Source organism: Glandiceps talaboti, chromosome 7, assembly GCF_964340395.1.
Source record: "Glandiceps talaboti chromosome 7, keGlaTala1.1, whole genome shotgun sequence".
Lineage (NCBI taxonomy): Eukaryota > Metazoa > Hemichordata > Enteropneusta > Spengelidae > Glandiceps > Glandiceps talaboti.
The window spans coordinates 22,052,809-22,124,897 of NC_135555.1; the positions used below are offsets into that span (position 1 = coordinate 22,052,809).

The 72,089-nt window shown below is 35.6% G+C and overlaps 4 protein-coding genes across 5 annotated transcripts; all 4 read right to left on the bottom strand.

Moving 5' to 3' along the window:
- Positions 1 to 7,314: 7,314 nt before the first annotated feature.
- LOC144438095 (uncharacterized) lies at positions 7,315 to 10,380 on the bottom strand. Its single transcript, XM_078127124.1, has 4 exons — positions 10,177 to 10,380; positions 9,217 to 9,365; positions 8,265 to 8,469; positions 7,315 to 7,566 (listed from the first exon to the last, which is right to left on the bottom strand). Exons 1-4 carry the CDS (start codon positions 10,378 to 10,380, stop codon positions 7,315 to 7,317), a joined length of 810 nt encoding a protein of 269 aa, XP_077983250.1.
- Positions 10,316 to 17,093, bottom strand: LOC144437335 (uncharacterized). The gene is made up of 8 exons (XM_078126259.1): positions 16,995 to 17,093; positions 16,352 to 16,555; positions 15,278 to 15,545; positions 14,487 to 14,680; positions 13,404 to 13,572; positions 12,461 to 12,609; positions 11,644 to 11,854; positions 10,316 to 10,656 (listed from the first exon to the last, which is right to left on the bottom strand). The coding sequence occupies exons 2-8, from the start codon at positions 16,508 to 16,510 to the stop codon at positions 10,454 to 10,456; spliced, it is 1,353 nt and encodes a 450-aa protein (XP_077982385.1). The 5' UTR covers positions 16,511 to 16,555; positions 16,995 to 17,093; the 3' UTR covers positions 10,316 to 10,453.
- Positions 17,074 to 22,995, bottom strand: LOC144438096 (uncharacterized). Its single transcript, XM_078127125.1, has 5 exons — positions 20,610 to 22,995; positions 20,247 to 20,390; positions 18,552 to 18,692; positions 17,776 to 17,836; positions 17,074 to 17,161 (listed from the first exon to the last, which is right to left on the bottom strand). The coding sequence occupies exons 1-5, from the start codon at positions 22,993 to 22,995 to the stop codon at positions 17,074 to 17,076; spliced, it is 2,820 nt and encodes a 939-aa protein (XP_077983251.1).
- Positions 22,996 to 41,786: 18,791 nt separating this feature from the next.
- LOC144437745 (RING finger and SPRY domain-containing protein 1-like) lies at positions 41,787 to 58,921 on the bottom strand. 2 transcript variants are annotated; one of them, XM_078126758.1, is made up of 9 exons: positions 58,812 to 58,921; positions 48,988 to 49,103; positions 48,511 to 48,654; positions 48,161 to 48,272; positions 47,740 to 47,842; positions 47,028 to 47,180; positions 46,076 to 46,180; positions 44,888 to 45,018; positions 41,787 to 41,820 (listed from the first exon to the last, which is right to left on the bottom strand). In XM_078126758.1, exons 2-8 carry the CDS (start codon positions 49,096 to 49,098, stop codon positions 44,946 to 44,948), a joined length of 801 nt encoding a protein of 266 aa, XP_077982884.1. In that variant the 5' UTR covers positions 49,099 to 49,103; positions 58,812 to 58,921; the 3' UTR covers positions 41,787 to 41,820; positions 44,888 to 44,945. The 2 variants fall into 2 exon arrangements, with proteins under 2 accessions (XP_077982884.1, XP_077982882.1); XM_078126756.1 differs by lacking the exon at positions 58,812 to 58,921 and adding an exon at positions 55,001 to 55,192.
- Positions 58,922 to 72,089: the final 13,168 nt, after the last annotated feature.

A 72,089-nucleotide genomic window follows, 5' to 3' on the forward strand; every position in this document is an offset into this window, starting at 1 on the left:
ATAAAAGCCCACATGGGTGTAGAGGATGCATCTATTACACTATTTAATTTAATAGAACGTAAGAATGCGTACATATGGATTCTTTTCATAGACTTCTTTTGGTACATTCAATACTATAAAGCCATACATTCTATTAAAGTATTTGATTGAGTTAAATGTTAGTAATAACTTAGTTCTTTGGATCGGTGACTCTCGTAAGGATAGACCTCAGCGAGTTTGCGTTAATGGTTAAATGTCTGATGAAATTGTACTGAACGTTGGAGTCAGACAGCTTGTTAGAAATGAATGTTACAAATACAAAAGAATTAGTTGTAGCTGGATGATGTCCAATATGTTGGTACTCCATGACAATTCTCCTCGCGCCTAAAATCAGTTGTATCAGAGCTAACTAGCCTTAAGATTGGTGAGATTGATATGATTCCATCTTCTTCAGTTCGGAATCTAGTTGTGATTCTAAATAGCGATGGCGCCATGTCTAATCAAATTGGTCAGATATGTAGAAATGGTTATCATGTTGCACATAATTGGAAAGATTTGTTGACTTTTGGACAAAGCAACCACAGAAAAATTAATCTACGCATTTGTAACATCCTGCCTCGATTACTGTAATAGTCTCTTGTACGGAATAACTAAAGTTCAAATTAACCGTCTACAGACTCTTCAAAATGTAGCTGCACGTCTTGTCAACTGCCCATGCAAGTTTGATTACATCACTCCAGTACTTGTCAACTTGCACTGACTTCCAGTTGAAGTAAGGATCAAATTCAAAATTCTGGTAACCACTTTTAAAATAATAGATCATGCTCAATTTCTGTATCTGATCGAACTAATTCGATTGTATGTTCCTACTACAGATCTTAGATTAACCTTAGATTGATTTTCAGATTAATAATGATGACAGCACATAATGTACATTCTAACCACTCAGTTACTTTTCACGTTGTCGCTGTCTTTCTTGTTCAGGAAAAAAACAGTTTCAAAGTCAAAGTAAATGGCCGAAGTGTGTGGACATTGCGCTTGGGGTATCCCGAAAAGCGTCGAGTATCTTCAAACAGAACTCTTGGAAAACGTTGTGGTCCGCTGTCAGAAGCAAATTTCGACCCCCCCCCCTCAAGACGAAGCAGACGGAAACAAAAATGATAGTAGGGCTATTGATTGCGATATTGTTGGTGGTATGATACCTTCAGGTGATCGAGTAAAAGAATCTCATGACTGTAAAAACAAAGTTTGTTGTCAAAGAACTTCACACATATTTCTTTAACACTTTTATGTGAAATTATTCGTTTTCATCAAATGTTGGATAATACTAACCCGAGTTCCATGATGGTTACAATATTCCAATGAACTAAATGTTCAGAAAGTCATCTTTGTCTTAGAATGTCGACATCATAATTTTTTCCCCTTCAGTTTACAGATATACCCTTGTCCCTTACGACAGTTGGGAAATGGTTGATGTAATTTACAGTGGTAGTTTATATCTGTACATAAAGTTAAATATGACGTGAAAATTACGTCGATGAAACGCATCAAACTCATGAATTGAAACTTGGTGATATTCATAATGAATTGACCTGTGGATTCTTAAATCGGGTCGACAAAAAGGTCACAACCAAAAACAGGCTGACCCCCCCTATCACTTAATTCTAAAACATGATGATCCCCCCATATATAATATTTTATCATGACTCAGTGTGGTTTGCTTGACTGTCTTGCAAATACTTTATAAGATCCCAGGATAGCATTATCATAATTATAATTATTGACTACACAGGGTAAATATATTCCAAAAGGAGTTTAGTAGCACCTTTGCAGTGAAAGGTAGGGGGAAAGCTTGAGAGGGGAATGTGTACATCTCTTATGGGGGAGGGGTCCTAGGGGGTCTTCCCCTTGAAGCCCAGGAGGTTTTTAACTCTGAAAAGTCAATTTTTAGACTATCAAGACATTTTCAGAAAATAATTTCCAAGCTTTACAAGACAGCACCAACATGTAAAAAGCAAGTACATAGGGTTGAAATATTTTTGAAAAATACTTTGATAGCACCTTGACAGTAAGAGGTAGGGGTAAGAGCTTGAGATGGGATATGTCCACCTCATGTGGGGGGTGGGGTGTCCTAGGGGGTCTCCCTCAAGAAGCCGTGGAGGATTTTTACTCTTAAAGCCAATATTTAGGCTATTCAGACCCTTTCAAGCAATAACTTAATTCATGCTTTACAAGACAGCACCATCAAGTATCATTAACTATTCTTTATAACTTACATAGGGTTAAAATATGTTCTTGAACAGCTAAATGGCATCATTATAATAACGGTCAGCACATCTAATGGTAGTATCGTTGGTAGGGGAGATTTGAAGTTTAAGGCAATTTTAGACTATCTTGGCAAACATTCCACATCTTTACATGTAAAAGACAATGTCATCTCAAATTAGAATAGGGTGAAAGTATTTAAGGAAAGTTTAATACCATTATGACTGTAAAAAGGTTGTTGGTGCATCTGATTGTTGATTGAATGTATGAATGACCTCTGGGGTGGGGTTTCCCCCCTGGCATATCTGGAGTTTTTTGCTTCTATTTAGGCAATATTTAGATTATTCATAGCCTGTGAGGTAATATTTCCAAGCTTCGAAAAGCTAATGTAAATGTAAGTTTCACATAAAAATGGGCCCATGACATTGTTATAGGGCACCAATATTGCATGTATAGTAAAGTCATCGGTATGTTAGAGAACTTTAGGTGGTCATACCTAGTGTATAATAGAAACTGGAATCTGATGAGATGTGGTGATTTGTGGTGTCAATAAAATGTAGTTTCCAAAATAGAAAGTGTATTAATCTCTTCTGACAAGTTCAGAACAATTTAGATTATTAAACTTCTTTTATAAACTGTCTATGAAAATTACCAATTACGAAAATTACGAAACCTTCAAGTTCACTTTTGCCCCAAGTTACAATACAAGTGAAGCATTGATTGTGGAACAGCCAAGCATTTACATGACATGTTCTGTAACTAGTGTGGTAGCTAGGTAATACATGTATATGTATAGGTATATATTGTTTGAACTAATATTAAAGTAATATTAAAGAATTCATGTAAGAAACAGGGACAAGTTGAACAAATATTTACATGTACCACATTTCAGATAAGGCTATATGCCATTGTAGAAAAGGATTTTTTTCTTCCATCACATTCCAAAACACAATGACCCCCCCCCCCCCATCCACAATTTCCAAAACAGCATGACCCCCTACTGCTAATTTCAAAAACAGGGTGACCCCCTACAAATCCACCCCACCCCAGGCCAAAGAAACTGACTGGTCCCCTATAGCAACACAACCGCCGTTTATACTTCCTCAACTCCATTGCAGCGTATGCATGCAAACACATATGAATCAAACGATTCGAATTGCGACCTCTATCCTACAGGTCCCCATTTATACAACTGGGTTGACTCAGGCACAATCTAGAACTTACCCAAGGAGTTTAGCCATTCAGAAACAAACAGCAGCGATGAGGCTCAAACCTGTAACTTGTAGATTCAAAACCACTCGGCGACCCACATGACATTTTCCTGTCTTCAACTGGAAATGTGTCACGAATATCGTATCTACATGTGCGCCTAAATTTGATTAAATTTTGTACAATAACGGTTCATCATTATTCTCTCTTTAGGGATATCACTTGTGACGAAAGTGACAAGTTTACTCATTTGTACGGAGTAGCCACCAACATATTTACAGTATCCATATTTATGACATACATTTCTGGTGAGAAAACATTAGGTGATATAATCTATGACGAAAACTTACAATTGAGTTGGTGACCTGTGACCTTATGACATCATCAACATTTCATGAATATTGAATTTCATTTTCAAGATATGTGAAATGACAAATATGTATTTCGTTTCTTTTTTTGGAAAAACAGGTTGACTACACTGTCAGAGTTCGGTTGGCCATTCCAATTCGGTTGGCCATACCAATTTTGAAGTCCCTTCCCAGAGAAGCCAGGTCTTTTCAAACTGTAAGTTGAGTTATACAGAGCAGTCTGCACATTGTGTTCGCGTCTTCTTCACATAATTGTGTTCAACCTCTTTCAAATTCACATCTCATCAAAGAGGGTGTTGTCACCAACAGTATCTTGTCTCTTGGCCTGAGCACAAAACAAAATTAAATGTCCACCTGACTATCCTATTTTTTGAACTCATGTTTATCGGAAACGAACTTGTGTGTTGTTTTTGCCCAATTCAGCAAACAATTAATTCGGGTTTTGTTTGTAAATTATTGGTAAAATTGAGACATTTGGTTTATAAAATATCCGAAAGCGACCTTTCTATTTAAAAATGACGCCTAAATCATGATTAGCAATTGCGTATCTGTAAGTTGAGAACTACTGTATATATCAAATATTAACAGAAAAAAAGTGGGAAATACAGAAGAAAGACACGGTACCGTTTGAAGATTTGGTTGAACAACATTTGTGTATTCACGATTTACAGGTTGATGGTGTCAAATTGACGCTATGTGATTTTGGATTTTCTGGTTGCATTGGATAAACCGATAATATTGGTAATGGAACAATGCAATACGTGGCGCCTGAAGCAGTCCTGATAATGTGTGAAACTTTACAGCCATCGCTTGACATATGGTCGATAGCAGCAACTATTATAGAAATGTTTATAGTAGACCTGCCATGGCCACAAATTAAAGATGGCGATGATATTGAAGTCATATTTGACCATTTTACTCAAGAAATATTTTAATGTACACCTCACTGGATTCAACCAAATTGATGGTTATACCTTGGTCGAGATACTAGAGTCATGTTTATATACCCCTAACATGAGAGCAGGTCTGGGAGAATTAATTCAGAAGTTTGAAAAGTTAATTGTCGAGTATGAGGATGAACAAGATTAACAGAATTATTTGTGTTTAAATTTTGAGACTTTATTGTAGTTAAAGTAATAAAGATTAACTTTTAACGTTTTTATTGTAATTTTGATGGACTGTGTATCAATTCTTGTCATGTCAAGAAACTGGTTTAATACCATTGATGATGATTCATAAAATCACCATCTGTGTGTGTGTGTGTGTGTGTGTGTGTGTGTGTGTGTGTGTGTGTGTGTGTGTGTGTGTGTGGATGGATGGATGGATGACTGCAAGATGGATGCATGGATGCATGGATAAACGCATGCATGCATTGATTACGGACTAGCAGTTTTCCATAAGGACCAGCAGCATTATGCTACCTGTCGGTCTTTATGACCAGTAGTCGTTTTCCTTTAATTTCACACACTGACTGGAAATGGAGCTTGATATGTAGACTTAGATAGAAGGATAGCTGACTTAGGGATTCTCTTTTAACCTGAGATAGAATTTGACTACCTAGGCACATCATCTTGGGTTGATGCCACAACTTCTGCTTCATATATGATTCACGCATTAATCTTGGTGCCAGTGAGAATAAGTCAACGTTCTTGTTCTATTTTGACTCTCGAGTAAGATATAAAATGCTATGACAGGTACTTAGAATTGAGTAGTAGAGGGGAAGTCAAATTGTGATTATAAATAGTAGTAGTAATAATAATAATACTTTTTTATTCACCAATATAATAAAAATTACTTAAAATTAAACTAGATACATATACAGAATACATGGCAGAAGGTATCAAGAAATAGCAAAGCTAGTCAAACTTGTATCCCCTTAGTGAACTATAAGAACTATCACAAATAAGAAACATTTAAAAAAAGACAAAGCACAACAAACAACAATGGAACAGTAAAATTGATACACATACAATTTCCACTATCAATTTACGAAAAGTTGTACATGACATTACAGTTATACATATTCTGAGAATACATGTAACAGCTTTTTAACTGTCTTTTTTAAAAATTTATGCATGAACCAATAGACTGAATCTCAACAGGCAGATTATTCCAGGCTTTGACGCCAGAGTATGAAATGGAAGATTGACCAAATGTTGTATGATTATATTCTAGAAAAAGTTTACGACTATGTCTTTGTCTTGTATCATAGGGATGATCTATAAGAGTAAAGTAATCTGTAATAGAGTGTGCAGACTTGTGATACATCAGATTATGTATAAAAGAGCTAACTTTAAATCTGTAAAGTTTGAAAATATTAAGGATTAGTGGAATAGGTATTTTCAACATTTGCTATGGTGGCGCTCTACTTCCTGTCTGTGTGTATCTTGGGGGTATACATGGTATAGGTTACTTGTTGCTTTCCTCAATGTCTGAACAATATGAAAAATATCCCTGATTTACACTTCTATAGTCGATTTTCCGGTTCCAAGATGCATTGCACGAGAGGACGTCGCTTATGTTGTTAGATTTAGTCTTTATTACATTTGAAATAACATTTTCATCAGGAAATGATGGTAAGACATGTTGACCTCTTTAATTATGGGTGATTTTACAGAACAAAGACTGAATGCCATCGATGACAGAGTTGGATTTTACTGGAAAACCCAGGGTATGGTCAGGTGACAATCATCCCCCTCATTAGCGCGTGCAAACCCCACCTGTGCATACAGAATACATGGCATTGTATAGAGAGACGCGCAATGAATCTTGGAACTGGTAACAGGTCCATTGGATGATAACCCCAATTTGAGTGAGGGCGCTGTATTTTCAATTTCCTGTTTGCAGTCTGGAATGGCCTATTGAGATTGCATGTACCACTGATGTTAGTGAGTAGTGTGCAAAAAATCAAAGAAGTTAAAAGTACTTCTGAGAATGTCGAACCACAGCATACAAAAAATAAAACAAAAAAAGAAAACCGACATTTGTTATACAAATGAGTTTATTGAATATTTCAGTGACAAGAAACAGACAAATTTTGAAATATACACAGTATTATATCATTCAACCTTTTCATAAATTTATTACATTGTCTTTAATATATGTCTAAAAAACAGCTAAACCACCAAAAACACACAATATTTTCTTCCATAGTGTCAGTTTCATGGTATGATATATTTCGGATGAATGAGTCAGCTGATGGGATATATAGCATGTGTTGTCTATTAATAACACATAGAGTAGTAGCACATTAAAATACAAACATTTGTTCTGGTTTAAAGCCACTGAAATTATGAAACAAACAAAATAAAAAGTTTTTTCTTCTTATATATACATACAGTCTTCAAAAAATATCCTGCACAATGGTCTTTGCATATCAATTTATGGACGATTTGATAATTTGTAAATGTGTGATTATATGGATGGACTTTTCGACAACCTGGTAATACACATTTTTTGTGATAATTCAGAAAGTACTTTTTTCTTTTCTGGTTTATGGTTTTCTCCACTCAAACTTAGCTAACGGATAAATAGCATCACAGAAAGCGATGTAATTAACGTCGTCTTTGTCGCCGATTTTAACATGGAACTGTTCATATAGAAGTTGGAATTCTCTTTCGCTGACTAAACTGTTGAGCTCCAGTTCACTGAGGACACGTCTGAATTGGGATCGAGAGACTGTACCGTTATGTACGCGGTCATAATCTTCAAACAGTGGGAACAACTGCATACTCCTTGTACGAACCTACCAAATATACAAAACAAAGGATTGATTTTAGATGCATGTAGGCTGAGCAAGATAATTAATAAAATATGCTCTGCACTTTGATATATTTTCTATTATATCATACAGGAGCCAAGATATGGGATATATACTCTGGTCGTTCTACATCACGAGAATGCATGTCTATGTCACTAGTTCTGCTGTGTTCAAAATATGAGTCAAAAAGTTCAAAATTGCTTTCCTAATTGATTGTGTCAGATGTAGGTATCATGTGTCGACAGAACAAAAAAAGAATAAATGACAATAAAAGTAGGTGGTAAATAACAAAATTTTGCCCAGTTCCCTACATCAGATTTTAATGAGATTGATTTGCACCCAGACTGCAGCTGTACTAGGCAAATGAGATAACCACTCCCCAACTGATAATACGCCTTTCCAAAAATTTGCCATGGTGTGCTCTACTTCCTGTGTGTGTACCTTGGGGGTATACATGGTATAGGTTACTCGGTTAATCATAGAGCACTGCTGCTTTCCTTGATGTCTGAACAATATGAAAAAATCCCTGATTTACATTTCTACAGAATACCAAGGGATAAAGTTCTTAAGAACCAGTACTATGAGGTGATGATACGCTCAATATGAGCGAGGGTGCTGTATTATCTATTTCCTGTTTGCAATCTGGAATGGCCTATTAACCATTAATTAAATTGATTACATACCCTATTAGCTAATCTTTCCAGTGTCAGCTGCAAGCACATTTTTTCTTCCGGAGGGAGAACATTCTGTTCCACTTCTACGGGTACACGGTATTGTTGTGGTGTTAACAACAGTGCCTTCTCTAAATTCTTCACGGTAAAGATGTCTTCTATCTCATCATTGAATTTCAAGTATTCCACATAGTTGGGATCTACTGGAGACTGGAAACTGAAGGAGTAGAGATGAATAGCGATTAATTGTCAGTATTGTAACTTATTGCATTAAGAATTTACCATGCTTGGGGTTATGGGTGGCTGAGTGGTTAAACCACTTGCCTCTTATCACTGCGGCCGGGGTTCGATCCCATTCAGGGTTTGATTAAATTTACCACACTGTAAGAAGAGTGTCGTTCAGTTTGACTCTACCGAACAACGCAGGCTTTCCTCAGGTACTCTGGTTTACTCCTACATTAACACTGAACCCATGAGGGATGGCCCTCACTGGACTTCTTGGGAGACAAGTGTTTATATACTTAGATGTTTATGATATCGATGGTCTATCTATTCACTACTTGAAGGTCCTTAATGATTTCAATGATGAACGTTTCAATGATGTTCGTGTTACGTACGACTGTGCATTCGTCACTATTTTAGATGTCTTAGTTTGTTGTCTTGACCAATCAGATCTCTTGATTTGCACCATCAATATACTGGTATAATATAATGCCATTTACTAGTATTTCATTTTGCCAGCCATCGACAAAATCAGAGAATATTGAAGGTATAGTTGAAATGAAGTTGAAACGTGAATTTTTATAAAGGAGGGCACTCTGATGAGCAATATTCACATAAAGTTTGTTGTTCATAACCTCACTGGATCAACTGTAGCAATGTTAGTCTATGTATAAGGTACCCAGTGACAGAGCACCCTCACTCATCTATAGTGTAGTTGGAGTTAAACATTGAGCATACTTACGCTTGTTCAAGAATGGCGACCTCTGACCCCTTTAAACCAAGATTGGCAGGATCCAAAGCACGACGGAATGTCTCCTTCTTCATGCGTCCTGTACGAAGTTTGTCGTAATCACGTAGGAATTCCAAAATACGAATCCTCTCTTTCATCACCTGAGAAAATAAGAACAGATGTTAGAATTTTCAGAAATCATGTCAAATGATAGACTTGAATTATTTTAAATATCCAAGTTCAATCATAATGTACATAACAACTGCCGACATCAGACCGTGGACAAACGGAAACTGTTACAAACAGGGAAAGTAAACAAATGAATTGGATTAATAATACTTGGCACAGCATGTTGGAACAGCAGAGACTTGTATTACATTTCATGGTTTAATAAGAACAGTTTTATGGCCTCTTTATGTGTATGTGATTTGTTTGTGAACATAAACTATTGCCAGTTATGTGACATGGCCATAAAATTGTATTTATTGGTTAGAATTTTGAGATTGATTAACAAAGACATGATGTTAATGACTGTGTGGGTGGCTGTGAATGAATTTTAAATTTCATCTCATGCATCTCAGGACTTCTAGAGTAACAACTTTGACATACTGTGAGTGGAGGTGTAAATGGTAACGATACTGTATAGGAACTAGACTGTGAGTGGAGGTGTAAATGGTAACGATACTGTATAGGAACTAGACTGTGAGTGGAGGTGTAAATGGAAACAATACTGTATAGGAACTAGACTATATCATACTGGAAAAAAATGGTGTACATCATGTAAATTGAGCTTGTGGAAGTTTTCAAGAAAAAAAATGACAGGTTCATCTACTCTTAAATAGTAGTCCCTGTTGTATTAATACTAATACCAAAATATTAAGATATAAGTTATAACACAGACTGATATTTTTATAGTTCATGTATTAATTTGCAGGAACTTCATTTTGTCAGTTTGTTGCTGATTTCACTCACCTTGGACTTGATTTTGGTGAGAACACTGTCGACGTCTGTGCATGCATTCTTCTCTAGATTAACCACTCTACTGTTGACAGCGTGTAGTTCAACCAATCTTTCCTGATACTTCATGTCTTGTTTGACACCTGGTTGTAACTCTTCTAAGAACCTCAAATAATTAAACCCAAAATTATCTGCAAATTTCATTTCCAAAGCAATCATTTCATCTTCTGTTGCGGTGAGGCTGAGATACGTCAAACACTGACGAAATTGTGAGTTGGTCACGTGGCCGCGATTATGACGATCGAAGTCCTGGAAACAAGGCTTTGCGAGAACTCGTCGTTGCATGGCTCTCCATTACGTTGTCTACGATTGAAACCACCATTCCATCGACGTTGTTCCAGCTTGTTGTACCAGGTTTATCCATTAAGAAGGTGTCTTGTGTAGGAACTTCGTTTGTTGGGGTCTTCTCTAAGTTTGGCTCAACTTGAGTAAACACTGGTAATAGATAAAAAGATCCACAAACCATAAATCCTACTTAAGCAACACAGGAAACAGTATTTTTCTGTTTTAACCAAGTGTTGACATACATTTAGCTTTATCCAAGGAATTCAAAATAAGTTTGACAACTTCTCATTTTGATATAAACGCTGATTTCTAAATATCAAATTTGAATCAAAACACTAATGAAAAATGAAGTTACTAAGTATTAGTTCGGTATTCACAGAACATCAAATTTTTATTTTCATGTACATTAATTTGATAAAAGACAACTAATTTTGAATAAATTATGACATTTATAAGACACAAATATTTCTCTGTAATTAATGCGATCTAGCAAGTTGGTCAAATACAGTTTTAATAATAACAATAGAGTGAATTTATAATGTGCCTGTTTTTTGAAGAGCTCCAGTTGCAGACACAGAACTACTAACAGAATGAGAGGATACAGAGAGACAATTTGAAAATATGGTAAGGATGCAGAGAGAAGTGTGTAAGTGAGTGAGAGTTAAGATTGAAATGGGTAAGTTTTAAGGGCAGAGTGGAAGGAAGACTTAGAGTTAGAGTGACAAAGAGTGAAGACTTCAAAACTGAAGCAGTGTAAGAAAGGGAACGCTCACCGAGCTTCTTTAGTGACAAAAATTGCAATCTATTTTTCATCTTGATGTAAAAGCCCACATTAGATTAGGATTTTTAAGTTTTTCACTTTAGTACAGTCACTATAGAAATCTTATATCATATTATTATTACTTTTCAATATCTTAAAGGCCTATGTTTCAATCCTAGGCCATCACATCAGTGTTAATTATCTTAATGAGGATTAATTGAGATCATTCTTTTGTTCTAGACCAACTTTTTGGGGCAAAAAAAATAATTTTCAAACCTAAATTCAAATCCTACTTTGCAGTGGGCCTTTACACATCTAAACGAAAAATATATTGCAATTTTTTGTTAACATTACATGGACACTGTTGCTATAGTTACCTGTGTCGACATCTACTTTGAAGTTTGGCCAGAGTACTCTACCGGGGTGTTTAGGATCATTATAGTAAGCACACAGAGCAAGAAACTCTGCCTCGGACAAGTTACTCTGTCCCATAGTACTCAAACCCATGGCTGTTAGACCAATACGGAAACGGGTCTGTGAGATTGAACCATTGCGTAGCGGATCAAAGTCTTGGAAGTATTCATTCACCTGAAAGATAAAGAAGAATTAGTAAATAAAAAATACCACATAAATAACGTCATACTAAAGTACATATATCTATCACACATTTTGATTTTAGTATCCGGTAGGTTTTTTTCCAGTGTACAAGTGTGTATATATTTTTTATGTAAACATGTACACATTATTTTCTTGTGTACAAGTTTATACATTGTTTTCTAGTGTACAAGTATGTATATTTTTTCAAGTATACAAATGTATACATTTTCTAATGTAAAAGTTTCACTTTGTACAGAGGCTGGTACTTGTTTTCAACCACACAGTGTGCCCTCTAATGATAGCTAAAATTTGTTGTTGTGAGTCAAAATGAGAAAAACCGAGATTTCTTGTGAGTCACCACATAGTATAAAGAGATAGGGGAATGCCAAATTTTGGTGCGTCACTAGATATTGTGTGCATCAGTGGCGTGTCAAATTGGCTGAGAGGACACACTAATCACACATACGTGTATGTTTGTACCTTGAATTTTTTCCCCTTCTTTTGCAGTGAACCATCACTTAGCCCACCAGTGTACTGGTGTATACCTACCGTTCCTTTTTACATCTTAGATAAAAAAAATAAAGTACATGTTCCTACCCTGATCCTATTAACTAATGAATGATGTCGTATTCTGCCTAAAACTTCTTCAAAGTTGACTTTACTGATATCAACAGGTTTCTTGGTCACAACAGAAGCATCTCCTGCATCTTTCATTTCATCACTTCCAATAGTAAAGCCAACAAACTCTGCAATAAAATAGACAATGTATAACAATCATTAACAAAAAATATGAGTGTGGCAGACAAATCTCAAATTTAAAGTTTAAAGGACTATGTTTCAATCCCAGGTCATTGCATTAGTGTTATCTTAATAAAGTTTGCATGAGTTTTTGGGTAAGGAACACAATTTGAAAATGAATTATAGAAAGAAAACAAATTAACTTATCATAGTGAAGAAATCATTTTTTTTTACCCTTTCTTCAACAACAACAACAACAACAACAACAACAACAACAGCAACAACAACAACAACAACAACAACGACGACGACGACGACGACGACGACGACAACAACAAGAAGGTAATATTAGATATGTACCACAAATTACTTGCACTGGTGCACACACATACTAGTGGTATTTTCACTGCAGTGCAATATCAAAAACATTATTGCATACCTAGCTGTATGCAAATGATATACAAGTGAGGACGCAATCGTTCACTACACACAAAATCATGTGATTGCACTGTATGATTTTTATGGAAATTTGCCATATCAGATAAACATATATAATAACAGAACCCCATGCCACATGAGTTCCAGTGTGGGTACTCAGGGTATCTGCACTCATGCTTTCTGCTGCACTTTCACAAGTGGGGTGAGTGAAAGTGCAGGTGCAGAAAACACTGCAAGCACTCATACAAATACACTGAGTACGCCACACTACACTCGCTATGCTCGTGAGAGTACGGGCGCAGAAAGTTAACTGAAGTAAATTTCTGGATTGAATGATTGTAACTTGACAAATCAGATATATTACCTCTGTCCACAGCTTGGACAAATGCTGGATAGTTGACATCTCCACGGCGTTCTGGGTCTTCAAATTTACGACAAAGTAACTTGAAGTCTTCTGATTGCACATTGAGACTCAAGAAATGTAAGATACGACCAAACTGGGAAAATGTGATGTTTCTTGTATTTGCTTTGCTCTGTTGAAAAGACAGAAATTAACTTGTAATGAACCTCATGGTTCTTTGAACTGGGACTGAGTGTCACAGAGTTTTGAAACCTACAAGGCCTTAAAAAACAACTTGTTTGGTTCCGGTTCCCCGACCCCACCTAGTTTTTTACGCTGACCCTAAACTGTTTTTAATGTATTCGAGAAAAATAAAATAAAATCGCGAAAATTGTGAAGTCTCGCAAGAAATAGTGGATGTGGAAAATGACATCAACTTAAAAAGACAATATAAAACTGTTCTTCCAATCTGTAATGGCTGTACATCTGATGAGATGAAGCCAATAACACAGAGAGAGACCATATGGAAAACTACAGAAAACATAACTACCTGAACTAGTCACACATGAAAAAAAAAAATCCAAAAAAAACTCCCAAAACATCTACCTACCCCACCTATTCTAAAATTGAGTGTAATCGGAACCGCACAATTTTTATTTTTAGGCCTAACACCCAAGCAAAATGATTTCACTTGTATACCTGATATTCATGCTATAAATGATAGTGGTACACACTGAATTTGCTTTTCTGGGATGTAACAGATTGTATTGTCTATAGATAGACAAGTATTGAAAAGATTTTATAATAGGCCTTTCCAAAATTTGCCATGATGGCGCTCTACTTCCTGTCTGTGTACCTTGGGGGTATACATTGTATAGGTTACTCAGTTAATCATAGAACACTCCTGCTTTCCCCTATGTCGGAACAATACGAAAAAAATCCCTGATTTACACTCTACAGAATACCAAGAAACAAAGCTCTTAAGAAACGATACTATGAGGTGATGATACCTCCAATTTGAGTGAGGGCGGTGTATTCTCAATTTCCTGTTTAAAAACTAAGCCTCCTTCAAAAGAAAAAAAAAAAAGAGTTAAAAATTGTACATACTCTGTCATAGTCTTTGAAATAGGCATACATCATGATACGTCGTTCTTGTACGGTCACTGACAAATCCATCAATACCTCAGCTACTCTGGCTTCTTCTACATCACTCAATGGATTGAGATATCTGGACAAAGCACCTAGTGGTGGTCTTTTCACTTCCATTGTTGGTTTCTTCTCCAAGTCTGGGTCATTAAATGCTGCAGATACAAACAAGTGAAATGATGACGGTATCCCATGTTATTTATAAATTATATATATAGATAGCAAGTTGATTGGTAAGAATGCACCATAAAATTTAAATATATACACCAACATTTTATGCTATGCTCCTTTATTTTCTTTAATACAATTGTCCGATTAAAATTGAATTTCAAATCTATTTTCGTCAACAACTTGCAGAATTGTAATCCCCCCCCCCCCCCCCCCTGGATATGAGTGGGCAGGGGGCGGATGAACATTTTTTTTTTTTTTTTTTTTTTAAATATTTTTTTTATTTTCCAAAAGATTTTTTATTTAGTCATCTGACAAGAAAGCAATCAATATGATCCAGTTAACTGCCTCGTCTTCACTTGTCATTGAATGGGTTTACTGTGTTTATACACTCCTACTTATCCCTTCATGAAAAGAGTGAAGAGAATTTACATCAAAGCTTGTCCCCTTGTGCTTGGCAGATGTTACTGAGTTAGCTTATGTCTATATTCTTACATTGAAATTTTACCTCCCTCCCACATACAATCTTTTTTGTGACGTCACCTAACCATTTCACTTCATTGATCTCTTTCAACAAGACTTACCACTTTCCATCAGGTCACAGAATTCCTTGTATCGTACTCTGCCGTCTTTGATTTTGTAGTAATCCACCACTTTCTGTATATCACTGCGTGATAACTGTGCCTCCTTGCCCACAGCCAATGACAGACCACAGATGAACTGGTTCTCGGTGATAATGTAGCTACGTAGTCTGTCGTGATCACGGAAAAACTCAGTGGTACGGATACCATTTTTGTACACAGCTGTACGGATCTTGTCAAAGACATCATCAACGGACCGTGGTGCTACAGTCTGAATTAGAAAAAAAAACCACATTAAGACTTATATAATCTTGATTTGATCACTGAGCAATATCAAACCTTCTGATTTTTTGATTTTTTTTTTTTTTTTTGGGGGGGGGGGGGGTAATTATACCAACCCCTAATCTACACAATTCATTGAACCAATATAGAACCAAACAACAGAAATCATAGTTGATAGAAGTAGTTTGCAAATGTGATATTTTCCTATAACTAGATATTATGCCCCAATATTTTTCTTTGTTCAGCCAAGGAAAATACAAGTGACCTCAGGGCACTTGTTACTTCTCGGCAAGTGACTCATAGTGACAACCCTTAGGTCATGAGTATTTTCCAGCTGAATGAAGAAACAATATTGGGAATAATATAATTATACCATCGCCAGTGATATAAAAGTAAAATTGGGGAAAGTAATGGCACTTTTGAAAGTTTTTACTCATATTTCGAACACAGCAGAACCAGTGACATAGACAATGTGTTGTCGTGACATAGGCATGCGTTGTTGTGAGGTAGAACGACCAGAGTATATATTCCATATTTTTTTATTGAACCTGGCTTGCGCATGGTACAATACTACATTTTATCTGTCTCAACTACCCATTTCGAGTACCACAGGAAGGTCTTGTGTATTGGTAATAGCCAAACGATGTAATTTGAAAACAATCTATTGGATGACTAATTTTCTTCTTCATAACAGACATTTCCAATGCCTCATCAGCATCACTGATGAGACAATAATGATAAATTAATCCTCTGGGGAAAATACATCAAATCAGAAATTCCTACACGTTGACTTACCTTGGCTGGTATGTTATACTCAGCTTTAGCTGGGCTACCTGGATATTCTAAATCCTCAACCAAGGTGTCTTTGATAGCCTCTACATCATGGTGGAAATTCAAGTAGTTACAGAGACTAGCTTTACTTGGATCCAGGTATTTCTGAGCCAGTGTTTGCATCTCATTCTCTGTCACGTCTGGTGGACCAGGAAAACTACGATAGAACTGTAACACAAATGAAAATAAAGTTCAACGTCTGACCGAAAAAATAAAGATCTACAGATAGGACGATATTCCAACAGAAAATCCTCGCATCAATAACTATACTACGCTGTTTTGATTTGTGATATGTAACTATATCAGGTATCTATGTTACACTGTGATGTAGCGTTTAAAGTCTAATTTCAAACACAGTATGTATGTCACGTGACTGTCACATGATGTCCATGTGATTTCTTCCTTACATGACTTTCTGTGACCAACCCATTGTGGTGACTCTGTCAAAATCTTCATAACACATTTGTCATGTGACTGTCACATGATGTCCATGTGATTTCTTTCTGACATGGCTTTCTGTGACCAATCCATTCTGGTGTCTGTCAACATCTACATAACACATTTGTCATGTGACTGTCACATGGTGTCCATGTGATTTCTTTCTTACCTGGCTTTCTGTGACCAATCCATTGTGGTGTCTGTCAAAGTCTTCGTAACAAGTTCTGACATTGATTCCATGGTATTAATTAAAATGGTGCAATTCTCCTCAGAATATCAGTACATCTACTACGAAAGGATGGACTGAGAGGACGTTGAGAGCGATGTGTCCCCAGACTAAAGGATATAAAGAAAATAACGTTTTGGAAATGTGTCACATAACAACTATATACAATCTCGACTGAGAGCAATAAATATCAATAGCGACTTCACAATAAATGTCAGTATGTGTCAGATGATAAACACATCTAATTGAATTTTGGAAAACAACAGCCACTAGTATTGAGGGTGATAAATATTGATAACGACCTTATAATAAATGTGTCTAAAAGATAAACATAATTCTGAAATTGTCACTGAGGGTAATAAACATTAATAATGACTCCACAATATCCCATGGTGATTACATCAACAATATAAACTTCACCATATCCCTTCATAATTATAACAATAGCAATTTCACTATATTCCAGGGTAATAATACCAATAATGACTTTGTCATATCCCACTATGATTATATGAGTAATAACCTCATTATATCATTAATAACTTTGTGACATCACAGGTTTATAATGCTACTTATGAAATATTATCATACCAGGAGAATAATCGATATAATGACCCAAGAATTTCAAAAGGTTAACAATACAATAATGACTTTGTGATATCTGGGCAATATATTTCATTATCTCATCTGTAATAAGTATTCAATAGCAAAGTGATATACTTACTATTCTGTGACTTCTACTTTTCTTGCTTGTGGTTCAGTCTTCAAATCATTTGGTTCAAAAACTGTGAAAAATACAATTTTAGATAAAAAAGTTACCACTCACTTTTAAAATAATGTCACATAAATTGTTCTAAATTACTGTCAATCAATCAATCATTCAATCAATCAATCAATCAGTCAATCTATCAATTAATCAATCACGCAATCAATCAATCAATCAATCAGTCAGTCAGTCACTCAGTCAATCAATCACTCAGTCAGTCAGTCAATCAATCAATCAATCAATCAATCAATCAATCAATCACTCAATCAATCACTCACTCACTCACTCAATCAGTCAATCAGTCAATCAATCAATCAATCAATCGAGTGCCTGTATCCAATACAAAGTAAAGTTCAGAGGCACTGTACAGTTAAATATTGAAAACCTTCGCGTTTTAAGGTTTTTCCTGAAGGCATTGACTGTGGGTGTCTGTCAGAGCTCCGGTGTCAATTTGTTTTAAAGACGAGGTGTGGCATGTGAGAAAGCATGGCCACCAAAGGAATTAATTTTAATATTGTCACTGAAAACATTTCATTTTTAGTGACTCTCATAATGTCAGTAATGCAGGTTTAATGAAAAAAAAACATACATCGACAGGACAACATCTTTTGAACAGAAACATGTGACTACTCCAAAATTTGTGGTCAATATGTGTTATTGATTTTGATTTTACTAGTTCATAACCCTGTTACCCAATTAAACAGATATTCTGTGTACTATCCCAGAATACTCACCACAATCGATGACATCAGAGAATTTACGATAATTAATCATTCCATCGTTTTTATCTTCGTATTTATCTGTCAGTGCCTGCTCATCTTCGGGGAATAGTTGTATTCCAAAGCTTTGATCCAGAACACGCTTAAATTGTGATGCTGTGGGGAAAAAAATGCATACTTTTAATTACAAACATCTGTTCCCAATAACTATAAAATCTACAGAGTAATCTACCGTTATGGTTCAATCAATACCAGCTGCTAACAATAATGATACAATAAATATGATAATATCTCTTAAATAAATAGTTCAATATGTACATCATTTCTTATAAAAACATTTCAATTTTAATGGTTCATACAAATATTTGTGTATGTTATGATACATTTAGATGAATAACAATAAATGTGACTCGCATTATTTCTGTATTATTCATTGCTTAGGCTTAAAAATGAAAATTATGTGGTTCCAATTATGCTCAATTTTAGAATAGGTGGGATAGGTAGATTTTTTATGTTATTTTTTATATACCGGGGGTATATATTTTTTCATATGTGAGTGTCTAGTTAAGGTAGTTATGTTTTCCACTGTTTTCCATATGGTCTCTGTGTTATTAGTTTCTTCTCATCAGATGTACAGCCAGTACAGACTGGAAGAACAGATTTGTATTGTCTTTTTAAGATGGTGCCAGTTTTTGCATCATCCACTATTTCTTTGCGAGAGATATCACAATTGTCCTGATTTTTTCCCTTGAATATGTAAAATAATGTTTAGGGTGAAAACCTATAGGTGGGGTTCGGGTAACCAGAACCAAACAATTTTTTTGCCTTACAACAAGTCTATAGGTTTTTTGCTTTGAACTCCCTATCAGTAGAATGAATAACAGACTACGTTACTTTAAGGAGAGTTTAGCCTAGGAAATAGTCATCAGGGATTTTTGGCTCTTGTCTATGTAGGGAAGGCAAGAGCCAAAAATCCCCACATGACAGTCTAGAAAATTTATGATTATGTGTAGTTAGTGATCTGAATACATAACGTCATGCTGACCATGTTGGATTTATCTACATTTTTATTTGCCATCATGTGAGAAATATGTAATACGTAGAATAGCAATATAGATATGTTTTTTAATAATAATTTTCTGAATAAATGGGTCAATCTGTTGACAAAGACTGAAGTACGCAGTCAAAAATATCAGATAACAATTTTCAAGTTTGTGTTTGGATCAAAAGTTTAAAAATTACCAACACTGAATTACCAACACAGATGAACTTTCATTTAAAGATGTTTTTTATTGTTCAACTCAGGCAAATAATTATGATATCAACTCTTCATTTAGTTAATGACATTAACAGTAACAGCATGCACACTACTACAATTACACTAGACATGAGGTATAATTTCTTGAAGTTCAAACAAAATCCATGGTCAGCAATCAACTGAACTGTTTCTTTCATGCAGTTACTGTTCATATCATTAAGTTAACTAAATAAAGAGTCTACACTGTGTATGTGATATTTGTCTCTTATCTTTCTTGTGTCTATCTCAACATGAAACCTTGTGATCAGACTCACTGATCTTAATAGTTCATTTAACAGCTTGGGCAAGCTTTTCTGCAAAGAGCTGTAATATGTGGTATGTAGAGAGTGAAAGTCCCCACACTTCTGAAACTGTGTACTGCAATGTATGTTATGTAGATTATTTCAACTTACTTGAAATGTAACCAGATCTGAGTCTGTCATAGTCTTTGAAGAACTCGGTCACACGAGCTCGTCTGGAGAGAATCTTAGTTCGGATCTGATCCTCCAACACATTGATAGATCTTTCAGACATCTTGAATGATGTCCAGTTGTGCCCTTGTGGTCAGATTCACGTCAACGGTTTTCCCTTTTTATTCTAGTAAACATAAACAGAATAAATACATAGTATTCAAATTGAACTTTTGTTCCAAACACAACTAGAAAATTTACCTGAAATTTTCGACTGTACACTTCAGTCTTTGTCAACAGATTGACCCACTATTCAGCACACGTGACCTTACAGGACACGTGAGCCTAATAAGGGGTCAAAGGTGCCTGGAAGTTTGTATCGTCCCCCGTCTCTGTTTAGTGATGGTTTGAGTGCTCGGATGTAAATAGCTTCTTTCACTCCCCGTTCAAAATATCTGGTTTCAGTGTCCAGTATCTTCACTTCATTTATGTTAACCGAGTGACCGGGTGATTCAATGTGGATGTGTTGGGAGACCTCTGATGTGCTGGAACTAGGTCTTCTGTGTTCCAAAAATCTGGTCTTGAGTGATCTCTCAGTTTCCCCTATATATGAATCTTTGCATTGGCCTGTGTTGGTCTGGCCCTGGCAAGGAATTTGGTACACTACTCCACATACATGTTCCTTTTTAGTCTTGTCCTTTGGAGACACCAATAATTGCCGCAAGGTTTTAGTGGGCTTGATGCAGGTGTTTATACCGTAAGCAGTAAAGATTCTTTTTAGTGCCTCTGAAGTGTCCTTGATGTAAGGTAGGACCACTAAACCCTTACTTGGTTGTTCCTTCTTACGGATGGTCTTTGACTTTTGAGGCTGGATGACTGTGGCTTTATCTACTGCCCACTTTGGGTATCCACACCTATACAGTGCCTGGTTGATGTGAGTCTTTTCTTCTTCACGATCTGAGTTGTAGGTAATCACCGTATCTGCTCTGTGATGAAGCGTCCGGATCACACCTAGTTTGTGCTGTAAAGGGTGGTTAGAGTAAAAATTGAGGTACTGGTCTGTATGGGTGGGTTTGCGGTAGATTTTAGTTTTTAAAGAGCCATCATCCTGAATAACTGTGGTCGTATCTAGGAAAGCCAGAGACCTATCCTGTTCTTCCTCGGTGGTAAACTTGATGTCTGGGTCAAGACTGTTAAGATGGTCAGTGAATTCCTGAGAGTGACACTTTTTAAGTTTTGTGTGCGTGTCGTCCACGTATCTGTACCACCATAATGGAGGATGGGGGGCTGTTTCTATGGCGCGGAGTTCTAATTGCTCCATGTACAGATTGCATACTATGGGGGAAACAGGTGACCCCATAGCTGCACCATGAATTTGTTGGAAGAACACACAATCATAAACAAAATAAGTGCACTTCAGACAAACACTGAGTAGCTTAACCACTTGGCTGGGTGATAAACTGGTTCGCTGGTTAAGGGTGGTGTCCTCCTGTAGTCTATGTAATATCACATCCAATGCTTTGTCAATAGGTACTGAGGTGAACAAAGCAGTTACATCATAAGAACGTAACTCCTCATCAGGTTCAACCCTTTCCTTCTTGATAGCATCTGCAAATTGTTGGGAGTTGACGACGTGATGTTTAGACTTGCCAACCAGTGGAGATAGAATACCAGCCAGAAATTTAGCACAGTTGTACGTTATGGATCCTACACTGCTGACAATGGGACGAAGAGGAATATTCAGTTTATGAACTTTAGGTAGCCCATAAAACTTTGGAGGAGTCTCTGAAGTAGGGTACAGCTGTCTGTATTGGACTCTGTTTAACCCACCTTCTTCTTCCAGTTGTTGTAATACTGACACCAGCTCCTTCTTATACTTGGTGGTAGGGTCCCTCTTGCCCAATTTAAGATAAGTTCCGCTGTCACTCAGTAGGTCTTGACACTTCTGTTTATAGTCCGATGTATTCAGAACTACTACCATACGTCCCTTATCTGCAGGTAAAATCTGGATGTCATTGTCCTGCTTCAGATCTTTCAAAGCTAGTTGTTCTTCCTTCGATAAATTCGATTCTATTTTCTTGGGACGCATTAAGATGTTAACCACTTTGCTGCGTAACTCGTTCGAATCCCTCTCATTCAAATTACGACATGCTACTTCAGTCTGGGTCACGATGTCGACGACTGGTACTTCCGGGTTGGTGACTGCAAAATTTAGACCTTTCGCCAACACAGAGAACTCCGGATCACTAAGAATCCTGTCTGAACAGTTCTTAACCCATTTACTGATACACTCCGACGCTAGATTGGTTTTAACCTGGTCTTTACGGTCCTTATCTGCGAGGTGTGCAAACTTCGCTTGTTGACGTTTCTTGGAGGTATCGTGTTCACGTATCTGTGACCTTTGACATCTTGACCTAGTTTCAGTAGCTACGTCTTCTGGTAGTGACTCGGCTATACGGGACTCAGCGTCAACTTTATCTTTGTTCAGGAGGTTTAATTTGTGCACATTTTGTCCTATACGTACATTTAAGAGTTGTTTTTCCGATCTTTTGAGGATACTGTTGGCTTTATCCCCCTTTACCGTGCTCTTCAATTGTAAGCTCTTCGGAGTGACATTGTGGTGTTTACAATGCAAATTAAAACGAAGATGGTTGCGATACCGTGCGATCTTTATGCACGTCTTTTCCAGGCGTCTCACGTTGTCTAAGCAAGACTTGCCAAATTCATTCCTTATCTTCAAATGGAAATTCATCTGTGTTGGTAAACCATAGTATTCAAATTGAACTTTTGTTCCAAACACAACTAGAAAATTTACCTGAAATTTTCGACTGTACACTTCAGTCTTTGAAAGAAGCTATTTACATCCGAGCACTCAAACCATCACTAAACAGAGACGGGGGACGATACAAACTTCCAGGCACCTTTGACCCCTTATTAGGCTCACGTGTCCTGTAAGGTCACGTGTGCTGAATAGTGGGTCAATCTGTTGACAAAGACTGAAGTGTACAGTCGAAAATTTCAGGTAAATTTTCTAGTTGTGTTTGGAACAAAAGTTCAATTTGAATACTATGGTTTACCAACACAGATGAATTTCCATTTGAAGAATAAATACATTGATAGTTCTTTCAGGCATCATGAACGATGTTCCATTGTTTTCCCTTTTATTCAAGTAAACATAAACATAAACGAATAAGTATTTGGAAATAGCTCATTAGGTGATGAATTATAAATATGCACAAATTTTTACAATAAAATTGAATAATATTATGAAATAAACTGTTGATCTTTCTGTATTACATTCAGCTCAGAACAAACAAAATATTAAATGGCTATCATAAAGCTGAACATCGTTGAGATTTGAGACTGTTTTTAGTATGTTTTCCACTAGTAGTTTTTATCACTTTTGTAGCGTTTCAGTGCCTATGGACTTTTAGGATATATGGCGCTTTACAAGTGATATTATTATTATTGTTATTATTATTATTATAGATTAGTAATTATGCAACAATTTTAGTAAAAAAAATATCTGTGAAAAATGTGTGTTTCGATCAATCTCGCCTCGATGGTGTACGTCCTTGACCTTGTTGCGATCGGCTTTGTTTATCTTCAAGTTGTGGGTAAGGCCATGGAAGTATAACCCACGATAACACCTATATGTTTGTTTTGACATGCCTTCATTGCTTCATCATTGGCAATATATTACAATGGTCACCGTGCGTACGCGTGATTACATATGAGCAGTTCACTTACAAGGTAATGTTTACAGTGATTTTTTTACCTGTCTTGTTTCCAGAGTTTGATTACGTCTTGCCGACGCCTAACATGCTGTGGTAGTTGCAGTAAATTAGTTTTGAAAATGTTGCTTTCAGTCTAGTCATTGCTTAGTTATTTTGTAATCCAGCATATTTGTTTATGGTCAAGTTTTCCCGAATAATAGTTGTAACATTTGTTTATGAAAAGCCGGCGGAACGTAGTGCATGCTGGGACAGTGACTTTATTATATGCAAGTAAAAGTTCGTCGTGAATTTATTACAGGTTCCGGGGCCGTGCGTGAAGCAAGTAACTTTGCACTCTAGACTAGAGCCTGTTCAGAAAATGTATCGGCTGATATAAATTTACCGGTTTAACTTCACACACACACTTAGGCCATTCTCATTTTCGCGCCTTTTGCAAGTTTCCAGTCACGTAAAACACTTTGTAAATACTTGTTAGTATGTGTCAAAAGTATTAATTGTTGCATTTTTGGTGTGCAACAGTACATTCCATACATGAGGTTTATTTTCAGTGCTTCTTTTCTTTGTCATACAATAAACAGCTATAGACTAGTTAGTACTGTTTATTTCTTTTTATTTTATAAAATGCTATTTTCAGTCAATCTTGAAGTGTCAATTTTAAACAAATGTTTATGGCCCCCCCCAAAAAAAATAATTAAATAATTAAATAATTAAATAATTAAATAATAAGTATATAATAATACTAATTGTTATAATAAACAGGTTTATTCAAATACTAACCACCCTACCTGGGGTAGTTTTGAATGCTGAGTTCAAAATAGGGGGTCATTTTATGAACATCTGTTGCCATGGTAACCAAAACCACCATAATATGTTAACCATTTTTTCCAAAATTTGACATAAAACATTGAAAAAAAAGATAATACAGTGAAAAAATGCCCTTGTATTAGACATGTATGAGTTAGTGCTACCTGATGTAACATAAATTGTATAAAATTGGATAGCTGTTTCCATGGAAACGTATGGTAGACGTGAAAATTATGTTTTCATTATATACACATACATCTCACAAACAATATTCTAAATCTGATAAATATCTTCTTATTTGCACATTGACCCTACTACCAAGGGTACTTTGTCATGCTGAGTTCAAAAAAGCGGTCATTTAATAACATCGGTTGCCATGGTAACCAAAATAACCATATAACGTGAATTTTTGAAAAATTAGACATAAAACACTTTAAAACATTTCAAATTTAGGAAAAAAACATCATTGCTGTTGGAATGTATGGGTTGGTGATATCTGTTGTAGCAAGGTTTCATGATTTTTGAAATTATCTGTATCAAACCTATGCAATTCTAAAAGTAAAACTCTAAAAATCACCAGAATAAATTGTAAATTTACTAAATACCTAAATACCAGCAGTCCTTGAGAATTCGAACTACACAACTTGGTTCAGTCTTTCATCACAAAATCTCCAAATGTGTACACATACATTTGAGTACAAGTTGACATACGCGACTCCATACTGTATATCGTTTGTTTATGGATAGAAATTCAAAATCCGACAGTTTCAAAGATCGTCTGCTGCTCCAGCTGACACTGTAGTTTAGTATTGTGAAACTCGATGTGTGTACATGCGTATGTACGTATTTCTGGGTCCCAAATTCAGTCGATAACAGACACCGATATCATTCATGTCATCGGGGACAAGTGACATCACGGTAGCATTCATTGTTACAGGAATACTTATACATTATCCAGAAATTCTCGATCATAAAGGCTTGCGAAGTGTCGAGTGTGAGAAATGGCGTCCGTTACTTGTGTGCGCGCGAGGTGAATGACGTCACTAGAATTGAATACAATGTAGCAAAGTGCATTACATTGTCATATGTTTGCATATGCGGTACCGCGGTACACACATCACATACAATATTACAAGTGAGATAGACAACGATAGAAACAAACTCACCAGCTTACAAATGTATTGTTTACATGACTTTGCCGACGATGAGGAATAATCATCATTAATTTACATTAAACTTAGTTGCTAAAATTATGGATGAGTTAAAACAACAAGGGACATTGCATATATGTTTTCCGACATTTCATAGGCGAATGTTAATATGCAGTGTTTTTTCGGAGTGTCTGTTGAGGTGTGGGATATTTATGACATCAATTTGAGGAGTATTTCTATGAATAATAAGTACTGGTTACCTTTGATAAACGGTTGCCTAATAAAGTACACTGAATCCACTGAACTTTAATGATGTCTATATCGCGAGCAAACGTGAAACTGAGATGATGTGGGGGGAACGGTTATTTACGTATACTTTCTAGGGAATTGCATAACATACATGTATATCCATGGCCGATACATGTATTTGACCTAAAACCTGTTGTTCTGTATCTCTTTGTAACGTCGTTATTGTTGTTGTTGTTGTTGTTGTTGTTGTTGTTGTAAAGATTCAGTTTGCTTCATCGTACATTACAGTATAGCAAGTATAGTATAGTATATGACAAGTTGAGAACTACACGACACGTCTGTTTACATGTAATACAGGCTTCAACATGTGCCTTATGCAGGAGTCAATGTCACCCCCCCACCTCGGGGCATAGTGGGGGATTTGGAAATTAGTCTTATAAAATTTGTCAAATTCCCCACTCCCTGGGGCAAGACATTCTGGAAAATCACCACCTAAAAGAAGTAATACTCCCAACATTTCTCTCACCCTAATGGGTGGGGCATTCACAAATTCTGACTGACACACAACCACTCTTTTACGTCCGTGAAAATGACTAGGGGGTGAATATGAGGCAATTGCCCCACCCCCTCGGGCATTGTTTCATGGCAAACACGGTCTAATCCCCCACATTTGTCTCGAGGTGGGGTCCCTCGGGCATTACATTGACTCGTGCATTTATTACTAGGAGTACGTTGCGTTAGACTGGTTAGTACCTTGCCTTTACCACGTTTCCAACCCGAATTAGCAATTACGATTTTATGTGCATTTCACCTGTTTCTATTTCAATCGTGCACAATGAACCAAGAAACACAACACTCTACAAAATATACACACTATACTTGCCAATGGTCATCACAATAAACTTTACCGATTCAACGAACGTTTTGAAGGCCAGCAGTAAATGTAACTGGTTCCCTGACCAATTAAGTAGTTCCCCGCTTGTGGCGCATGATCAAAGTGAAATCGAAAATTGTGTTTGAACTGATATAAAGGCAAGTCAGCTTCATGATGATAGCAGACTACCGAGAGTTGATTGCTTTTATTTTGATACATAATTATAACATGTATCATTGTCGAAATCAACATAAAAAGACACAACGCTGTACTGATGTTGCAATTCAGTGTTGCCATATTGTTGTGTCTACCTGGATCATGGCAAACACAGGTTCATATAACATATATGGTCATAACACAGTACAGTCAATACGTCAAAACAAAATGATAAATAGATAAAACAAAAATAAGACATTCCTAGCCATAGTTCTCTTCAGCATGTTCAAATTTTATTTTACAAGACAAAAATAGTCATAGACGATACACCATGCCACATGTACAGTGAGTCTTCAGTACACGCACGGGACGGGAAGTTTTTTGAAAGACAACGAAAATGCTTCGTGTCACTCTGTGGATGGTAATGAACGCAATCAAGAGAAAATCAAATAACGTGAGTACATAGTTTTCAAGGTGGCTGGTTATCAGACAAAACTAAAAAGCCCAAAGTGTAAAATAAGATATCTAGAAAATATTTGACGATTGCGCGGCAATCACGAGCGAAAGTGTTCTAGGTGAATTTAACCCTTGACCTATTTTCATAAGGACGTCGAAGTTAACGAGGTCAGTGTGACATCTCAAGCATGATCAACAACGTTTGCATGAGTGAGTACAACTAAATGTTGTCTAAACTTTAGTGGAAGAGAAATTCTGTTGATCAGACACAGACTATTTTCAAATTCTTACAACATCTTGACGATAAGCAGCTGACGATAAGAAGCAAATGTGACACTGACAGACAGGCCAGTCCGTCCGTACACCATACAGGAGGCACAAACATACCACATGTGCATCTGGTTGACTGCGATTGATTGTGATCACGTAATATTTAGCACTAACTTTATGCTGTTGCTTCCAAATATTATTGAACTGCAATCTTTCTAAACAAGTCATGGAAATTGCCAGAAACCTGATTATTTTATGACTGAATATGTTACGATCATAAATTCCCTTACTTTCAGTTAAATTTTCTGATGGGAAGCATTTAGTGTGAAATCTGATGAGCGACATTAATGGGTACAGTGACGTAATTCGTAAACAAATCTAACGTTGGTAACTTTTATTTTTGTAAATGGTCCTTAAATATCAAGTACACCTGTCTTCATAGCAAACAGAAATCTGAGGCCAAATTTTGCCACGAATGGATACATCATTTGACTCCACAATATAATAAGCACGGCAATAGCTCAAAAACCTGGCTCAAATTTTATAACACTCGCACAGCTCAGAGCGCCTGTAGGGTGTCGGAAAAATCGATTATCTTTTCAGTAAACTTTGCAACACTGTATTATCAAAATTTTGTACCTGTCAATGTACTGCTGCATACAATGTAGTAGAAATACTACTACTAAACACTTCATGGAATATTTGTAACAGTATGTTGTGAAAGTCTACGATGATTTGAAAACAGCAGTGGTTTCGGAATAATATTACAAATATTGTGAGACGCATTGCAAATATTGTTTTCAGGGAATGTCATCAGCAACTTTATAAATCATTACAGAACAATGTATTTGTCTGTACCTTGCTCGGTCGTGATGCGAGCTGTTCAGACAAATATCGGGGGGGGGGGGGGGGGGGGGCGGCCTCCTCTCACACAGTTAGGGGTTGGCCGATGGTTGAGGGCGCCCCGTCACGGTGTACCTTACAGACTAAGCTAATATATGCTCAAACGGATGCATTTTATTGACAATAGGACCAAAAGGCACCATTCCTCTAAATTGTTTCTCACACAATGCTTTATTATTATATACTTTTTAAACCCCTTCACTTGTAATAATAATAATAATAATAATAATAATAAATAAAAACATCACATTTGGTGTAAAAATATCTAAGAATAAATCTAGGTTTTCTTGCACCTAGAAAGTTTGAAGTACTAGTGTGTGTCAATTAAGCAACATAATCCTAATTTAATCATAAATTGACAGTTTGATTTGCTGTATTTTATTTCATCGAAATAGATGAAAATAACCAACTGCCTTGCTGCATCATCCATTAAATCCCCATTTCAGTATTCTTGAGGAAACTAAATTTGTCCTGTACTCTTCTAATGGAAAGTGTGTTTGCTAAGGGTTTGGAACCCTGGTAACAATTCAAGAAGTAGTAAATCTGGTAAAACTGACAGTTACCCCATACACTATTTACAAGGATTGTGGTGGGATGGGGAATCCTGGTAAAATGAAAGGGGAACTCAGGTAGATTTTGCCTACTTACCGCCCTTAACAAAAAACACTGAAACAACACTCCCACAGCTCTGTCTCCTTCCTTTTACCTGTGCCAGAGCCTCTACATGTAGGTTATGAAGTATGTAAATGTTACCATTTTTCTCACACATTTACCATATATCTTGCTAAAATACAAGGGCAAGGTTCAATTGGTAAATCATAAATGACTGAGCATGTACAATTGCAGGTCATTCATTGAAATAAATTGACATTTGAAAAAGATTTTTTTGTTTGTTCTGTGCCTGAAAAAAAGGGGTGGGTGCTATTTCAATGTGTCCAAGGTCTGTCTATGTAAAGCCATATATCAAACATGCAATGGCCAATTTTATTCAAAACCTTGATGATTTCACACCCAACATTTGAGAATTTTTATTTACATACCAAAACCAGTCAAATGTCTCTTGTTGAGAAAAATGTGTTGATCACTTTTGCAATTATTTGTAATTTGTGATGTAATTTTATTTGAATTGTCGATGATATTCTTCAGTGGTAAAAATATCTAATTTAGTGTCATCACTGGCTGCATCAGAACACTACATTGTGAAATCTTTGTAAATTAACAGCTCTAGCAAAAAAAAGGTTATGTCAGTATTGATTGTGTGTGTTGATTGTATTTTTTCACTTTATTTAATCATAGCATTTTGAGTAGTGCCTGACCATTTCTTGTTTATTGTCAATTATGTTTTTTTTTTGTTTCTCTTGCAGCCTGCATGTAGCAGATCCATGGAGTATTGCACACTTGTTTTTTAGAACCTACATGTGTTTCTCTATTCATTTCCTATACCAAGCTGAACATTAGTAGGACAGGTTGAAGGGGTGAAAAAAAAGATTATGAAAACTTATCACTTGTCCAGTGAGTCCACATAGTTGATAATTTTTGTGGTCTATGCACCTTTGCAATCGATTTATATTTTCATTTGCTTATTGCCATTATCAACAAATATTACTCAGCAAGTTTCTGTAGGTACAAGACAGTTCTGTCCATAATATACCGGACTATATTAATTGTCATGGCCTAATTAAAATCAAAATTATTATATTCATATATAAAAATAATATAGCATAACATGATTTTTTTGGCTCATGATCAGTTATTATAAGTAGAATCACATTATATTGTGACATGTCAATATGAAGAATTTTTGTTCTAACCTTTATATAAATATCAATATTAATTTTTTTTATTTCAACATTTATATAAAATCTTGCTAAATATTTCCTCTTGTGCATGTCCCATGTCAATATATTTCTTTTACTTCCACTTGCACATCTACTATATTTCCTCCAGTCACTAGTGTTTGTTTCTTTTTTCACAGAACTATTTTAAAATAAAATCATGGAAAAATTTGCAGTTGATTCGATGACCTAACCTAAGAAATCATGCAATTTATTATTGACCAGTGATGAATGATGTATGTTTTCTTGATAGACTAAAGCAAGATGTATCAAGGACAGCTGGTCCAAATTGTTTCTCGAAAGACGTCTCTCTAACTGCTACATTGTTTATAGTTTTCAAGACTTGTTGGCACCATACCATACAATGTAACCAAAATACCATCAGACACGTGAATAAACACATACTTGGGTCCTTACATTATTAATCTTTCTACTAAGTTTCATGTAAATTCATTGATAATTCTTTGAGATATTACTGCAAAGTAAACAAGCCAAGGTGAAATGATAATCTGTCTAGTCAGCATATACTTTTACTGTATTGTTCCATAAACAAGGCTTTTTCCCCCATGTCTTTCATTGTGCCGTACTCAGATTAGATGGTGTTATTGTGAGTGTAAGATTGATTGTTTCAATAGATTTCAACCGAGTGGTGTTGCTGAAGAAGTTGTTTAGAGCTCAGCACCTCCTTGTAAGTTGTACACCCATCAAGATCGCTGTCCAAGCTATGTCTCGTCTAGTCTCGCTTCACTTCTCGGGTCATTTTTGCCTTGTAAATGTTTGGCATGAAGGAAGGGTTTCGTAGCCGCCTCGCAGCAAATAATCAGACAGAGTATTTGTATCTCAAGATTTAACGAATACATTTGTACTTCTGAATCAGTAAACAATTATGGATTTTAGTAATTCCTTTATTTTTTGGCACCAACATTTAATTAGTAATAAAGACATTCCCATCAACTTTTGAGGTACATTGGAAATATTGTTGTGACGTGTTTTATGTTTGTGTGCTGGTTATATGCCAATCTGATTAAAATCCGATGTAGATGTCGGCTAATCGTTCATTGCTATTTTACATTCGTTATATTGCCTGAATTGACCTTCATGGTACATGTTTACGTTTTTATTCTGGTCGCCTCCTCTACTAGAGAAGGCGATCAGAGGAGGCGATCAGGATAAAAACGTAAACATGCGTACCACGAAGGTACGTCAATTCAGGCTAAATAACGAAGTATTATAGCAAAATGAACGATTAGCCGACATCTACATCGGATTTTAATCAGATTGGTTATAGGCAATCCTGATCACAAAAGAAAATTCGGCCGTTGTGGGCGCTCTTTTGAACCCTTTATTATAAGGATGCCACCAGTGATGTAGTCTACAGTCTAGGGAGGGATGACGACGACGCCCCCGACGACGCATTTTATAGTCTGGTACAGTCTAATCTCGGTTACCCTGACTCTCAACCTAGGCTATGAAGTGAGCCATCAGCGGTGAGGTTAGGTAACCGAGACTAAGTTAGTCGAGGGAGGGATTATAACGACGCACCCGGCGACATCTTTATTTATTTATTTATTTTATTCACATACCATCCAATAGGCATAGTCCAATAACAGGATGAGAAAAAAACAATAAAAAATAGAATACAAAGAAAATAGTAAATAAAATACACAAATAAAACAATATACATACACTAATGACAAAATGTAATATTAAAACGTACACACAAAACATTCTTGGGAGGGATGATAAGCACGCCACCAGCAACGCATTTTACATTGTAGGGAGGGGTGCATTTTTACACCATAGGTAGGGGTGAAAAGGGCGCCCTCAGCGACGCATTTTACAGTCTAAGTATGTCATTGTTTAGGTTTTATTCCAAATCAACACTCTTATCACTCACCTTTACTATTACAATAAAACAGTACGTCACTGAATAAAATCTATCGGACTCGTCTGGAAAAATATTAACAAAGTCAAGGATATTTGCCGTTTGTATCACTATCTCCCTGATTTCAATGAAATCATAGTCGATAAATGTCACTGTATTCCAAGATTTACACGTACCACTACATGTGGCTAATAAGCTGTAGTTGGTACATGACAATACTATCCAAGGTTAGCCAATTATCTAGACTGTAAGATACGTAGTGACGTTTCGCCCTCACCGACCTCGTCTAGGTAGGGGTTGGCCGATGTGTGAGGGCGCCCCGACGGTCACGGCGTACCTTACAGACTACCAATTATCTAAAGCTCTACAAACTGTATCACACCATTATTAGGTTCATTATATTTACATGTCATGCCATACAAAAGTAGAGTTTTTAACAAACAAAGAAACAATTACCTAACTATACATAAACAAGGCTACAATTTTTTTCAGAAACCGGAGAAAAAGTGGGATTCTGAGCAAGTGTGTCTACGAATTAAAATATAATACATCTACTAAATGCAGCAGATTTCGATGAAATGATGTAAAATTTACACCTAATCTATTTGTTATTTTGATTTCTTCCACTTTTTTGATATTTTGCAATTAAAATACAACATTTCAAAACCTTGGATAACAATTATTGTTTTGCAGTAGTTTCACCTGTAAAGTGTAATATTGAAAATTATGATGTAAAATTTATCACATTGGCTGATTTCTTGGTAGGTAACAAAAATTCAAAATATATCAGAAGTGTTAATTCAAATATTTCTGGATTACACAGATATTACTAATGCCGATTGCACCTCTAATAAGTCAAAGTTTAACCACATTGTGTTATTATATGCCAATTTTAAAGTACGCATCGTCCCAGTACTATAGTTACACCAACCATTTAAACAATGCACATTATACATGACGAACGAGTGAGTGAGTGAGTGAGTGAGTGAGTGAGTGAGTGAGTGAGTGAGTGGGTGAGTGAGTGAGTGAGTGAGTGCGTGCGTGCGTGCGTGCGTGCGTCAGTGAGTGAGTGAGTGAGTGCGTGCGTGCGTGCGTGAGTGAGTGAGTGAGTGAGTGAGTGAGTGAGTGCGTGCGTGCGTGCGTGAGTGAGTGCCTGCCTGCGTGCGTGCGTGCGTGCGTGAGTGAGTGAGTGAGTGAGTGAGTGCGTGCGTGCGTGAGTGATTGAGTGAGTGAGTGAGTGAGTGAGTGAGTGGGTGAGTGAGTGATTGAGTGAGTGAGTGAGTGAGTGAGTGAGTGAGTGAGTGAGTGAGTGAGTGAGTGAGTGAGTGAGTGAGTGAGTGAGTGAGTGAGTAAGTAAGTAAGCAAATACTTTCATTGTACCCCTAAAACAAGAAAAACATAGTTCATCACTGTATTTATTCTTTGTTCCATACATATCCCTCTCTGTAAGGAAAATCTCAGCTATAAAATTCAAAATATATCAGAAGGTGCTAATTAAAATATTTCTGGATTACACAGATTGCACGATTGACATTTTTTTCAAAAATATTAATCATGGAAAGTTTTCCCCGACTATGTCAGCTTTCAAAAATGCCAATCGTGCTACTCGATTGACATTTTTGAAATGCAAGATTGACATTTTTGGTCTTGTCTTCAAAGAAAGCACCATCATTACACTTTTGATGTATTTTAGACTGTCAATACTGTCGATGTCAAATATGTCAAATAACGATCTCTTGTCCATAGTTCAGAGTGTAGCATGTACAGTTTCTTAATATTGGTTTCTGTATGCATGTTTGTATCAAATGAAAACAGTGAACACTAATGTGCAAAGCACTGTACCCATACACCTACGTATACAAATGAAGCAAGTTTATAACTAAACATTTATCGCGACTTTTCCCCTCCCTCTGATAACCTTTTGTGTACGTATACATCAAATGTATCAATTTTCCTTCCACAAGCTTATCAAGATTTCTCTCTATTTTGACGGTTTATTTCTTGACCATTTGAGTCTCGTAATACACGAGATCTGTGTGATAGCTACTGTTGATGCGCACACACAAGTCAGAGAACTTAGTTGCCAAGGGCAACAAAAATACCGTACGGTCACGTGTATCATCTACTATTCGTTTGATGACGATTCCATAATTCGGTTGTGAGCGAAGACGATGAAAGCGGCGGCACAGTCCTCTCTCCATATACCACAGAAAATCGTCAATTTGTAAGTACATGGATTCAAAATACTGAAAATTTACTTTCTCTTTATGTTACGGAGGTCATGAAAGGTGCATATGTCCAGGTTAGACTCGCAGTCAACATTATTTACGACTAAAAACAACTATAGATGAGCAGATTTACCATTCGTCCCGAAAACAAGCGTTACTACCATTCTCAACACAGAGGGCGCAATCCACTACGCATATACGTACGCCATACGAATACAACTGTTTTCGAGGACCGAGTTAGTATCATCTGAAAACTCTTATGACAACTACGATTGTTTCAATTTTCTATCATTTTCGTTTAACTTCATGGTGCAAAGGTTCGTGCAGCAATTGATTAATTTAGATTACTTTCAATATCCCCCATCGATTAATATCCCATACCACATTATAATGGTATCCGTCATTTTATTTGCCATCGAAAACAGATTCATGATTATCACTGATGAGGTTATGAACTTTACACTATTCACAATATTCACATAAAACCTAGCTATAGCTTCAACTATTGTAGGATAATGTCCGTGCATACCTTTCATGACATTACAGTTGTCTTCTGACATTGCAAGAACAATTGTTTGCAAAGTATATATTTTTAGAGTATATCATTTCTAAGTAAGTAAGTATTGAGTTCTGATCAGTCAATAGCAAATGGTGGTTAGAGACGCTATCCCAGTGCAGTAAGAAGTATACTACGAATACCTTTATAATATACAGCAATGTTTGAAGACAAAATGTATAAAGTCGACTTTAGCATCATTGTGCCCAAAAAGTATTTCTCATGACGTCATAACAATACGACCAACATAACTTCTTGCTTTCAGTGTGTGATATCTACTTCGTCATTGCACAGACAACTAACACATACTTGTCTGTGGTCATTGAAGCGATGCGAAAAGCCCCTAGGGGGTTTCTCAAGAAATAAAGTAAAGTTCCTTCCCTTCCCTACCCTCTCTAACGAACTTCATTCATTGACGTAATTATTTCAAGTTGATGAAATCAGGATAGATGGTAAAGATCTATCCCAACGGTGGGTTACGTGCTGGTAACCTCTGACCCCATGTTATTTACGAAATCCTAGAATATTCAAATGTATCCCGTCAAAAGAAGATGAAATCTGGATAGATGGTAAAGATCTAGCCCTACGGTGGGTTAAGTGCTGGTAACCTCTGACCCCATAGTATTTATGAAATCTTGGAATATGCACATTTTTTTCATTTCAAAAGAAGATGAAATCTGGATAGATGGTAAAGATCTATCCCAACGGTGGGTTAAGTGCTGGTAACCTCTGACCCCATGTTATTTACCAAATTTTGTAATGTATATATTTATCGTGTCAACAGAAGACGAAATCTGGATAGATGGTAAAGATCTACCCCAACGGTGGGTTAAGTGCTGGTAACCTCTGACCCCATAATATTTATGAAATCTTGGAATATTCAAAATTATCCTCTCAAAAGAAGATGAAATCTGGATAGATGGTAAAGATCTATCCCAACGGTGGGTTAAGTGCTGGTAACCTCTGACCCCATACTATTTACGAAATCTTGGAATATTCAAAATTATTCTCTCAAAAGAAGATGAAATCTGGATAGATGGTAAAGATCTAGCCTAACGGTGGGTTAAGTGCTGGTAACCTCTGACCCCATAATATTTATGAAATCTTGGAATATGCACATTTTTTTTCATTTCAAAACGAGATGAAATCTGGATAGATGGTAAAGATCGATCCCAACGATGGGTTAAGTGCTGGTAACCTCTGACCCCATGTTATTCATAATACCTGTTTTATCATACCTAGTTTCTGTGATGCTATATAAGTTTTGGTTCATACATACAACAATGGGGGGGGGGGGGGTATGACATCGCTACCGATTTTATAAGAATATCGCCAATACCTATAATAACGTCATTGTTCTGTATTAGGACCGTCATAGACAAGAATAAAACCATTTAGGAAAGGAATAACAGTTTACAAGCGACTGTGATTTAAAGAATATATTTGTACTTCTGAATCAGTAAAGAATTTTTCATTTCATGTATTTTTCGGCATCCACATTTAATCAGTAATAAAGACATCTGTCAACTTTTGAGCTACATTAATTGTAAATATTGTTGTGATGTGTTTTATTTCATGTGTTCGCTAAGTACCCAATCGAGAACGTAAGATACTGTTGTGTCACTGCCCTCACCAGCCTGCTGTGTGAGGGCGCCCCATCATGGCGTATACTACAGACTATACTTACTCCTGGTCACAATAGAATAACAGGTTATGAAAGATTTGAGTTTGTTCCATAGTAAAAGTTTGTATGTCATACCAACAAGATTACATCACAGGAATGGAATCTGCTGGACATCCAAGTAAAGCGTGCACACGCAGACTGACACAGACACACAGACACAGATAGATACAGACAGACAGACAGACACACACACACACACACACACAGACAGACATGTTCAAGAAGTCCAGTTGCACTTATAAAACCATGAATATGAAGAGATGTGTTAATGTTGTAAGTTTTACAGCACATCCTAGCAACCAGATACCATGGCAACTGGTGATATACTAAAGATCTATCCCAACAAGTTCAAGATATTGAGAAATAGCATATTACACAGTATTAAAACATAATAAATGAACACAGCCATGCACATGTAATGGTAAATATGACCTTTATCGGTCCATTCTTTCACAAAAACTTCAATTTTAAGTGTTTTTAATGACATTTGGGGTTATTTTTACACAAATAACATTTTTCAGGAGTTTTAGTGTCAATGAGATACATAGAGTGATATTTGGATTTGTACCAATAGACTATTAAATTACTGGGCTGTGAACAGATTTGACATAGAATAAATAACAGGTCTTTGAAAAGTTATTTGAAATTCCACAACAGTCAAGGACTTTCCTGGTGAGGTTCTGAGGACTTTGAAGGTCTTTCCAGGAGTAGTTTGAAATTTCAGGACTTTCAAAGGCCTTTCCCGGAATGGTCTACAATTCCAGGTCTTTCGAAGAAATTTCTACAAGATGTTTGAAATTCCAGGACTTTCCAGGATTAGTCTGCAATTCTGGGACATTCAACATTCAAGGAGTGGTTGAAATTCCAGGATTTTCAAAGACATTTCCAGGAGTGGTCTACAATTCCAGGACTTTCAAAGGAATTTCCAGAGTGGATTAAAATTCCAGGATTTTCAAGGTATTTTCTGGCTGACATGGAACCCTGACACATATATCCCATAATTTCATACATAATTAATTTATTGAGCTATATATTACAAAATGTAAACCACCATAGAATGCTGTACTAGACAAAAGGAATAAGCATAACAAAGTTGAGTAAATTTGAAAAGTCATTTCACCAAATGGATCATTCCCTAAACAGTTCACCCCTATCTACATGTCTATTGAAACAACCCTCCATAGCCAATGTAATGGATTAGTCCATTCTACTGCAGGAAATAGGGGTGTTAATACAACTAAAGCTATACTTTCTTAAAAATGCAGATGTAAGTGTTCTTACACTTGGCAGACTGCTTGTTATATGTAAGTCATACACAGACTAATGGAAAGAAATTTGGCCACAGCTTTCATTATTTTGTTGACCTTCCCTGTAAAACTTGAGATGAAACAATTTATTTATTGAGAATCACAGATTTAGCGCATGTAGCTAGCTCATGGCTTCTCTGGGTACCCAAAATGCAATGAAATGCATTCCATTTTCACGTAACCCAAAGCTCCACAGTAATGTCATTTACAAATTACCCTGACTCAAGGTGACCAATTATGTTGTTTTACATAGCTAGTTTTCTTGCTCACTTTTTGACAGTTGCTGGTAACTTCATTTTAATCATCACAATAATTTTTTCAAATTATTAATATCATCGTCCAAATGGTTTTTCTCTGGAGATTTCCATGTCTTTGAATTTGTAAAATTTGAAAACGTAATAACTCAACAATAGAAATACAGGATTCCAGGAATATGACATTATGATCACAACCATATTATTATATAATTATTATTATTATTATACTTTTGTAAATTTTATACTCTTCTGAATAAATATGATAATTTGAAGGAAGAATAATTTCAAAATTTGAAATTTGATGGAGTATATACTAGACTGTAAGATACATCATGTCACTGCCCTCACAGGCCAAGGTGGTTGGTCGATGTGTGAGGGCGCTCTATCACTGCATTACTCACAGACTAAAGAGACACTGGTTATGCAGAGGGTGCATGTTAAGAGTTGCAACATAGTTTGACCCTGCAAAATAACAAAGCTTTTCCCAAGGTATTCCAGTTTCCTGGTTTAACGATATAAGACACCTGCACCCTGTTCAGTGGTTACCATATCAACAAATTCCTAAATTCATTTGGACCAATAAATGACATTATCCCTATACGATTATTATTATAACGAGGAGGTGGAATGGTTGACTTTGTTGCTGGTGATGGAGTTCATGCACAAAACTGGTTTTCCAACAGTTGTGACTCAGCAAGGAGGTTGAAAACCTTGGTAGATGTAGAAAAAGGGGGGGGGGGGGGGGGTGTGTTTTACCTAAGCAATAATTGATCTCTTGATAACTGATGAATCTGTTGGCTAGCTTACTTTTCTCTGAATCGGTCTGTTACCATGACAACACTAATTTCACCTATATGGCTAAGTCTGAGAGAGACAAAATAAAATTTTAATTTAATATGCACAAACTCATAAAAGTAGCATTTGTACAAGACAGCAAGTATGCAAACACCATAGAAGTATCTGTGAACCACTAGCTAGTAGAATACATCCAATTTGACTGACAATGAGACTTCTCGGGGAATGAAATAGTACAATTTTACTACATGAAGTTCGAAAATACAAAGTGTTTGCCCTAATACTTGAATTTCTTCATGAAAAAGACCACTCAAGTGCAAAACTAGTCAAAGAACCAAACTGTTTTTGTACTGGATTACTACTAATGTAATACTCAAAGTGAATGTACTACAGTGAATGTATATATTCAATATGGCAATTTACAATTGACTTATTGGCAAGTCTTAGCAAATATCACATTAGAACATGGCTGTCTACACCTGCATGAAAACATAAAGTCCCGGTTGGGAAGAGGGGGAGGACCTAGTGTCAAATTCTGAATATTCTATATATCTTAACTGTTTGATAGAGAAACAGAGTGAAGTGGGGGAAGGGGTCTTTTGACATCTTCTGAAGTTCATGTAGTTTGTAAGGTACGCCGTGACAGGGCGCCCTCACACATCGACCAACCCCTTCCACCTACTGTTAGAGGAGGCCAGTGAGGGTGAAACATCACGACGTATCTTACAGTCTAAAGTTCATGTCATATTTAAATTTCCTATACATGCTTGTTTACTAGAGAATTAGTGACAAAACTCTCTCTAAACTCTGACTAACAAACTTTCTGGTCTAAAAAAAAACCAAAACATTTGTATGTAAATGGTATAAACATAAACATAGAATTATTCATCTATGGGTATTAACAATCACTGAAACACTGAAAAGATTTTCCTGCATGAAAATAAGAACATTGCACGAAAGTTTTCTGAATGACGTTTTTTTTTTTCATCAGTGTACACAAAATTTCACTTACACAAAATGCCCTACATATACAAGTCTGATAAGTTCTAGCCATCTGCAATATCAACATTAAATTCTGTTTCTTTGCTTGACCACATAATTCTAAATTTGTAAAAATAACCAGCTAAGCTGTGGCATTTGGTTAGGCATAGTCATAACCAGTTATCTTGGAATAAGTCTCTGTGTTGACTATGCTTTGATTATTGAAAAACAAAAGATTGTATAGTTTGGCCACTAGAGGGTGCTATTTGGAAGCATATTGTCACCCGGGAAGGGGTTGCACAAACTGATTCAGGGGTAACAAATCCATTTGTAATCTGGTGTTCCCCAGACAGGTAACTACAAAAATTCAGTGATCCTACAGCCAATCTAGTGGTTCTGATTGTTGTCAAGGTTGTCATTATTAAAAAGAAGTGGTCTGTAGTACAGGACCATCAACCACTGGATTAGCTCACCCCTTTTCTGATTAGTATTATAGCATACTTTTCGGAAGCAATCCCTTCCCACGTTTCATAACATAAGTTGATGGCACTCAAACATTATTATCTCCTGTTGCTGATTAACAATTAAGTTATTTTACATACCTTCGATGACAAAAATATTACCCCACATTATCCCTCTTAAAACCCTTGTCTCAAAGCTGTATGCTATGTAGTCTAGATTCTATCCATGACTTTGAATCTTAAGATCTCTTCACACCATCTAGCTCAATGAGAAACTATGAATCAAAAGTTGTTCATGTAAATGAGTAAACCTCAAACTGTTACAATGATGTAAACAATGTATAAGTAGCATTCTGACCTGACATATGTACCCTATTTGGACATTACATATCTGCCCCCAATAAACGCTAACTTATCATTGGACAGAATTCTGTGATTCATTAACAAAGACTTGATGTTAATGAATATGTGGATGGCTTCAGTTGAATATGAAATTTCACCTCAGCTCCTCATTGAGCTAGACATGAAAAGAGATTTGAAGCCACAGATAGCCTCTAGACTAAATACTACATGGGCACCAGAGTATAGCGCATTTCAACTAAATAACCCCCCGGGAAGGGGGGGGGGGGGGGCAAACACTGTGTTAAAAAAACCCATGATTTTATGACCTCTGATACAAGTGAATGCTGAAGAGTAATCATGTACATATTGTATTAAAACTATGGTTCAATATTGTACAACAAATATTATCTTGATGGTAAATGCATTCAAAAGAACAAAAAAAACAATATCCCTTGTTATGATATACTGTGTCCATGTAAATTACAGTTTGTACATGTACATACAAAAACATGTTGTCTGCTATGACGCTTTCTCATCTTCCTGTACTCGTACTGTTATGAAAGTTCCACTGTGTACTCGTACTGTTATGAAAGTTCGGCACAGTGGACATATCTCAACTTGCATTGCACATTCCATGCACAGCCCCCTGTAGAAAGATCATAATATTGAGTCAAATCTTGGTACCTGTGTAACATCATTTTATATCATGCTCCTAGGGAGTAAAACAAAGTTGACATGTACAGCTATAGTACAGCTATAGTAATGCATGTGTAGAATGGACGTCAAAATGTCAACTTAGAAATCAAATATTGTTACTTTTAATGACTTGCCTAGGTGGTATTTCAGTAATAAGAATTAAACCTTTATGCTGAGGAAAAACAAAAGCTTGTATAAATTAACTGAGTCTGAACATGTACAATTTCATTTATATGTTTTTTTTGTTTTCCTCTTTTGAGTATTTTATTACGTTGGTGTTTTCACAAGTTTTGCTGACAGAGATGGAATCCCCCCCCCCCCATCTAAATCAGAGGGGTTTCTCATTACATTGGGGTATAAAAAGAAACCAGTGTACATAGTACCATCAATAACTAGTAGAGAGGTAAATCAGCTAATTAGTTTTGAAATGTTTCAAGGATTGAAGGACTTACAATATTGGCAGTGTAAGCTTACAATAAATTTATTATTAAGGCTACCCAAGATGGCTTCCCTTTGTATCCCGCTCATTAACTGTCAGATGTCTTTGGCCATCAAGGTATGTCTAGCTGGTTTACTTATCATCATCGGCAATGTCGAACAAAACCCTGGTCCTCCCAAACTGAGAAGCTCAGAGGCAGCTACAAAAGAGGATATTGCCACTCTTCACGTAAAATTGGACACCATTTTAGAAGAAACTAAAGATCTCAAAACCAACTTTACGTTGCTTCAAACGAGAATAGACAATGTGGAAGACGACCTGTCCGAATTGAGAGAACAAACTTCGGAAAACACTCAGAAACTAGCTGGCCTTGAAGCTTTTCAATCTGAACTACAGAATTTTACAGCTGAAAATTACCACGCAAAAAAAGTAGACGGCAATATGGCTGTTTCGGGAGAAATGTCTGAAAATTGGTACGAGTATTTTTGTAATCTTTATCAGCAATGTGGGGATTCAGAGCGTGGTGATAAAGATTTTCTACAGTCAGTTGATGATACCTTAAAGAATTTGGATTCGTTATTTACTCCAGTTGAAGATGACAATGATCTAAATGCTCCGATCACAGAAAATGAAATATTGGCAAGTTTGAAAAGTTTGAAATCTGGAAAGGCTCCTGGTCCTGATGGATTACCTGGTGAATTTTACAAATACTCTGTAGATATTATTATGCCTTTTCTTTCTGTCTTATTCAATTCAATTTTTGAATCGGGAAATTTCCCAGATACATGGTCACGAGGGGTCATCATTCCATTGTTTAAGAAAGGAGACAAGAATGACGTAAACAACTATAGGGGCATATCACTATTGAATGTTCTTGGGAAGATTTTCACGTCTATCTTAAACTCTATGCTATCAAATTGGGCTGACAGTAACAATATTATTTCCGATTGTCAGGCTGGTTTTCGTAAGAATCATAGCACTGTAGACAACATTTTTGGTTTGCATGCCGTAACTCAAAAATATTTAAGTGTCAGAAAAGGCAAATTCTATTGTTTATTTGTTGACTTTTCTAAAGCCTTTGATAAGGAAAACCATTCTTTATTACTGTATAAGCTTTCTGTTCTTGGTGTTGATGGCAATATGTTTTCCATTTTACGTTCAATGTACTCAAGTGTAAAGTCTTGTGTTAAGGCAGGTGAAATTGCGTCGAGATCTTTTGATTGTCCAGTTGGTGTTAGACAGGGCTGTATGCTCAGCCCAATTTTATTTACATTTTTTATAGAGGAACTAAATAATATGTTAATTAATTCTGATTCTATTGGCATTCAATTAACACAGGATTTGCATGACCTTTTCTCATTGTTATATGCAGATGATGTTGTTATTTTTGCGGATACAGTTGTATACTTGCAAAGACTTATCAATATTTTAGGTCAATTTTGTGAAAAATGGGAAATGAAGGTAAATATGGACAAAACGAAAATTATGATTTTCAGAAAGGGGGACATAGAGCCAAATCGGAAAAATGGGTTTTGAATGGGCAAATTATTGATGTTGTAAGCTATTACAAATATTTAGGTCTACTTCTCTCCTCCAGAAATACTTGGGGCAAGGCCGTTGCTACTTTAGCTGAGCAAGCAAACAAAGCTCTGAATATTTTGTTAATTGCAAGTAAAAGAATTGGCGGTTTCCCTTTTGACATACATTTCATGCTGTTTGATACAATGATCAAACCCATTATCCTGTACGGCTCTGAAATATGGGGCTATCAGTGTTATGATATTATTGAACGTCTTCAGCGTAGATGGTGTAGGGTCTCTCTGGGCTTACCACCGAGTGCGACTAACGAGGCAGTTGTAGGAGAGTGTGGACGCGTACCAGTTTTCGTATGGTCACTTAAACGTTGTGTTAATTTTTGGCTTAAATTAATCGAGCTACCTCCCCATCGATTGCCTCGTCAAGCGTAATTTAGATTTAATGGGTAGACACAACTGGGTATCCTCTGTTAAAAATATTTTATATTCTTATGGGTTTGGACACGTATGGCTTTGTCAAGAAGTAGGAAATAAGGATACCTTTATTAGCGAATTTGTAGCAAGAGCACAAGACATTTCGAAACAATTATGGTGGACTCATATACAGTCTAAACCTAAATTGCGTACATATGTAAATTTTAAGAGTTTACTTGAACCCGAGAAATATTTGTTTTTGAACTGTGATTTTAAAGTACGACAGATTATGGCATGTTTTCGGTGTGCATGTTTGCCTTTAGCTATTGAAATAGGTAGACATGAGGGTATAAAAAGTACGGCTAGATTTTGTCAAATTTGTAAAAGAAATATGATTGAAGACGAGTACCATTTTTTGTTTGAATGCTTCCTTTATAATGATTTGAGATTGAAATTTATTCCAGAGAATTTCATACTGTTTCCTAACCTATGTAAATTTATTGTAAATTCAAAAGATGATGCTGTCCTTAGAAAACTATCAAGTTATATCTATAAGGCTTTTCAGAGACGTAAAGAAATTTTGTCTTCAAGTTAAGTGTTGATTCTGATTTTTTATAACTTTACCGTACCTCTGTATGTTTGTATGTAACTGTGCTTTGATTTCACTGTAATGTAGATCCCTTGATTTCACGCACTCTGTAACTGAAAGTCATGATCTGACTTTGAATTTTTGTAACCTCCTTGCAAATGGGCCGGAGGCCTGGAAATGCAATAAAAACTATATATTATTAAGGCTATATATGATATTCAAATGACCAGCATGAATGGAATAGACACAACTGTGATTTTCAAGATAAACTCCTGTATATAAACAATTACACTCTTTTGGAAAGTACAATTCAACTAAGTGTGGTATCTGATAACAGGAGGTCGTAAAATAGATGTCTTGTATTCAATCTCAGTCTAAGGTTCAATCCATTGTATTGTAAGATTGTCTATTAAAAATAGTGTTTCTAGTAAGGTCAACTTCACTCAGTCTACATATCGGTGTTATATTTTACAACCTCCTGTTATCAGATCACTTGGCGTTGATTGTTTGAATTGGACTTTCCAAAGAGTGTAATTGTTTATAAAACAGGGGTCGAATCAATTGAGTTTATCTTGAAAATCACAGTTGTGTCTATTCCTTTCATACTGGTCATTTGAATTTCATTTAAAGCAACTTAAGGTACAATATGCCTCAGAGATGAATTTCACATAAAGATTTTTAACATTTCCCCAATATTTGTCATCAGAAAACTTGCTTGTGGTATTTTTGAAATAATAAAAGAAATTTTGAGGTCTGTCTCTTGTCTTGTTTTCAATGGGATTGACAATAATAATTTCCCATATAGTTAATGCAGTATTTGGTGGCCATATTGGATTTGGTGGCCATATTGGATTTTAAAATGGCAATTTTTTACATCATTTTGACCTCTATTGTATCTACATGTACTTGTAAGGTGACCCCAACTCTTAATTTTAACTATGGGTTGGACATTTCTTGAACAGATTACCAGTAAAGGTTTATTTCTATGGCCCATTTCACATTAAGTCTCCTTCCCCACCAGTGTTCAATTCACTTGGTATTTCATATAATACAGATATAAATAAAGTGTATGGGTAGACAACTTTTGTAATTTTCAAAGTTGACTCACAATGCTTGTTATTACAAAAGAATATTGACAATGTTTTTTTCTACGTAGGACACAAGTAAAATCTTTGAGAGTAATTGAAGTAGCAAAATTTGGAAATACGATAAAACTGATACTACTTACTTGTGCTCACATGGTTTTAACATTGTATTTGCCATTTTGTCAAAACAGAGATTGCAGGCACCTTCACTCACACTGATATGCCGTAACAAGGCTAGCTTATTGTGCCTGTAAGGTGGTAATGATAGAGCAAACAAATATAACATAAAATCAGTACTTATACATTATACCAAATAAACAAATGGTCAAATTGAAAGAACATACAAAACTCCCAACTCTAAAATACGACTCTGGTAGCCGAGGCTTCAGTTTACTAAGATAGATATAAACTAAAAGTAATATTGTTTGATGTGGTAGATTACACAAGTGGGTGATAGTGGTTCCTCTGTTGTGCAATTCTAATCATCCTGTGATCAAGATAGTGTAAACAGTGGAAGTCCTAAAACTGTACACTGCAGGTTTATAAAACTAGCTTTCAGAGAGCTGTCCTACCAAAACGAACAGACATTCAATAGCTTATCACTGTCGTATCAACATGTTGTGACATATAGACATCAAATCACAGCAAATCACGGCTACAGTCTAGGAGTTGTTTACTTGGCTTTTCAGTCATAACATTGTAGGAATTTTCGAAAGTGTTGTGCGGTAAATAAGAATTTCTTTTGTCAGGAATTATAATTCTTGTGTATATTCTGGTAAGGATCAGGAACATTGGAATATCTATTTCTCCTCTCTGACTGTGTGCTGAGCTTGCTGACAAACAGACAAGTGACATATACTATACAAATGACAAGTTCAAGTCCATCTCACCCAAACCACTTTGCCGGGAGTTGGATTACATCGGAATTAAGTTGAGTCGATTACTGAGCAATAACAACATAACACTCAGCAAAATGTATCGAAATGGGTTCAAATTTGGTGCAGGAAGTACTTACTTTGTTAAATAGATTCAAAGTTGACCCAGGAAGTACTTACTTTGTTAAATAGATTCAAAGTTGACCCAGGAAGTACTTACCTTGGTAGAATAACCCTGTCTTCATCACCTAGTAATGCATGATCATTAAAACTGTTAAATTTCTGTGATGGTGGGAATTTATAAGGCATCATACCAAAATTAAATTCACACTGTTGAAAGGACATAAAACTAGCTGCTGCAAAGAAGCCAATACTGCAATCAAAACAGAAATGTCTTGTTAGCTTAGTATCTAGTATCTAAAATACACAACTCTCAGGTTTGAACACAATGCTATATTTGAATGAGTAAACAAGTAAACAAGACAGGCTAGAGGTTCTACTCGATCGATAGTTTTTGGAAATACTTTGTTATTCTTGCTGTGTATGATTGGTTTAAGCAATTTTCAACTTTAAGTTATTCAATAGGGTCTCTGCGTTCATCACTTTGTCTTCAAGTAGAGATTTGTGAAAGACTTTTTCCATTACAGACTCCAACTTCATGCAAACATGCAAAATTGGAAACATCAGCTGGAATCTGAGATGAGTGTATATTCCTTGAAAGATACACACATGAAATATATGTAAAACAAAATCTAGTGTAAAATGTCTGGCCACTTAGTATTCATGTATGCAATGTATTCAAATGTCATGATAATGACAGAATTTCAATGGAGATCATTCACTGGCCTCTGATTGTGCACTGTGTCAAATGTTGTAATTCTATTCTGTTCTTACAGTCCTACCACTTGCAATACAAATGAAATTTCTCTTACCCAGCTGATTCAAAGACTTGATTCTCAGGTGGCAAAGTGTTGCCATTTAATGAAAATATCATTTCTTGTTTCTCTAAATCAAGAAGAAATCCAACCACATCTCCTACAACAAAAATAAATCTACAGTTGTAACTTTCTTCATTTGCAAACAAATATACATATACATGCACATGCACACACGCGTACACACATGCATGCACATGCATGCACACATGCACACACTCACATACATACATACATACATACATACATACATACATACATACATACATGCGCAAGCAAACAGACATAAAGGCACACACACACACATATGCATACACACACATATACATACTATGCCAACAGCCGTACAAATGTAGACATGAACAGATGGACAGACGGACAGACAGACAGACAGACAGACAGACAGACATTGTCATACCTGGCTGCCACGTTGGATGTGAATGTGCTCTACTTTTAGCATTGTACCAGAACAGTTGTCTATATCCATCATAGGAGAGAGAAAACTCATCATCACCTATACCATATCCTTCCTGTAGAGGGCGGTAAACGATATGAAATTATCAAGGAATTATTGAATATATCTATGACATTAAGTGCAGAGAGATATCACTGTCCACTAATTTACCATTTAGTTTAGTTAAGTTTAGTTCAGGTTAAGTTTAAGTTTAGGTATTTAGGTATGAAAAACTTGTCTGGCAGAGCTATAGAAAAAAAACTGATCAAAAGAATAATCCTATGTTACTATGGAAACAACTGTTACACACTCACATGATTAAGAAATTTGCTGTCTTTTGTTGCCCATCCAATTTGCATAACACCGGGTGTAATAATGGTTACTTCATAATACCAGACTCCAGAATCAACACAGAATGTACAGCGGACACTCTCAAATGACGAAGCATCGCATCGTGCCTGTAATATGTAAGATGTACCAAAGAAATCAACACACAATGTACAGCGAACACATCAACACAGAATGTACAGCTGATAACATCCGGTACGGTAATGTATATACAGCAAGTAGTAAGACAGCTTGAATTGTTTCCAAAAAGTTGGGTGTATTTTTCATGTGATGAAGAATAAGAGAAAGTTACAGTTATTGTGACATTACAGTATATTCATCATCATAAAACCACAGACCTATTCATTGCTGCAAAGGTACAACATGTGCCACCGTGAGACAAGTTTTCATTGCGTCACTAGGAAAATACACTCTGTCTGATGAGAATTGTTATTCTTACTTACCTCTAAACCATTGGGGGATATCTTGAGATATTCACTCACATCGTTACTATTTAACATGGCATTACAACCTGCCAAGTCAAGTGTTTCATATGTGTATGCTCTACCATCCATTACAACTGAAATTACAAGAATAACATACAGTTTAGCAGAAAGAATCAAAGTAAGCACCCATCAATACTTACATATATCTATTGTCTCTGCATTTTAGTTACATGGTAAAACAAATTTTGAAATACATTTGTAGATTTCTATCTATGAATTCTAAACAAGAATTAATGTAGCAGCTATTTCTGTTGGCTTTCAGTTTCAGGAAATAATTGCTACATAACAGCCCTCAGGGTAATAAAATGAAATGGCAACACTTTATTGCCTCAGTTGCTGTTCTAGTAGCAGTAGATGGTTAGCAGCAGTTTTACTGTCTGTACACAGTGGGAGTATAATTGAGAACAAAGTCTTGTTTATGTTTGGACAGGAAGCTATTTACAAACAGGCTGTACTGAGAACAAATGTTACTTGTATCTACCCAAACTAGTCAAGTGGACATCTTAAAATAGTACATGAAAATGCTGAATAAAGCAGACGTACTGTTTTTGTATTTTGAACTAACCCTTGCTTTGTATGTGGCTAAAATAGATATTTATTTCTCTATCTCATAGACAAGGAGTATGTATTCTGGTGAAAGCTTTTTCTTTCTTTTTTCTCTCTACTTAAAACTTTCAAGTATGATGTAATTTTTTGTCTTGACACGGATGTATTAGTAATCATCCATAGTCTTGGGTTGACTTGTTCTCAGTGCAGTCTGCATAGAAAATAGCTTCCTGTCTCTACAAACACAGAGAGTTACTAAACTCATATAAGATTACAAAAACGTATTACCTATCCACTATGTTGTAAACATGGAAATTTTCACCAAAGACAAAATATGAAGGTGAAATTTCTTGACCATTGTACTGGGCTTAGTAACGTGCAAAAATTAGACTATAGGAACTGGTGAACACCTTTCAATCGCAAAAATTTCTTAAAAATATCTAACTTTAAGTTTATACTTTATAGTCAGTGTTTTTTGCTAAGGTTAGGGAACCCCAATAACAGAAATGTGGAAATTGTAAAAGTTGTAAAGTTTTCCATACAATCTACCTTAATTTTGTTTGCGATCTCTGGTAAAATGAGGGGAACCTCCGATAGATTTTACCTGCTTACCACCCTTAAAAGTCACCATATGGATGAAGATTGGGGGTATTTATTTCGGATTTTTATGGCTTCCTACTTGGAAAATCACTGTGAAACAACATTAACAAAGTCCTTGTTTGCACCTCATTAATTAATGTGTACGTACAATAATGAATATTTTTACACATTTAAAAAATAAACCTTTTTGCTCTGTATTAAGTTACAAATACAGACTTTGTCAGTGTTGATTCACATTGATTTTCAAGTAGGAAGCCATGATAAAATTGTTTTATAAATTAAAAATCCAAAATAAATACCCAATCCTCATCCATATGACCACTTTAGCAAAAATATTGATCGTAAATATTGATTAGATATCACCTTTAGTGGAATTATTCCATCATGGTATCTGTAAATAATGTAACATTCTCTTTTTTAGTGAGAGGGAAAAATTACTCTGGTTTCATAGCGAGACTTGTGTCACATTTTGGAATGTTATTTTTTTTATAAACTTACTATTATTGTAAATTATCAGTGATTTTGTCAACTTTATACTCTTCAAAGCATTTTTTTTATCATTTACTAACATTTCACGTCGCACTGTACACTATCTTACCCACGTCCCATATGCCACATTGTCAATTTGTCACTGCGTAAGGGTAGAGTACCAGACGATCTTAAATTGGCAAGAGTGGTCCCTATATTCAAGAAAAATAGTAAAACTGAAGTCGGTAATTACAGACCAGTATCTGTGCTTAGCGTCATGTCTAAAGTTATGGAACGGCTTGTTTTCGACCAGTTGAATGAGTACCTTGTTGACAACAATTTACTGTATGAATTGCAGTCCGGATTCCGCCCTAACTATTCAACTGACACCTGTTTGATTCATCTTTTCGATGTTATCAAGCAAGAGTGTGATCAGGGTAATTATACAGGTATGGTTATGCTCGATCTCCAAAAAGCGTTCGATACAGTAAATCATGATGTTCTGTTACATAAACTAAGAGCCCTGGGCCTGGACAGTGCCTCAGTGGATTGGTTCAAGTCGTATTTGACTGGTCGAAAACAGGTGGTTGATGTAAATAGATCCATCTCTTCTGAAAATTGTATTACATGCGGTGTGCCACAAGGCTCAATACTCGGACCACTTTTGTTTCTTATCTATGTTAATGACATGTCAGCAGCTGTGAAGTGTAAACTTCTACTGTATGCCGATGATTCTGCATTGTTGGTATCTGGAAAGGATGTGACTGAGATACAGGTGGCCTTAAGCAGCGAACTCGAGTCGATTCAGGAGTGGTTAGTTGACAACAAGCTATCGCTACATCTAGGTAAAACAGAATCAATTCTTTTTGCATCAAAGAGAAGGCTACATAAAATCAACAGATTACAGGTACAATGTTGTGGGAGTGATATTGAGTCAAAGCAGCAAGTTACATACCTAGGCGTAACATTAGATCAGTCCTTGTCGGGTGACATCATTGCAAATACAATTATCACCAAATGTTCGAAAAAAATAAAATTTCTCTACAGAAATGCAAGGAATTTAAATCTTGAAACGAAAAAGCTTCTTGTGTCAGCGTTGATTCAGTGTCACTTCGACTACGCCTGTTCGGCGTGGTACTCGGGTCTTACTAAACGATCTAAGTCCCGGCTGCAGGTGGCACAAAACAAGGTTATAAGATTTCTATTAGATGTCCCCCCCAGAACTCACATTGGGATGGACGAATTTCATAAAGTGGGTCTATTGCCAGTTGAACAGAGAGTCAGTCAACTCAAATTAAATCACATGTTTTAACATATATAATGGCTATGCGCCTCAGTACATGAGAAACCAAATACACATATACAGAAATAGTTATAATACGAGAAATAGCATTTCAACCTTTAAGATTCCCAGAGTTAAAGGCTGCGGCACTCATACTTTTAGGTACACTGGTACTGCAATATGGAACAGTTTACCACTGCCAATACGGCATTCGCAGTGTAAAAGTACATTCAAGAAATCAGTCAAAAACCACTTAATGTCTCAAATGCTTGCCAAAAGTTAAAGTTAGTAATGTATATACACTAGTTGTATTGTTTTTCAGGAGTCATTTCAACGTTTGTATGTTTCATTTCCATTTTTCACTAATCTTGCTCCAATCACGTGACCAGAGTTCTTTACCTACCGACATGTTGAATTTTTGAAATCGAGGACCACAATGGAAATAAGTTTTAATTGCTTTGTTGTGTTATCCTCGGCAATACTTTTAAATGTATGTTTTTACTTTATTTTATTGCCAAATAAATTCAAATTCAAAATTCAACTCTCTCTGATTGGTATGCTTGGAAGTTCCTTATTTTATAACATCATCAATAACCCATATTTGTCAACATTTTAAGCATCGTAATTACATTTAATCAATATGCAACAAAAGTGCATCTAGGAATCAAAAATAAAGTTCTAAATTATGCATAAAATGTGCTAACAACTAAATGAAACATGTACTGTGAATAAAACACTTTTCAATGTCAAAGTATCACTAACTTGGGTAGACAGTGTGTATGATGAGTTTTAATATGTAAAGTTCTTTTGTCATACCTATTCAAATAAATCTATATCTTTGGCAAAGTCATAACAGGTGCATATATTTTCCTTAGTTTCATAGAAAATATTTTGCATATCTTTCAAGAAAATCTGTTGACAAATTTCTAAAATTGCTACTTCTACAATAAATCATTGATACCAGAACCAATGAAAATATGTATTCAGAAACTCATCAGTGTCAATCTACGTTTTGAAAATGGCAAAAATGTTTTTACAAAATCCTGTACACAGGTGAGATTTGTATAAATCAGAGAGAGTTGTGAGTAAAATATTGTACAGTGCGTCGTTTGTGTTTGTACAACATCATTGCTAGATTGAAATATTTGTCACTGCAACCACTGTGACCTGGTTTGAATATGAATGCAGATGTACAACTACTGACATCAGACCACAGACAAACAGAACCTGTTACAAACAGGGAAAGTAAACAAATGATAACACTTGGCACAGCATGCTTGAAGTACAGAGACTTGTATTACATTCCATCATTTGATAAGAACAGTTTTATGGCCACTTTACCTATTAGCTGAGTTCACAAACAAATGTACAGTTCTCATGGCATTTCATGTACACATACAGAGGCCATTAAACTGTTCTTTTCAAACCATGGTGTGTAATACAAGTCTCTGTTATTCCAACATTCTCATCCAAGGTTATTAATCCAATTCATTTGTTTACTTTCCTTGTTTATAAGAGGTTCAGTTCGTCCACCATCTGATGTCAGTAGTTGTATATGTGAAAAAAGATGTAAATACAGTGGTATGATACACATCGTCAAGTTATCACCATAACAATAGCTAATACCACTGGTATTAGTAGGAAATGCAACTCAACACTAATGTACCTTGATACTTAGGAACGATCTCACAATGTCACACAAGCTCAATAAACAAACTTTTTTCGTTTAGAGGATTCTGGCACCAATACGATTGTTGAACTTCATTTTTGCACTTCGAACCAAATTTTGAAAACAGGTTCTGTATTTACTACCGACATGTTGATATCTATAATTTTACAATTGACTTCTAATGTGAGATACATTGTTGGGTTTGAACATTTCCAGTAGTATTTTAAAGTGTTTGCCATCATGTTTTACATTGCATCGATCGTAGTAGTGTGACCGCTACAGTTGTCATTGTGGTTTACATCATATATAAACATGACAGTGTCGCACTTGTGAATGTTCTGTTAGGGGAGGGAAGAAAGGGGTTTTGTCCTAAACGAATAAAGTTCATTTATTGAGCTTGTGCAACATTGTGCAATCATCCCTTAGGCACATAATCTTTAGTGAACAAAAATGAATTTTTCAATTTTCATCGTAGCACACTTTGAAACACACGTCTTTCTACTTTCTCTACAAATATTGTCCTCTCAACAATATTGTAGTCAGTGTTTCCAGATTCAAATACACACACTTTTAATGGTGCATTTTTGTAAATAAGTAAAGGTAAAATAAAGACAGATTTATGTTATCAGGTGTGAATCAATACATTAACTTACATATTGTGACTTTTAAAGTGGCCATATGGATGAGGATTGGATAATTATTTTGGATTTTTAATTTTTGAAACAACGTTATCATGGCTTCCTACTTGAAAAAAATCAATGTGAAACAACATATGCCAAAGCCTTGTTTGTAACTCAATAATTAAAAAGACTGATAAGTGTGTAAAAGTATTTGTTATTGTACGTACAAACTTTTTTTACACATTTTTTATAGCTATTTACATTATATTGAGTTACAAACAAGGACTTGGTCTATGTTGTTTCACATTGATTTTTCAAGTAGGATGCCATGATAAAATTGTCTTATAATTTGATAATCAAAACTGAATATCCAATGGTCATCCATATGCCACTATAAGTATACACAATGTACTATAATCAAATGTTTTCATCTGCTATAAAAATGTAGCCAAACTGTAAAAGTATTGTCTTCAGCTAAAATTTTTGAGTATTAAAATATATGAAATATAAGCCGAAGTTCCTGCACAAACTCCTAGTGTATTGACAATCGTAGCCAAATGGCGTCTATGACCTTTCAACTTTGCATTATGTCAAAGGTCATGTACAAAAACTATCAAGCGTTAACCATCAGTAATTTGAATTTGTACAGATTTACTAAAAAAAGTAAACACAACAGGCAATATTACAAGATATATGACGATGTGTTAAATTTGGATTTTGTCTTCCATTTCACTGACTAATGAGGTTTCTATATGAAAAATAAAATAACATTATTGTTACCGGTACCTTGGCAGTCATTTCTTTCATTCTCACAAATCAGAGCTGTTATTTCTTCCAAGTCTGTAAGGTATGCCATGAGAGGGCGCCCTCATACATTGGTCAACCCCTTGAGAGGGCGTAACAATATGATCTATCTTACAGTCTTATTTCTTCTGTGACACTGCAAAATCATTGCCTCTTGGCGATGCGTCTTGGACGGTGTCGTAAAACAGGCTGTGGTATATGCTAATGATTTATTTGAATAGGACACATCGTTACAACCTTTCTCATTGAACTGTCAACTATTTACTGATTACCTCTGTGTATAAGTGTATCATATCCATGTGACATAGTATAGTTCAAATTTGATAGTATGACTTACCGTTATATTACCTGTGAGCAGTGTGCCCTCTAAGCCAATTTGATGCACCACTGACGCACACAATTTCTAATGACGCACCAAAATTTAGTGTTCCCCTATCTCTTACTATGTAGTGACTCACAAGAAATGGTATTTTGACTCGCAACAACAAAATTCACCATGTCTCAGAATGCATTGTCATTTCAACTTGTGGTTATACTATCAGCATTTGGCTATACTTACAAAATAATCATATACTGTATAGAACATAGTGCACTAGTAACATTCCCTGTATTCTTCTCAAGCATATCACTGTTAAAGTGGCCATATGGACGAGGATTTGGTATTTATTTTGGATTTTTAATTAATAAAACAATTTTATCATGGTGTCCTACTCGAAAAATCAATGTGACACAACATTGACAAAGTCTTGTGTTTGTAACTCAAAACATTGCAAAAAGCTAAAAAAAAGAAATTGTAAATAGTTTGTTTTTGTACGTACAATATAAAAACAATTTAGAAATTTTGTTATGATTTTGCAATTTATTGAGTTATAAACAAGGATTTGGCATATGTTTTTTTCACATAAATGTTTCAAGTAGAAGCCGTGATAAAATTATTTTATCAAGTTATCAAAACAAATACCAAATCCTCATCCATATGGCCACTTTAACGTGTACACAATGCAAACTGTAAATCAATTTAAGCTTGACATGATAACAACTCAATTAGATCAATACACTGCAGGTAAACATTTGCTGATAAAAAAAAAACCCTCATGGTTTTTCAACAAGATGCAGTTGATACATGTTAGGGAAACGTTATTAACATTATCTGAGATATATTGATGCTGACTCAGCCGTGTTATTAACAGTTCAGTGAAAGAGATTGTAAGGAAACGAATGTTTCATCTCATCATTATATCAAATAGAGCTTGGAATTTTTATATCTGTATCTTTCCTTCGAATGACATTTACATGTCGCACTTTTTCCATCTTAGGGCCCAGGAGGGGCCATTAGTATGTGAAATTCATGACCAACCTGGGTATATATATACCTATTGTAAATCTCACTGCATGCACTAGACTTGCTCAAGTCGCCAGGCCTTTTTCTCTCTTAATTTGAATAAAGATTTTTTTAAACACACATGTGTTTCTGTGTTAGATGGTGACCTGAATGGTGATTGCAAACAGTTGGGTGAATACCTTAACGCATGGGAGACTACTAGTAACTGAAAAAAAGTTGGACATTTTTCAAAACTGAATAACATACTCAAAACATTTGAAGAATATGAGACAAAAAAATCTCCCCAGAGACTGGTGCATGTCTGTGTATGCACATAAACCCATAGAAATGACATTAATCTGAAGTGCAATATTACACTTTCACCTCCCACACTCGGTTATCTTATTATTATTCAGATGGGGATTCACACACATACAGTGAGGTCTGCAACAGATGTATTATTAGTATTTTGTACATACATTTATTCGGCCTAACAAAAATATTGTGTGGTGTCTGTGTTATTGGTTTCTTCCCATCAGATGTACAGCCATTGCAAATTGGAAGAACAGTTTTATATTGTCTTTTTAAGTTGATGTCAGGTTCCGCATCCACTTTTTCTTGCAAGACTTCACAATTTTCACGATTTCATTTTTTTTTCTCGAATACGTTAAATTTGCAGGTCGGTATTGAAAAACTAGTTGAGGTTGGGTAACCAGAACCAAACAATTTTTTTTGTTAGGTCATACCTAACACTCAATTATGATAATATATTCAAATCTGCATAGGTAGATACTTTTTTTATATACTGTCAACATTTCCGTACTTGTACACCAATTTTGGTTAATAAAATGTGTACTGTGTAACAATATATTACATGTAGAAGTTGTTTTCATTTTCCCTGTATGGTATTCCTGTGTAGTCTGTAAGTGATTAGTCTAGAAATGGTTATAGTTGGGTATGCATATAAACGAAATGTGACGTCATGAAAATTTGTTATTGGTCTTAAGTTTCCATATTTAACTAGTTTTATTATTAAAATACAGCGATGACAGAGGAAATAGAACCGATTGTAACAATATCCCTTGCAACATCTATTGCATTCGCCGTTGGGGGCGCACCACCAAAGGAGAGTGTCATGATCTTCAACTTAGTGTTACCATACCTGGTCCTGCTTGCAGACAGTGCACGCGTTTCGCTACTTGCAGACGGTGCACGCGTTTTGCTCAGCACCAAGCAGGACTATACAGTCATAGCATAACCATACCGTGCACGAGTTGTGTGAGCCAGCTAGACCAAGTTAAAGTTTGCTAGTTTTAGTGTACAAATTAACAATATCAAGGAAGAATGAGTTGTCTACATGATGTCGTATATAGAGAAAACAGAATTTGAAGTGTACTGAATGAAACTCACATATATTGATATTTCAAACAAGCAAGGGAGATTATGTGCCAACTCAAGTATACATTATTGTATATATTTTCATTGTTATGATATTTATCATGAGCTGTATATACCACCTCAACTAGATAATATATTCAAATCTGCATAGGTAGATACTTTTTTACATGCTGTCAACATTTCAGTACTTGTACACCAATTTTGGTTAGTAAAATGTGTACTGTGTAACAATATATTACATGTAGAAGTTGTTTTCATTTTCCCTGTATGGTATTCCTGTGTAGTCTGGTAGTGATTAGTCTAGAAATGGTTATAGTTGGGTATGCATATAAACAAAATGTGACGTCATGAAAATTTGTTGTTGGTCTTAAGTTTCCATCATTAATTGGAATAATCCACTGTAGTTTTATTATTAAAATACAGCGATGAAAGAGGAAATAGAAGCGATTGTAACAATATCCCTGGCAACAGCTATTGCATTCGCTGTTGGGGGCGCACCACCAAACGAGAGCGTCATGATCTTCAACATATTAGCCCCATCTACACGTAGGTCGTCCTACCTGAGGCAGTCCCAAGTCCTACCTGAGGTAGAATAGGTTTGTGTCTGCACATATGAAGGTTGCGGCGTAGATGTCGCGCATTCCGTCCTGACAGTACATAGGACGAAGTCAGGAGGGTTTCAGGAAACCTCTCAAAGGTGTCCTAAGTCAGGACAGTTTCAGGACGGTTTCAGGACGCGTTTGCGTCTACACAGGCTTCAAACTATCCCGAATCCTACCTCAGGTAGGATTTTTAGTGCCGTGTAGATGGGGCTAGTGTCTGTATTTTGTATGTGTCATTCATAACAAAAAAACCATGTTGTGTGAGATGTAAAAAACATGGTGCTTGGTCTTTCTGGTTTGGTGGCACCTGCTAAGCTGTCAAATGCAAAAAACTCTGACAAAGCTACAAACTAATAGTATCAAATTTTATCAAAAAAAGACCCTGCAACATTATGACTAGTTCATTAAAATGTTATTTCATTTGAAAACTTTTTTGTTTATCTTCAAATGAAAGACAAGGAAAACAACTTACTTTCCAAAATGTGTTTTCTTACAGCCAGGGTAGATTTCTTTGTAGTTAAAATACTGGTCAATATCGAACAACTTCAATAATGTTTTGGCTTCAGGAGGAGTTTCTGTTCTATAAAAAATATTCAATATTCAAATATTGTTGTTACATGTTGATATAAGCTATTAATTGATGTGATTACACTCAAAGTAGGGTGGCATTTCTGATAGCAAGTTTTCCTCTAGTCACCACACATAGTCACTCTCATTCAATGTTTGCATTATCTTGATTACAGGGTGATTGTATGCACATAGCCAAAGCACTGCTGTCACCCACTTGTGTAATCTACCACATGCAACAATAGGTTTAGTTTGTGTCTATTTTAATTAGCCGATAGCACATTTTCCATAGTTTGTATCTATCTTAGTTAGCCAATAGCACATTTTCCACAGTTTGTCTATCTTAGTTAGCCGATAGCACATTTTCCACAGTTTGTCTATCTTAGTTAGCCAATAGCACATTTTCCACAGTTTGTCTATCTTAGTTAGCCGATAGCACATTTTCCACAGTTTGTCTATCTTAGTTAGCCGATAGCACATTTTCCACAGTTTGTCTATCTTGGTTAGCCAATAGCACATTTCCCAAAGTAATGTATGTGATTGTTATCAACTAGAACAGTATACATAGTTCTGATAATATCAATATATTATTACAACAGTTTCCAATTATGGGTTGTCAGTGGTCAAGTGGTTAGCTCATACGCTTCTTACCCCTACAGTCTGGGTTCGAACCCGCCAGGTGTTGGCTGGGTAAAATTAAAATTTAACCATGTCTGTATGTAAGAAGGGTGATGCTCAGTTTGACTCTGCCAAACAATGCAGGTTTTCCCCGGGTACTTCGGTTTCCTCCTGCTTTTCAATACTAGGGTACTAGGGCGCTAATCCGTGGTAACCATTGAACAAATTTCTTTATTTAATTGGATGAATAATGATTCTTCTTATTATCGTTATTATTCGCTATAATACCATAAGATAAAATACCTTGAAGCAGCAGCTATTTGAATCCCTTTAGCCTGGATTAGTTGCAGGATAGACTTCACATCTTGGTATAAAATCATTTCATCTTTCCTTCTATCAAACACTCTACCATTACTGGAATGGAAATGAAAACATATCTGGATTAAAAAATAGAGTACACAATATTATGTCAAGTAAAGAGCACCCTCTATGGCATATTTGTCAAGTCATGTTTATTGACTTTTCTGGAGTCAAGATGGTTGGTTGGTTAGTGTGGCCAGCTGAGATTCTGCAAACTTGTCAGTTGAGCCATTTCACGAGCATTTAATTCAGTATGACTACAGCCCTTGGACAAGATGTAGACCAAGATTGTTTACAAGTTAACCCAAATGTATAAGTGGGGACCTGGTAGGATAATGGTTGCAATGTGAAGGACTCAATCCTTTACAGTACCACACAGTATCTTGCATCTTATTTTCACAACTTTGAAGATGAAATTTGTGTATTTAAGGTGAAATCAATACCTGAACTCAAAAAGATAAATCACATACATTTTGGAAATAGTGTACTGGGCAATATGATACTCCCTAAAATTGTACATGGCTAATGAATCATTTGACCTTAGAATGTGTGCAAATTTTACACAACTTTTTTAACAGTGACTAGATAAAACCTAGTCCCCTGACATTATATTTTGAAAATATATTATAAAAATACCGCCAATGGCGTTGTAGCACAACTGTAGTTTTTAAAAATGTTTATTCATATGCTAGTCTATGCTAACAATAGGTGTTTATTTGCTGAATAACTATCCAGTTGCCTATCCAACCATGTTGCTATCTTTACGATAAATGCTATCATTTGGCTGTTGCTATGGGCGTGGTCATGTTGTTAGATATATTTGCATACATTTGTGTATGGTTTTGTTCACTTTTGTATGAATTCCTGATATTGTCTTTGCAATATACGTGATCATTTGGCTGTTGCTATGGGCGTGGTCTTGTTGCTAGGAAAATTTACATACATTTTTTGAATGTTTATTCAATTGTCTATTAAACCCTGTTGTTATCTTTGTGAAATACACCACCGTTTGGCTGTTGCTATGGGCGTGGTCATGGTTACTAGAGTATTTGCATACATTTTTTGAATGTTTATTCATCTGTCTTTCTATTCCTGTTGTTATCTTTGCAATATACATGATTATTTGACTGTTGTTATGGGCGTGGTCTTGTTGCTATGCAAATTTACATACATTTTTTGGATGTTTATTCAATTATCTATTAAACCCTGTTGTTATCTTTGTGAAATACACGACCGTTTGGCTGTTGCTATGGGCGTGGTCATGGTTGCTAGGGTATTTGCATACATTTTTTGAATGTTTACTCACTTGCTTACCAGATGATGTTGTTATTTGACCAAAATATACTGCCATTTGGTTGTTGCTAAAGGGCGTGGTCATGGTCGCTAGGGCCAATTTTGTCAAAATGTTTTTAAGAAAATCTGCAGAATAACAGTTTCAGAAACATCTCACCAAGTTTCAGACTAATTGACCAAGTACTTTTTGAGATATAAGTTTTTGACCAAAAATGAACATTTTTACACCTAATTTGCATATCACTCATGGAATCATGGTATGCTTAATATTTCTTCGTCCATACATCCCTAGATACATTCCCATTAAATTTCAGCCCAATCTGCTCAGTAGTTTTAGAATTATAGATTTTTAACCAAAAAGACACATTTTTAGCCCTAATTTGCATATCACTGATGGAATCATCCCGTCATGAACAAATCTTACTTTACACCCCCTTAAGAATGTTCCCACCAAATTTCGCACCAATCTGCCCAGTAGTTTCTGAGTTTAAGTTTTTTGACCAAAAATCACATTTTTTGACCCAAATCACACACCTGTGATGCGATCATTTTGATTTGAACAATTTCCCAACTAGACACCCAAAGTAATGGACCCACCAAATATCGTGGCAATCGGTTCAGCGGTTTTTGACTTTAAGTTGTTTACACACACACACACACACACATCCACACACACACACACACACACACACACACACACACACAGACAGACAGACAGACGCCGGGCGATCCCTATAGCACTACTGAACAAGTTCAGTTGTGCTAAAAAATGAATCTAAACATATATTGTATATTTGTATTGCTGGTATGTATGTTTTTGTATAGCTCATAAGATTTCACAATAGCGTCACACATGTGGCTATGTCACAACAGACAAATGATAATACATATTAGGGCAGCCCTATTTAATTCTATGTTACACATTAGGGTAGCCCTATTTCAAGCTATGTTACACATTAGGGCAGCCCTATTTCATTCTATTTTACATATTAGGGCACCCCTATTTAATTCTATGTTACACATTAGGGCAGCCCTATTTCATTCTATGTTACACATTAGGGCAGCCCTATTTAATTCTATGTTACACATTAGGGCAGCCCTATTTAATTCTATGTTACACATTAGGGCAGCCCTATTTAATTCTATGTTACACATTAGGGTGGCCCTGTTTCATTCTATTTTACATATTAGGGCACCCCTATTTAATTCTATGTTACACATTAGGGCAGCCCTGTTTCATTCAATGTTACACATTAGGGCAGCCCTATGTCATTCAATGTTACACATTAGGGCAGCCCTATTTTATTCAATGTTACACATTAGGGCAGCCCTATTTCATTCTATGTTACACATTAGGGCAGCCCTATTTCATTCTATGATTCTGCTTCATAATACCTGAAAAAGGATGGGATGGTTGGTTGTTGTTTTTGAAAAAGTGTATTTGTACATTTTCATAATACTTTTATTTCATAATCATATTTTACCAGTCTAGATACCGTAGAAATGATAAGTAAAGTCATAAGGAATCTATAAACCATTTGTTTCCCAAATTTCAGCGATAAATGATAATTTTCACCCAGATATGCCTTAGTAGGTTCATATTCTTACCATCACTGGCATCAGTGATACTGTGAATTTTTCTTTTCCTGCCATAGAGGGCATTATTTTATTTTTATTATATTGCTAGATTGAAGAAATCTATGGTGAATTAGGTAATGAGAAAGACAGAAATAACTAGGGCTAGCATTATGTTTGTTGGAAACAAAACCAATAGAATCCAATCAACAACTTGGAAATGTAGATGAAACCCTACAACAAAAAGATACATTATATTTTCTGCAACATTATTTAGTGTAAGGCCATAAAAAATTGTTTCTGGTCAGAACATTTTGTCTAAAGTGGTGTGACAATGCAACTTTTTTTTTTATTCTCAACAAACCTGTCACTCAGTCTACTATTTATGATAGTTACTGTTCTTTTTATTTAGTACTTTAGAGCAAGTGTGTATATGGCGGCAGATGTCATTTGCTTGTTCATGATTGGCTCTGCAGTTGTCTTCACTGAAGTAGGGAGGGTTATTTTTGTTTTCCCCCTCAGATCTACAGACAGCATGAGTTGGACAAGCACACACACACAAAACAACTGACATTGGGTATTTAAGTGATGCATGCCAGAAAAAAAACAACTTAACATTTTTTTTTGCCTAAACCTGAATACTACATATAGTCCATGAGCCAGACCCTGATTTTTAGCCAATTGGTACCAAAATGAGGTACCAAATGAAACATTACTTTTCTAAAACTATTTTTTCTGTAGATTTCAAAAATGCTTGGTGGACATCTGTACTTGGTAGCTTTCTAGTAGTAATCTTCATTTAAATTTACATAACACATAATAACAAGCGACCTATCGGTCAGAATAGCTCTGCTGTTTTTTTTTTAATTTAATTTTTTATTTTGGTGACATGTAGAAGTGGTTCAGTTCTTCAGCTCTTTACTATGCAGTTTTGTTTTAGCGATGCAATAAAGTGGTTAGTGGTTTCATATATATGATGTCTCACTATAAAACACATTTTACACAGAAGTTGGTACTGTATTGTACTTTTATACCATAGTCACCATTTTATAACAAAAATCTACTGTTATGAAAAATTGCACAAAATCTCAGAAAAAAAATGACTGGGAAATGCACACAAGGAAAAAAAAAAAAGAGAGGATTTTGAGGTTGGCTATAAATAATTCCAGTGTCTTATAGCTTTAACCCTGGAAAATTTTAATGATGAATGAAATAAACTAGGGATCTAAAATAATTTTGAGGCAATTTGAATTTCAATTTTCTAACAAATTTACCAAGTCAACATTCAACTTGTACTAGTTGTAGTAGATATATATATAGGGAAGAAATGTATTAATCGCCATCTTAGTTTCCGTACGGCGACAATCCCCAAGTACCCGAAAGAGAGTCATTCTCAGCCATAATGGCTGAGAGTCATTCTCAGCCACTGGCACTGGAGTAAAAAAGTCACTATCCCACAGGACTAGTAAAATTGATAACGTAGTAGTCCTGCAAAAAATTTGGTGGTCCTATCTTTTCGTGCTTTCGCTTGTTCACTTAGGCTCTTCATCTCTCTTAGTTTTTGCTCTACTTCTAATTCACTTTTCCAAACCCCATATTTATTTCAAACCCTGTGTTGTAATTGAACTGTCTATTTCTTTGTAGTTGTTTGTGCATTATCAACTCCTTACTGTAATTTTATTCTCTTTTTTATGTTTTGGAGCTTCTTCTCTTTTTTTGTTGCTTTCTGTGAGTAGTTTGTCTTAATTGGGGGGGGGGGAGTAATAAGATGTTATGTGGTCTTATTTCTAGCTTAAATACTACATAACATTTCTTGTACACATTGATCTAACTATTGCATTTTTAAAAGACAAAAAATTACCTTCCCATAGAGCAAGTCTTTATAGTGTTGTCCTTAGTGCATATTAGAATGTATTTACAACATAAAAATAAATAAATTTGAAGGTTACCAGCAGTTACAGCAAAATTTTGTTACTAATTACATGTACAAGTCACTTCGTCTATTTTCGTGTCTATGTACTTCCGGGTTGACATAAACGTTAAACGTGATAGTACAGTCGGCCCTATAATTACTAAGAAATGACAAAACCGTTCGCAAAATAAAGTTCAGGATTTTAATTTTTCAAACTGAATATCAATATCCACTACACATTCAATAACTGGTTTCGCGTATTTAGAAATGTGCCCCAAAACATGAACACGCGTACGGAACACGGAATCGTGTGCAGTGATGTATCACTAATACATCCATGCATGGTCAGTGTTACTAAGTAAGTTAGCAGTTTCATTGTAGGCTGTAAGTTGTACCGGTAAAAAAAAACGATCATCACATCATGTAGGAAGTACAAAAACATAGAAGATGTTGTTTTCTTGCTGAATAAACTCACTGAAATAACAACACGGTCAAATTGCGTCTTCGATTTTGACAGCCACCATTGTTATGATTGAGCTTCACTAGTTCCGTTGAACGTGGCCGGGCGAACGCCGACATCCAATTTGTACAGCGTTTTTACAAAGGGAGCTTGTCAATAACCTACCGAATAATTAACTCAGAAACGTAGTTTAAATACTAACTGATCTAAAAATTACTGTTTAGAAAGACTACGCATCCGTACATAAATACGAATTCATGTGACTAAAGATTTCATCTTTACTATTTACTTGTTACAGTGTAGAGGCCTTATTATACACATATCATCGTACAACTAATTTTATTGGCTATAATATTAGCTACATTTGAAAGGTCTCACTTGATTGGCTCATCCTTTGCTATTCCCGTTTTCAAGAGACACCCCGCCAGAATAAAGTGCCACGTAGTACAGCAATGGCGCGAGATCGCCTGTTGGGCGACATTTCCCACCGGGTGTGCTTTTCGAAAACTACACAACGCATGCTTTTATGACACGGAATCATACAAAATCTACCCCGTTTCCAAAATAATCGTAATTTTATCGCGAATAGACAACCGGAGTTGGTCAAAATAGCAAATTAAAAATCAAATGAATTTTACTATGACCGTGAATTCATCATATAGCCGGTGGTTTGAATTCTGAGCTCCCTGATGTACCTATCGAAAAGTCACTATCCCGTCGGACTACCCGCAATGGGCTTTTTAGTAACCTTTACTGGTCCTTACAGAAAGTTACAAGTCGCGGGATAGCGGACCAGCGTGTATGTCGAACCCTTGCCATACATTACAGCATAGACCCTCCTGGTTACAGTGGTAACACTCGTTCATGTTCGATTACCTTTCATAAAGAAAACACAACGAAATGGTTTTTTAATTTCTTTTCATCACAACAACAAAATCTGCGCGATCAAAAGTGTTGTAAACTAAACCAGAAAGAATTATCGAGCTGGCTAAACTTCCCAATGAACTGGAGTAAGGTCCAAGTCCAAGTAAGCCCCGATAGTACGTGAGAAAATCGTCTCAAACTAGCGATACAACTTTCAAAATATAACTTGACATGTCTTCATTTGTTAGAGTTATACAATTCAAGACGGGGTTTCACTCGAAAACAACAATTCTGTGAATAATGACACTGAACGCAGCGATTTCTCGGACGATGTGTGGAAGACTTCTCACAATGATCATGAGGTGCATACTCTGGAATGAACCATTCTGTAGGAGGGGTGGTGTGTGAATTGGATTTGAAGTTTACAACCCTTTTTCGAACAAATATTTGTCATTTGGGCGCACAATGCGTAGAATTAAGACTATAGCACATATTACATTGCTTGTTTGACGTCAATAGTGTCTTTTGAAAAGTTGCACTTTACCTAAAGTCTCGCGGACTGATTTCCAATATGGCGTCGGTCATAATGCTCATTAACATATTTTTTTTTTTCAAATTTCAAAAAAAAAATCATAAAAAATAGAAGAGAAGACGTGCTGACTTGAAATTAACAAATCTAAGTAAGCTACCCTCTGTGCATCAACACATCAGATATCAAAGTAATCTGACTTGAAGTTTATGAGGAGTTGATGAAAATGTCATTTTTGGAAAAAAAATCATAAAAAATTGAAAATGGCACAGATCAACTTGGCATGAACAAATCTGAATAGCCTCCCCCCAGGGAACATGCACACCAAATATCGAAGAATTCCGACTGTCACTTTCGGAGTAGATAGTGAAAATATAAAAGTTTGACGGACACATATGATTCACTCTACTCTCTATACCTCAATACCCACCTTATACCTAAAGCTACGCTTTCAGCTTTCACTGACAGCGGAGCTAAAAAAATCAATAATCTGATGGTGGTTTGGAGATGACAATTCAAATTTGAAACAGTTTATGTAATCCAACATTCATAAAACATTGAAATAATTTAATTAAACCAAATTATGACTGAGATAACATTGTTTGACATCTTTAAATATATAATTTGCATATCAATTACCTCATTTGCATATGTTTATCCATACAACAATTTTCTTTTAACACAAGGTTATTGGAATTAACAGAAATTTTGGCATTTATTCTTTACACAATGCTTGAAAACAATGTCTTTAGAAATAATTGGTATCTTAATTGACTCCTGATAAATGATTGTGCCAGCTATGAAAACTTATAAAGGATTATTAAGAGAAATGTTTGAGGATGACATGATCAGTTTTGACACGAAAAACTATCTAGAAATCATTTGGTATGGGCTATCCTCTATATAGTGCTCATGATATACATGTTATGCTAAAGTTTAATACATTATCATATATGCCTGGTTTTCAAGTTTGTGTTTGGATCAAAAGTTTAAAAATTACCAACACTGAATTACCAACACAGATGAACTTTCATTTAAAGATGTTTTTTATTGTTCAACTCAGGCAAATAATTATGATATCAACTCTTCATTTAGTTAACGATATTAACAGTAACAACATGCACACTACTACAATTACACTAGACACGAGGTATAATTTCTTGAAGTTCAAACAAAATCCATGGTCAGCAATCAACTGAACTGTTTCTTTCATGCAGTTACTGTTCATATCATTAAGTTAACTAAATAAAGAGTCTACACTGTGTATGTGATATTTGTCTGTTATCTTTCTTGTGTCTATCTCAACATGAAACCTTGTGATCAGACTCACTGATCTTAATAGTTCATTTAACAGCTTGGGCAAGCTTTTCTGCAAAGAGCTGTAATATGTGGTATGTAGAGAGTGAAAGTCCCCACACTTCTGAAACTGTGTACTGCAATGTATGTTATGTAGATTATTTCAACTTACTTGAAATGTAACCAGATCTGAGTCTGTCATAGTCTTTGAAGAACTCAGTCACACGAGCTCGTCTGGAGAGAATCTTAGTTCGGATCTGATCCTCCAACACATTGATAGATCTTTCAGGCATCTTGAATGATGTCCAGTTGTGCCCTTGTGGTCAGATTCACGTCAACGGTTTTCCCTTTTTATTCTAGTAAACATAAACAGAATAAATACATTGATAGTTCTTTCAGGCATCATGAACGATGTTCCATTGTTTTCCCTTTTATTCAAGTAAACATAAACATAAATGAATAAATATTTGGAAATAGCTCATTAGGTGATGAATTATAAATATGCACAAATTTTTACAATAAAATTGAATAATATTATGAAATAAACTGTTGATCTTTCTGTATTACATTCAGCTCAGAACAAACAAAATATTAAATGGCTATCATAAAGCTGAACATCGTTGAGATTTGAGACTGTTTTTAGTATGTTTTCCACTAGTAGTTTTTATCACTTTTGTAGTGTTTCAGTGCCTATGGACTTTTAGGATATATGGCGCTTTACAAGTGATATTATTATTATTGTTATTATTATTATTATAGATTAGTAATTATGCAACAATTTTAGTAAAAAAAAATATCTGTGAAAAATAAATATCAAATAGAGAGGTAAGGCCGCATATACATATGTTTGCAAGAGAGTTCATTATCTGTGCAGTTGTCACAAAAAAAAACACAGGTAAATATCCTAGACTGTCTACAGATGACGGTCCTAAAATGGGGCTGTAAATATTACAATGTTTATATTCATGCCATATTAGAATACTATTCTATCAACACACCCATTTACTGTCAAAATTTAAACATAATGTCCCTCTTGCTTAGCAATACCCTCTATCGACGGGAAATCAACTATTTAATACATTTAATACATATAGTACATTTAATACATTCTAGAGTTGCACGAAATACATTCTATTTCTCGGCGATGGTCCGGGTAGCTTGCATTTAATACATTTAATACATTTAATACATTTAATATATTCTAGAGTTGCACGAAATACATTCTATTTCTCGGCGATGGTCCGGGTAGCTTGCATTTAATACATTTAATACATTTAATACATTTAATACATTCTAGAGTTGCACGAAATACATTCTATTTCTCCGCAATGGTCCATGTAGCTTGCATTTAATACATTTAATACATTTAATACATTCTATAGTTGCACGAAATACATTCTATTTCTCGGCGATGGTCCGGGTAGCTTGCATTTAATACATTTAATACATTTAATGCATTTAATACATTTAATACATTCTAGAGTTGCACGAAATACATTCTTTTTCTCGGCGATGGTACGGGTAGCTTGCATTTAATACATTTAATACATTCTAGAGTTGCACGAAATACATTCTATTTCTCGGCGATGGTCCGGGTAGCTTGCATTTAATACATTTAATACATTTAATACATTTAATGCATTTAATACATTCTAGAGTTGCACGAAATACATTCTATATCTCGGCGATGGTCCGGGTAGCTTGCATTTAATACATTTAATGCATTTAATGCATTTAATACATTCTAGAGTTGCACGAAATACATTCTTTTTCTCGGTGATGGTCCGGGTAGCTTGCATTTAATGATTTCTAACTTCTCTTTAAAAAATGTAAAATGTGCATGAGTTATATGTAAAAAATGTATTTCGTGCAAAATATCTGACTTCTGGCCATGGATGTTTTAATTAGCCGATAGCACATTTTCCATAGTTTGTATCTATCTTAGTTAGCCAATAGCACATATTCCACAGTTTGTCTATCTTAGTTAGCCGATAGCACATTTTCCACAGTTTGTCTATCTTAGTTAGCCGATAGCACATTTTCCACAGTTTGTCTATCTTGGTTAGCCAATAGCACATTTTCCAAAGTAATATATGTGATTGTTATCAACTAGAACAGTATACATAGTTCTGATAATATCAATATATTATTACAACAGTTTCCAATTATGGGTTGCCAGTGGTCGAGTGGTTAGTTTGTACACCTCTTAACCCTACAGTCTGGGTTCGAACCCGCCAGGCATTGGCTGGGTAAAATTAAAATTTAACCATGTCTGTATGTAAGAAGGGTGATGATGCTCAGTTTGATCCTGCCAAACATGCAGGTTTTCCCCGGGTACTTCGGTTTCCTCCTGCTTTTCAATACTAGGGCATTAGGGCGCTAATCCGTGGTAACCATTCAACAAATTTCTTTATTTAATTGGATGAATAATGATTCTTCTTATTATCGTTATTATTCGCTATAATACCATAAGATAAGATACCTTGAAGCAGCAGCTATTTGAATCCCTTTAGCCTGGATTAGTTGCAGGATAGACTTCACATCTTGGTATAAAATCATTTCATCTTTCCTTCTATCAAACACTCTACCATTACTGGAATGGAAATGAAAACATATCTGGATTAAAAAATAGAGTACACAATATCATGTCAAGTAAAGAGCGCCCTCTATGGCATATTTGTCAAGTCATGTTTATTGACTTTTCTGGAGTCAAGATGGTTGGTTGGTTAGTGTGGCCAGCTGAGATGCTGCAAACTTGTCAGTTGAGCCATTTCACGAGCATTTAATTCAGTATGACTACAGCCCTTGGACAAGATGTAGACCAAGATTGTTTACAAGTTAACCCAAATGTATAAGTGGGGACCTGGTAGGATAATGGTTGCAATGTGAAGGACTCAATCCTTTACAGTACCACACAGTATCTTGTATCTTATTTTCACAACTTTGAAGATGAAATTTGTGTATTTAAGGTGAAATCAATACTTGAACTCAAAAAGATAAATCACATGCATTTTGGAAATAGTGTACTGGGCAATATGATACTCCCTAAAATTGTACATGGCTAATGAATCATTTGACCTTAGAATGTGTGCAAATTTTACACAACTTTTTTAACAGTGACTAGATAAAACCTAGTCCCCTGACATTATTTTTGAAAATATATTATAAAAAATTAATCTAAACATATATTATATATTTGTATTGCTGGTATGTATGTTTTTGTATAGCTCATAAGATTTCACAATAATGTCACACATGTGGCTATGTCACAACAGACAAATGATAATACATATTAGGGCAGCCCTATTTAATTCTATGTTACACATTAGGGCAGCCCTATTTAATTCTATGTTACACATTAGGGCAGCCCTATTTCAAGCTATGTTACACATTAGGGCACCCCTATTTAATTCTATGTTACACATTAGGGCAGCCCTATTTCAAGCTATGTTACACATTAGGGCAGCCCTATTTCATTCTATTTTACATATTAGGGCACCCCTATTTAATTCTATGTTACACATTAGGGCAGCCCTATTTCATTCTATGTTACACATTAGGGCAGCCCTATTTAATTCTATGTTACACATTAGGGCGGCCCTGTTTCATTCAATGTTACACATTAGGGCAGCCCTATGTCATTCAATGTTACACATTAGGGCAGCCCTATTTCATTCTATGTTACACATTAGGGCAGCCCTATTTCATTCAATGTTACACATTAGGGCGGCCCTATTTTATTCAATGTTACACATTAGGGCAGCCCTATTTCATTCTATGTTACACATTAGGGCAGCCCTATTTCATTCTATGATTCTGCTTCATAATACCTGAAAAAGGATGGGATGGTTGGTTGTTGTTTTTGAAAAAGTGTATTTGTACATTTTCATAATACTTTTATTTCATAATCATATTTTACCAGTCTAGATACCGTAGAAATGATAAGTAAAGTCATAAGGAATCTATAAACCATTTGTTTCCCAAATTTCAGCGATAAATGATAATTTTCACCCAGATATGCCTTAGTAGGTTCATATTCTTACCATCACTGGCATCAGTGATACTGTGAATTTTTCTTTTCCTGCCATAGAGGGCATTATTTTATTTTTATTATATTGCTAGATTGAAGAAATCTATGGTGAATTAGGTAATGAGAAAGACAGAAATAACTAGGGCTAGCATTATGTTTGTTGGAAACAAAACCAATAGAATCCAATCAACAACTTGGAAATGTAGATGAAACCCTACAACAAACAGATACATTATATTTTCTGCA

What these genes read in the sequence shown, in the direction of transcription:
- LOC144438095 (XM_078127124.1), bottom strand. Translation starts at nt 10,380, where the DNA reads ATGATTGCTTTGGAAATGAAATTTGCAGATAATTTTGGGTTTAATTAT. An exon ending in TCACCAAAATCAAGTCCAAG is followed by an intron (nt 9,366 to 10,176) that starts GTGAGTGAAATC and finishes TTATTTTCTCAG; the next exon opens with GTGATGAAAGAGAGGATTCG. An exon ending in GTCGCCATTCTTGAACAAGC is followed by an intron (nt 8,470 to 9,216) that starts GTAAGTATGCTC and finishes CTACTCCTTCAG; the next exon opens with TTTCCAGTCTCCAGTAGATC.
- LOC144437335 (XM_078126259.1), bottom strand. Translation starts at nt 16,510, where the DNA reads ATGCAAACACTGGCTCAGAAATACCTGGATCCAAGTAAAGCTAGTCTC. An exon ending in TGTCCAAGCTGTGGACAGAG is followed by an intron (nt 12,610 to 13,403) that starts GTAATATATCTG and finishes ATTTTATTGCAG; the next exon opens with AGTTTGTTGGCTTTACTATT. An exon ending in CATTAGTTAATAGGATCAGG is followed by an intron (nt 11,855 to 12,460) that starts GTAGGAACATGT and finishes TTTATCTTTCAG; the next exon opens with GTGAATGAATACTTCCAAGA.
- LOC144438096 (XM_078127125.1), bottom strand. Translation starts at nt 22,995, where the DNA reads ATGAATTTCCATTTGAAGATAAGGAATGAATTTGGCAAGTCTTGCTTA. An exon ending in CAGATCTGGTTACATTTCAA is followed by an intron (nt 18,693 to 20,246) that starts GTAAGTTGAAAT and finishes TTTTCCCCACAG; the next exon opens with CATCACAATTTAAGCGTGTT. An exon ending in AAAGTAGAAGTCACAGAATA is followed by an intron (nt 17,162 to 17,775) that starts GTAAGTATATCA and finishes TATATCCTTTAG; the next exon opens with TCTGGGGACACATCGCTCTC.
- LOC144437745 (XM_078126756.1), bottom strand. Translation starts at nt 55,070, where the DNA reads ATGGCATACCTTACAGACTTGGAAGAAATAACAGCTCTGATTTGTGAG. An exon ending in ACAGCAAATTTCTTAATCAT is followed by an intron (nt 48,273 to 48,510) that starts GTGAGTGTGTAA and finishes CGCCCTCTACAG; the next exon opens with GAAGGATATGGTATAGGTGA. An exon ending in GACAGGGTTATTCTACCAAG is followed by an intron (nt 46,181 to 47,027) that starts GTAAGTACTTCC and finishes ACCACCTTACAG; the next exon opens with GCACAATAAGCTAGCCTTGT.